This window comes from Spea bombifrons, chromosome 10, assembly GCF_027358695.1.
Source record: "Spea bombifrons isolate aSpeBom1 chromosome 10, aSpeBom1.2.pri, whole genome shotgun sequence".
Lineage (NCBI taxonomy): Eukaryota > Metazoa > Chordata > Amphibia > Anura > Pelobatidae > Spea > Spea bombifrons.
In genome coordinates, this window is record NC_071096.1 from 22,521,959 (window position 1) to 22,594,047 (window position 72,089).

The window sequence follows — 72,089 nt, forward strand, 5'->3', positions numbered from 1 at the left end:
TGCAGTAGCGGAAGTGTAGCATACACGGATATTACGTATATGAAGGGCAGTTTAAAACAGTTTTCCGGAAGTAACCGGCATTTGGTCACTAAAGGTGCTGCTACCTCAGAGGTGTACGCGGTCTCGAAACACGTATTGTGCCATAAATGAAGCAGTCTACATTATAGAAAAATACTTGTTTCGAGAAGGCGTATACCTTTGCGACAACATCGATATATATATATACACACGCGGTTTGGAGAACACGACAGCTGTGGTGTGTGAGGTAATATTGCTATAATAGTAGCATAATAATTAATAAATAGATTTAATTAAAAAACAAATTTCCTATCGTTCTGGTTCCAGTATACATGGCAAATTCATAATGCTTTAGGGGAGTGACTGGACAGTCCCAATTTTTGAGGCTTTGTACTGGCAAGTGTCCTGGCATACGTGTCTCTCACCTCACTTCAGTGTGAGGGTCACTGCTGCTGAAGAGATCAGCAGCAGCCCTCCACAAGGTTTACCAAACCTCTACAAACACCCTCTACTGCCCTTTTAACCCCTGACTGTTTCTTACTCGTACTACATTTTGAGACAATAGCTCTTTTAACATTTTTCAGTGTTGCTGTTTATCTGTAATTTTTTTCTCTTTCTCATTTTGTGCACCCACACATTATATATTGTTTTTTTCAGGACAAACAGGACTTTCTTTAGATACCAAAACCTGCTAAATATATTCTACTATTTGTCCTGAGTTTAGAAATACCCAATGTTTTTATGCTTTTTTGCTTTTTTCTGCACGTTATGGGGCAATCAGTAGCAATAGCGTTTTGCTATTTCAAAACCATTTTTTCCTCAAAGCTGTCCCATGTGCTATTTCGGGTATCTTTGAAGCCGGCCAATGCAATTTACCCCATCAAACCATATATTTTTTGAAAACTAGACACCCCAAGGTATTTCAAATGCTGGTATTTTAACCATTTACATGTACTAGTTCTACCATCAGCCTTTGTCAAACTTTATGGTAGTAAAACATTTTCCTATTTTTTAACACGCGTTGTACTCCAGGTATAAATTTACCGCACCTGGTATACGTAGCTGCCAAACAACACCCCCGTATGTGTTCCGCAACATCTCCTGAGCACAGTGATACCCCACGTGCATGGGTTTGTTAGGTTGTTCGGGGACTAAAAGGGCCTTTTTGAATCTTTGGTATCTTTGAAGCCGGCCAATACAATTTACCCAATCAAACCAAATATTTTTGAAAACTAGACACCTCAAGGTATTTGAAATGTTGGTATTTTAACCCTTTCCATGCACTAATTTTACCATCAGCCTTTGTCAAACTTTATGGTAGTACATTTTTTTTTTATTTTTTTCACACACGTTGTACTTCAGGTATGAATTTACTGCTTCTGGTATATGTCCCTGTCAAACAACACCCCAATATGTTTTCAGTAACATCTCCTGAGTACAGTGATACCCCACAATGGTGAATGGGTTTGTTGGGTAATTTGGGAGGTAAAAGGCCACCTTTGTGAGGTGTGTATTTTTTTGCCATTTAGACATCTGGTCACTCTGTGCCCACGTCCCATATTTGGGACATCTTTGAAGCTGACCAATTCAATTTACCCCATCAAATCATACATTTTTTTAAAACTAGGCACCCTATGGGCATTTATAATGTCAATATTTTAACTCTTTCCATGCGGGAAGATATAGCGTGAATTGTAGGACTTGCTCATAAAAAACGTGTGTGTATATATATATATATATTTATTTATTTTTTGGTGACAGTGGGGAATAATTTTTACATGTTACCATTTTTTTTTTTAAATGTACATTTTTTTTTTTTTTTTTTTTTTTTTTACTAATCACACTGATTAGCGAGCTGGGCTCCATTGACCTTGCATGGTTGAATGCAGTACCTGCATTCAACCTGCAGGAGGAGCCCGAGAGTTCTCATTCAGTTTTCTATTGTTGACTCCAATTACATGATGGCACTTGTGGTTGCTCTTCAGAGCAATCACAAGGCTATCTGGGTAGGGCGGTTGTGTTGCTACATGCCACGAAATCCAGGCATGTCAGCAACACCGTTTATGCTTAGGAAGCGATTCTGATCGCTTCCTAAGCTGTTTTAGCCTGCCATTTTTCTTGTGGGGAAGGCTTTCCTCCCCGGATCCACGGTCAGCCTCACTTGTGCCCGTATATATGTACGGGCTTTGTCGTTAAGGGGTTAAGGTAGTGCTCTGTGTGGCCTTGGTCAGCGGAGCTGGTACAAGGGAGAAGCTGCAGGAAAGGAGGAAGGGGCTTGGAAGTGATTAACACATTGTGACAGAGTGTGAGAAATTGAATGAGGGAGCATGAGTGCAAGTGTAAGAGAATGTGAATAAGATTGCGAAAGTAAGTGGGACAGCTTGAGTGAGTGAAAGTGTGAGAGAACATGAATAACTGAGTGAGAGAACATGAATAACTGAGTGAGAGCCTAAGGAACGATATGAGAGTGAGGGAGCATGAGTGAGTGTTAGCATGAATAAAAGTGAGTCAAAGTATGAGAGAACATGACTCAGAGTAAGAGAGAGTGAGGGCATGTTAGTGAGAGCTCTACCTCTGTTGCTGCAACTCATTTTCCTTCCTCATGAAGGACATTTGCTAATTTTGGTGGAAATTCAGTGTCCTGTACAGTGGGGCTGGATATTTGCCAGTGTCTACCTACACCAGTGCCCTGCTACTACTGCTGCTGCCATATCACCTATCAAACTGGTCCAATTTTCAGAAAAATTGAGTCTCAAAGCATGCTGCTGGGTGTGTGTATAAATTGCTGCGGCACTGATGTTGTCTGTGGTCCTGCAGTGCAAAACTGGGTGTGGATCTCTTCCCTAACCTTGAGATGGTGCTGCTGAATAGTGATGTCCGGTTCATGAACTAATTGTTCTTTTGAACCGATTCTTATCAATGATCCGGATGAATCGGTTCAGTAGACTGAACGATTCATTTGTAACAGTTCAGTCTGTGAATCATGAACTGCAGTTGTAACATGATCCTGGAGTGAGTACTCTGCACAGCACACAGACACAGACTCTAGGATCTGGTTACAGCTCATAGAGGAATTATGAGTCGTTCACAGACTAGTATATGGCACACTGACACTGAATACTTTTATAAATAAATACAGGATTAATCTTCACTGCCCCCAGGATTTAGATTCCTTTTAGTTTGCACCCCTTTACCTATAACTGCACCTTAAGTTATCCTTATTAAATTAGGTTAACTCTCAGTCCTCAGCATTAAATTAACCCTAAAGATCCCATTAACCATAACTGTCCCTAAATTAACCCTAAGGACCCCATTAACCATAACTGCCCCTATATAACCCTAAAGACCCCATCAACCATAACTGCCCCTAAATTAACCCTAAAGATCCCATCAACCATAACTGCCCCTAACTTACTGTTAGATGAGTTGCTGAGCACGGTGGACGCTATGAGGAAAGGGGCAGGGCCAGTCATCAGTGTTACTACAGGGAGGTACTGGGAAACAGAAAGGGACAGGGCCAATCGTCGACTGCAGGGAGGGACTGGGAAGTAGTAACTGCTGTGAGTGACAATGAGTGATCATGAATCGGTTAATTTCAATGATCGTCTCGAAATGAACCGATTCACTTTACTGATCTGAACTTCTCAGCGCAACTGCTGAAGGTGAAAAGTGAGTCCGCTCATATATAGCTGTCTGCTAACAGATTCTGTAAAAAGTAAATTTGTTTAAGAAAACAGCACAATATTATGAATTATTATTTTTATGGTTCTCGTGTTAAGCTTTATTTTTCTTCTCTCTTATTTAGTGTACCCACACAAGTTATATATTGTTATTTTCAGAACCATTTTTTGATCATATCATCTAATATGCTATAAAAAATAATAAAATATGGTGAAAAATGGAAAAAAGCTCCTTTTCTCAGTTTTGCTTAAAAATCCTTTACTCATCTACAAAAGCTAATGAAAAAACCTGCTTAATAGATTGTACTATTGTATATTTTAGAAATAACCAATGGTGTTATATTTGTTTGCAAGTTATAGAGCAATAGGTGCAAGTAGTGTTTTGCTAGTTCAAAACCAGTTTTTCCAAATCTGGTAATCCTGTTACCATGTCCTATTTCAGACATCTTTAAATTCACCCCAAGGTACGGTGAGATTTTTTTTGTTTAAATGTATATTTTTGACACAATTTTTAATATTTGTTTTAATTTTTTTAATTACATTTATTTTACTTTTTTTGTTTTACACAATATATGTATAAATGTTTTTTATGACCCCAGCACAGCAATCAGGGGGTTCCCCTTTAGAGTTCTACTGTGCAGTTCCTCTAAACAATAGGGAGCCCTCTGATCTCTGTGTGCAGCGCTATGACCGCTCTGTCAAATTAAAAATATGGGACCTCTACTGTGTCTCAAATGAGACATGAATCTATCAAACTGATCTTTCTAAATTCTGTGTTTGAAAACTGTAATGCGCATGTGCCAAAAAACATGCCCTACCTATCCATCTGAATACAAATCCCAAGTTTGTTCAGTAAATTAACTTACCCAGGAAAAGAAATGTACTGAAATGCAGTGTATGAATAGACTAGGTTTGTTAAAAAGGAAAAACTTTACTGCAATGTTTGGGACATATTGGAGTTAAAATGCTTATAAATAGTATTAAACTGCCCCTAGTAAAATACTTTGGGATGTCAACTTTCAAAAAATCTATACTTTTGTTTAGCAGTTCTTCTTTTTTCTGGCTGCCATTGGGGCCCAACTTCCAGCATATCACACTTTAAAAAAAATCTTGTTCAGAAACAGTGATTTGTGTCATTCATATTTAACCCTGCAGCTACCAAAACAAATGACAAAAACAGGCATACGAGGTGTTTTTTCAAAATCACCTGAATAATTTTGGATTATTGTTTAGATATTTATGTGTATATTGTGTATTTGATGTATATAAAATTATTATTTCAGAATAAACCCCTACTTCTAACAAAAAAAAAAAAATATATATATATATAATTTGTGAGGGTTCACTAAATGAGTTAGTGGGCAATCACAGTTGAATAAAGACATTGCAAAAACACATTTACTCTGGTCATTTAACGCACACATGGTAAAAAAAAACTGATCCTGGAAGGGGTTTAAAAACTTTCATTACTGATCTAGCTATATATTGTACATGACAAATCAGCTGTTTTGCAGGAGACATTCATTGGGGCTTTATAATGTATAGTGAAATCAGGGAGGTAAATTGATCAACTCTCCTGCAAAGACTACAAATCTAGTAGCTGGTTGTGCTATAACCTTACCTGGAAACCCTCCGGGCTTGACCCAGAGAACTCCAGGAGAAGCACCGGTTCAACACCCAAATCCTTGGGGTCGCAGGGGTCTTGACAAGCCCCACTCCCTGCCCATTTGCCCTTTGAATGGGGTGTTTTCCACGTTGTCAGCGGGACCGGCCACCTATGTCAGTGGGGAATCCTGGCCATGTGCCTCAAGGGAAGGCTCTGGGCAAGCAGAGCCCAGAAGTTTCCAAGGTATGGCTAAACTATGCACAATCATACAATCATTTCCACAGTCACAGCATGCTTTGCACGTAAAGCATTGTTTTGTTGTTTGGCAATTTGTTCAGTAAATAAACCTATTCAGTCTGCATTTTATACAAGTGTATTGCCTCCTTGCAGGGTAGCAATCAAGGATACCTGCCTAATGTAGGAAATAAATAAGCACACCCCTTCCGTATCTTTTGTCATCTTAACTTTGCTTTTACATTGTATTAGAATTTCAACCTTTATTTTCTGTATGCCTATCTTCCCCTAGTCTGTATACCGAAGAATTATGTATAAGTGTTGCCCAGGGAAGGGGAAAAGAAGAAAAAGAAGCCTGAAAGGTGGAAAAATAGGAGAAATACTGTAGCTGCTAAAAATCCAGAGAGTAGTGCCCTGATGCTCAGAAGAAATAGTGTACAATAATGGTGTGTTATTGAACACTGGTTTAAATAATAGACAATGGTGGTTAACCCATTACATTATACTGGTGTAAAAAACATTATTTAACCCCTTTGTGACAATGGCCGATTTTATTTTTTGTGCCCTTCATGACAATTTTTTTTATAAAAGGTTTATTAAGAATATTAAGAATATTATTACCGTATTTGCTTGATTATAAGACAAGGTTTTATATTCAAGGTCATCTTCTAATCAGACCTCAAATAGAGGTCTGACTACAAGACTAAGATCCGGATCCCCCGCAGCACTGCAGGGGGCACAGATCCTCCTCTCTGGCAGCCAGAGGATGTCTGTGCAGATCGCAGACAACCTCTGCTGCTGCCGAGGCTTCTATGACGGATCACCAGCGTCACATGACATCCCGGCCCTCATTCATAGGAGCCCCGATGGAAGTGCCGGCAGCAGCAGAGGTTGTCTACGCAAATCGCGCAGACCTTCACTGGCTGCCACCACTACACACCAAGAAATCTGAAGCACATCTCCCTGGTAAGTCGGGAAATGTAAGAGTGGCATTTGAGGGGATAAGGGCTTTCTGGAGGCAGAGTGGCATATAAGGGGTTAAAATGAATATCAGGGAGGCAGAGTTGCATATAGGGGGTTTAAAAGAGTACCAGGGAGGCAGAGTGGCATATAGGGGTTAAAAGGAATATCAGAGAGGCAGAGTGGCATATAGGGGCTTAAAAGGAATATCAGGGAGACAGGGTGCCATATAGGGGGATTAAAAGGAATATCAGGGAGGCAGAGTGGCATATAAGGGGTTAAAAGGAATATCAGGGAGGCAGAGTGGCATATAGGGGTATAAGGCATATCTGCCATGGTGTCCTGAGAAAAACCCCGTTGAAAAACTGCACTGCACTCACATTGCTGAGCACCTAGTGATTCTTTACTACATCTGAGGGTGTTGGGTGGAACCCTGCTCGTGCAATTAAGGTGCTGTATGACGAAGTGTGTTTTCAGCAACCACTCGGCGCCCCTCGTCGTGGTGGCGGTATTTCATGCTGACTGTTGGAAAATTATGTCATATATTGGCACTTAGCAGTGAAGCAGCACAGCAGAGAAGTAAGATAGAGGCCTCACCTCTTCCACTGCAGGACTTCTTCAAGGTAAGTGTACTACAAAGGGAGGGGAAGGGTAGATAGTAAGAAGGGGGCGAGTAGATAGTGAGAAGGGGAGGAGAGGGGGTAGATAGTGAAAAGGGAGGGAGAGGGTTAGATAGTGAAAAAGGGGGAGAGCGGCTAGATAGTGAGAAAGGGAGGAGAGGGGGTAGATAGTGAAAAAAGGAGGAAGAGGGGGTAGATGGTGAGAAAAGGATTGGTAGCTAGTGAGAAAGGGGGTAATAAGAATATTGAAATAAATAAAGAGTGTGAATAAGTGAGAAAATGAATTAATGTGTGTATGAATTGTCTGAATGAGGTAATTAATGAATATGTGTAAATGATTTGTGTGAATGAGTGCGAGAATAAATGATTTGTGAATTGTGTGAATTAGTGAGTGACTAACGTTTTTTTTGTGTGTATCATAGATGTATAATTGATTTGTGGACAGGGAAAGATGGCACAAGCAGGGTGTTAGAGCCTTGGGGACCAAGATGGCACAGGCAGGGAGTTTATGGGACAAAGATGGCACAGGCTGGGCTGTTTGGGGACAAAGATAGCAAGTCCTATGTGTGTGATTTGGGTGCTGGTCTGGTTCTATGTGGGCAGTGTAGACCCCAGGGCTGGCTTTCGGGTGTGCATCCTGTGATCTATGCCTGTAATTTAGGAGGGGTTATTTTTACCTTTTATGCTGAGTTTTTATGTGAATTCCAATTGATCTATACCTCCAAATCTGGGGATTCTGTTGATCCATATCTGCTATTCTATGTTTCCATACATAAGTTATGTATACCTGCAAATACAGTGTTTGTATGTCTTATTCAGTTGATCAATACCTGCAGTGCTGTTTCCATGTATTGTTTATTTGATCTATACCCTCAGTGCTGAGTTTACATGCAATATCCAGTTGAGCTATACCTGCAATGCTGGGTTTGTGTGTTCTGTTGATCTATGCCTGCAATACTATGTTTCCATACATTATTATTGTATACCTGCAAATACAGTGCTGAGTTCACATGTGAATTTCAATTGATGTATACATGCAAAGCAGGGTTTGTGTGTTAATGTGTTGATCTATACCTGCTATGCTCTGTTTCCAGACGTTATTTATGTATACCTTGTTAGGGATATTAATGAGACAAAATCGGTAAAACCAAGATTTTATCACACACGCAAAATAACGACGCTACCAAATATTGTAGTACCACATCCACAATATTAATTTAAGGAGATACCCTATATTTTATCTCCGATCCTAAATCCTTTCAGATCACCGAAAATTATAATTCAAATTAGATATATATCACAACGATAATCAAAAATATTATTTATTGTGAAGGCAATTTATAAAATTTATATATGAGTCACACAGTGCAGAATACAAAATACAAAGTTCTTAAACATGTCAAATTGCAGTATATCCAAATACGGTATATTATCGATAGTTATCAATACTAATTAATACTTTATGAGTCTACCACACACAATTAATTTCCATCCCACTCAGCAACCAAAAATGATAATCAGGGCGGTAATAAAAAGATCACTAACTCTATGATATTAGTTTAACTAATATGACAATTAAAAATAATTTAATAATGTCTAAGAGTGTTTAGTGAAATTCCTAATAGATGCAAATAATGTCAAACTCCATCTACAGGTAAAAATACCTTTTCATTATTGTCATTATCACGGGTTATAAGCTGCAGTCTCACAAGCCGTCATATACAATAATGCAATATACTACTTCCCAGAAAAAGGGAATTCTATATGAAGAAGACAAAATTCACCTCTATTTAGAATAATAAAACAATTATATTTACCACCACTTGTTGCTGTTGTCCAACTGGTCCTTGTAGAAGTTAATCCAGGTTCAGTGGCAAGAAATTAAGTGGAAAGAAATATAACTTACTAAAAGTTATATAGGTGGGGACTCAAAGTAGTTCTAAGAGTAAGATTATGGTGCCAGGATCTTGAGATTCCAATTCTTTGGGGTAAATTAAATGAGTCCGTCAGGGTCTGTCTGTTTCAGGATGAGTTTTTCAGGTCCGTTTTTAAGGTGAGTCTTTTTAGGTCAGTTCCTTAAATTATTAAAGACATAAGCTTTTAAAGACATAGCTTATTATCATAGCCTCCACCTCTTGATTGGAATTATCCAATCATAACGGTGGGTTTTACCCATTATAATTAGGACTTCTACTCATTTTTACACGTTGTAATTTCTTAATTTACCTGCGAGATACGCTCTGGTCTAAGAAATAACTTAAGACCATTACATATGTGTTAGGAATTTATCCTTGGTCACCTTATTTTTAGATGTTACCTCCTAGATAGTAAATCAGGTCTTTGTAGTCACCCATATCTCCAGACGTTGCCTCCTAGGTAGTAAATTAGGTTTTGGTGGTCTTACGACGTATCCCCCATTCCAATTTACATTCCTAAGGATATGCAGTGTCTACTCCTTAACTTTCTCATGGAAGATAACATTCATAGGATCATATATACTGAGTACTTCTTTGTTCTCAATTATAGAGGGAACAAAGACACACAGAAATAACTGTTATATGATTAAATAAAATAAAATGGCTCTGACTCCATTTTGTACTCATGTAAATACAGAACATATACAATACATGTTTTCTATCATAAAATATCTGACAACCTGCAACTATGGGGTTTGCATGTCTTATTCAGTTGATCTATACACGCAAGTGCTGTTTCATGTGTTGTTTATTTGATCTATACCTGAACTACTGGGAGCAAGATATGACTTAGTGAATTAGGGGACAAAGGGACTTTGGGGATGATTACGGGGAAGAGGACCTCTTAACGACAATCCACGTACATGTGCGGGGTTGCCATGCAACGAGATAACGACAGTGCAGGTACTGCATCCAACCATGCAAGGTCAATGGAGTCCAGCTCACTAATGAGAGTGATTAGTAAAAGTAAAAAAAAAAAAAACATTAAAAAAATTATTGTTCAAAAATGTTTAAAAAAAAATTACAAAAATATGGTAACATCTTAAAATCCCCACTGTCACCAAAAAAAAGTTCTAAAATTATTTATCTTAAAAAAATTCCAGCATGGAAAGAGTTAAAATATTGGCATTACAAATGCCCATAGGGTGTCTCGTATTAAAAAATGGAGTGGATGGGGTAAATTGAATTGGCCGGGTTCAAAGATGTCCCAAATATGGGACATGGCGGCAGTAGGATCAGATGTCTAAATGGCATAAAAATACACACCTCACAAAGGGGGCCTTTTACCTCCCAAATAACCCTACAAACCCATGCATGTGGGGTATCACTGCGCTCAGGAGATGTTACTGAACACATATATTGGGGTGTTGTCGGGCACAGATATATACCAGGAGCGATAAATTTATACCTGAAGTTTTTTTAAATGTACTACCATAAAGTTTCACAAAGGCTGGTGGTAAAATTAGTGCATGGAAAGGATTAAAATGCCAGCATTTCAAATACCTTGGGTTGTCTAGTTTTTAAAAATGTATGATTTGATGGGGTAAATTGCATTGGCCGGCTTCAAAGATACCCGAAATGGCACATGGGGGGAAGAATTACCAGATTTGGAAAAAAAGGTTTTGAAATAGCAAAACGCTACCTGTACTTATTGCCACATAACGTGCAGAAAAAAGCAAAAAAACATAAAAACATTGGGTATTTCTAAACTCAGGACAAATAGTAGAATCTATTTAGCAGGTTTTTTCATTCGTTTTTGCAGATGAGTAAAAGTTTTTTGTTTAAAAAGTGAGAAAAAGTAAATTTTTCTATAGTAAATTAGATGATATGATAAAATTAATGGTATCTAAAGAAAGCCCTGTTTGTCCTGAAAAAAACAATATATAATACGTGTGGGAGCACGAAATGAGAAAGAAGAAAATCACAGCTAAACAGTAACACTGAAAAACGTTAAAAGAGCCATTGTCCCGCAATATACTACGAGGTTTTTGGTACCTCAAAGCCCAGAGCAATTTTGCCATTTTTGGGGTATGTCGGTTTAGCGATTATTCTCTTTTCCTGTGAATAGTGTACCCATGTAAACTATATATTGTTTTTTCAAGGAGAGATAGATCTTTCGTTTGATACCATAGTTGGATGATTAGCTGAAAATTTAGAATGAGAAATTTAGTAAAAACTAGCGAAGATTAGAAAAATAAACAATTTTTTTTTACATTTTCCCTCTGAATCCTCACAAAATTAGGTAAAGTGATGCAAAATCCCCTCCAAGATTATCAATTCAGGTGTCCTGTTCATAAATCATTTATATAGAATTTCCAGACTTTCCCAGCACCAGGGAGCATACTATTAGGTGTACAATTTTGTATAATTTTTATGCATATGGCTTAACGGGTTTGGGGGTTGTGAACGGGGGCAGGAGGGTTATACTGGCTAGATGTTATGCTAGGGCAATGGGAAGTAAGGTTTTTTTTAAGATTTTTTTATTATCTTTTTTTTATATATTTTTATACTGCCTGCACCCCCTCCCTGGTGCTCCTTCTGCTGCTGGGGAGATGGGCTGGCTGCCGTATATCTGTCAGCCGCTGGGGAGGAATGTCAGCTGCACCCACTCCCTGGTGTTCCTTCTGCTGCTGAGGAGAAGGGGCGGCTGCAGCATCTCCCTGGATATCTGTCAGTTGCTGGGGAGGAGGGACGACACACTCAGCTCCCTCAACTGGGATCAGCCGTTGGGGAGCGAGGACAGGTTCCTCCACTCCTTGATTTGTGTGCTGCCGCTGGGGAGATGGGCTGGCTGCGCCATCTCCCGGGCACTCACCCACCCGCGGAGGAGTGATGCCGTCTGCATCCCCTCCCTGGTGCTCCTACTCGGATGCCAGCTCTTCTGCTGGGTTGGTGCCAGTGGAGAACTCAGCCCCATCCACTAACACATACTCTGGAATAGGCTGTTTTTCAAGCTCAAACAGCCCTTTTCCACGCCATTCATATACTTGAATCCGGAGCCGATCCACCTCTCTAATCACTGCGAGGATCACCTCCACCGGAGGTTTGGTCCTGTACAGATACAAAAGCCGTCGGGCCTCCCGTTCTGCTCCAGATGGGTCCATCACCTCTGCATAGCTCACCCCCATTCTGTTTCCTGAAGATTGATCCTGGTTTGGAATGTCCCTCAGACTAGGAAGCAATCCCAGTGTGAGTCCTGGAGAAGTCAGATCCCACTGCTGCCGCCAGTTGTGACGGACCGACCAGGGGCCTCAGGTTGTCCCTCTCCGCCAAGACAATAATTCTGATTTATTTTAGACACAGACGGCTGGATATATCCAGCAAAACACATATTAACATAAAACAAGATACTGAGATACAAACCGGCCCCTTAATCTGCATTCCAGGGACAACAAGGGCAATAAAGGGATTAGCAATACAAAAGGATACAGACGCCACTAAAATAAGGAATACACATTGTCTTGATTAGATTATCTCCCAGACCTTAGTGTGCTGTGTTTAAATAGTTAAGAAATAAGGAAATAATAAAATACATTTTTATTAATAACACACAAAAGGATAACATTAACTGAGGAGTAGGGTGACTCTAGGAACCATCACAGTCCCAAAATGCAGGAACCCCAAATCTGTTTCTGAGCTCCACAGTCCTTAGAGTCTCTTATGATTTACCAGGGCCCATGGTCTGTAGTAAGGAGGCTGGCACTCAGTCCCCTCCAGGAGCCTATGGCACGGAGGCTTCCATGACAGGGGGGTTCAATGGAGAGTGGCATATAGGCGGTTAAAGGGCATTTCAGGGAGGCATAGTGGCATATAGGGGGTATAGAGGAGGAGGAAAAGTGACAGTGACAGAGAAAAGGTAGGAAAACATTCAGTGAGAGTGGATTAGTAAGTGTGTGAGAGTGATGGGTGTTATGCTGTAGTTTATGCTGAATGTTTGTGAATGTTGATTTTTTTTTTTTTTTGCAATTTTGGTGTGTTAATCACACTTTCATTAAAAGTAAGTAACACACCAAAATTAGACAGAAAAATTCAATAACAATATTAATATATATATATATGATTGCTAACAGCAATCACACTCCTATCGTGCCCAGGCAGCCAGTACATGCTAGAACATGGGCATGATAGGAGTATTTTATATATATAAATATATATATATATATATATATATATAATGTTCTTGATTTTTTGTCTAATTTTGGTGTGTTACTTACTTTTAATAAAAGTGCTTTTTTTTTTTTTTTTTTTACAAGGCGGGGGGGTCATTTTCATTTTCGGTCAAGCGAATGCTGAATTTTTCATTTCGGTTCAGAATTTTCATTTCGGTGCATCCCTACTATATACTAGGCCAGACACTGAAGTGGTAGGCCTACACATCAATGTTTGGGTTAGTATATAGTGATAGGGGTTATGCTGCATTATTGTCAATGTCTGGCTCAACATATAGTGATAGGTGTTGTGCTGTACCACCGTCAATGTTTGCCTCAGTATATAATGATAGCAGTTATGCTGTAACACCGTCAATGTCTGTCTCAGTATATAGTGATAGGTGTTATGCTGAACCCCAGTCAATGTGTGTCTCAGTATATACTGATAGGTGTTATGCTGTACCACCGTCAATGTCTGCCTTAGTATATAATGATAACAGTTATGCTGTACCCCTGTCAATGTTTGCCTAGTGATAGACGCTATGCAGTTTTAAAGTGTAAGTGTGTGTGTGTGTGTGTATCACATACAGGATCCACCCCAGGTGCCAAATACTCTAGGTACGCCCCTGCGCACAAAAGTTTTTCCCAATAAAAAATGTTCCCAATTTTTTTTTTTGTAACCGTTATGCGGCCGGAGCCTCCGCTCGTGATTCGTTCATAATTTACTTATGCAGTGAGAATTTCACCTTTAAAATAGACCATGGAAGTGGAGTCAAAAGGGGTGAAAATATATAGCTCCACCCCCTTGCAATGTGATTTTCTTCAGCTCCACAAACTTTGCTTTATATGGACTGTGTGACAGAGCAAAATGGATATTAGGAGAGAGGGTTGTCTGTCAGACAGGTTGACATTACAGCAGAGGCGTATTTAGGGTATGGCACCTATGGCTCGTGCCATAGGCGCCATTTGAAAAGGGGGCGCCAGTTAGCGCCGTGTTTTTTTTTTTTTTTTGATGCAGCTCTCATTCTCCTCCACGAGGCCTCTACCTCCGTCCCGGTGCTGGCATTTCATGCTGAGCGCCATAATATGACATCATATTTCAGCGCACAGCAGTGAAACAGCGGGCACTGCAGCAGTGCAGGAAGACAGAAGCCTCGTGCTCCCGTCGCTGGACCTCAAGGTGAGAGAACTACAAAGGGGAGAGGGGTTAGAAAGTGATAAGGGAGGGAGAGGGGTTAGAAAGTGATAAAGGAAGGAGAGGGGGTAGATATAAGTAAAGAGTGTGAATTAATGTGTGGATGCATTGAGTGAATGAGGGAGAACATGAGTTAATATGTGGATGAGTGTTCTGAATGAAGGAGAGCATGAGTTGTCTGAATGAGGGAGAGCATGAGTTAATATGTGGATGAATTGTCTGAATGAGGGAGAGCATGACTTAATGTGTGGATGAATTGTCTGAATAAGGGAGAGCATGAGTTAATGTGTGGATGAATTGTCTGAATGAGGGAGAGCATGAGTTAATGTGTGGATGAGTTGTCTGAATGAAAGTGTGAATTAGTGAGTGACTGTAAAAGTGTTTGTGTGTATCATAGATGTATAATTGTGGAAGGGCAAAGATGGCACTAGCAGGAGGTTTGAGCCTTGGGGACCAAGATGGCACAGGCAGGGTGTATATGGGACAAAGATGGCACAGGCCGGACTGTTTGGGGACACAGTTGACTTGTGCTGGGCTATTTGGGGACAAAGATGGCAAATCTTATGTGGGTTATCTGGGTGCTGGTCAGATTCTATGTGGGCAGTATGGACGCCAGGGCTGGCTTTGGGGTGTGGAACCTGTGATCTATGCCTGTAATTTAGGGGGTTTTAAATATACCTTTTAATGCCGTGTTTTTGTGAATTTCAATTGATCTGTACCTGCAAAGCTGGGTTTTTGTGTTATTCTGTAGATCCATATCTGCTATGCTATGTTTCCATACATTATTTATGTATACCTGCAAATACAGGGTTAAAATGTCTTATTCAGTTGATTAATACCTGCAATGCGGTTTCCATGTATTTATTTGATCTATACCTGCGATGCTACGTTTCATATATTATTATTGTGTACCTGCAAATACAGGATTTGTATGTCCGATTCTGTTTATTTGATATATACCTTCAGTGCTGAGATCACAAGTGAATTTCAATTGATCTGGGTTTGTGTATTGATCTATACATGCTATCGGCAGCAGGGTCTAATATATATATATATAATAAATGGGTTTTAGATATTTGGACAGGGGCGCAATTTCAGTGCTTGCCATGGGCGCTATTTTCAGTAGATACGCCTCTGCATTCCAGTAAGTAATACTATATTATCACACTATAATGTAGTGTTATTAACCATGAGCGTGCTGTACCAAAAATATAGAATAACAATTTAAATTTAACATTTGCAGAAGCATATTGTGCGCACAAAATTATGGCTCTGGGAAAATTTTTGCACAAGAGAAAATAAGAGGGAACATTGATTGTAACCCACAGGGACAGCGCAATAAATATTTCACAGAGTGATATATCTAGAGTGACAGGTAATTTGTTTTCTGCTGTTATACTTATGGTTGGTGGCATTTGATTTAAATTCAGTTACATTATTATTTCCTTGCAATCCCAGGTGACACTCACGATAGACTCCTCCTCCGTACCTGAGATAAGACAGGACTCCAAACTTTAAAAGCCCCTCCCCTCCTACTAACCCCAGTGTTTTTTCCTGCCCTACATCAGCTAAGCCCCCTTCCTGGGAGATACCTTGCACCTCAAGCCGGGTGGCTGGTGCTGCACTGCTGGCCTTACCTTTGTCGTGGCGGCGGTGTTTGCAGCTGCGGCTTCGCCGTTGGTGGCGGTGTTCTCGGCGGTGTTTGTTGTTCCGGTGCCGTTGCCCCGGCGGTGGTCACGGCTGCGCCGAGACACCAGAGTAGGCACCTCCCTGGCCAGGGAGGTTTGCTGGTCAGTCATTCAGCGGATGGACGCCGCTGTTGCGGCATACCGGCAGCGGCCATAATGGCGTCTGCCGACTTCGGGCGTTCCAAGCCTTGTTCTTGCTCAGGATTTGAATTTCTTGGCGCCAACCCTCCGCTGTTGCGGATTACAGCCTGATTTCAGCCCTTTTTCAGTGTGTGTGTGTGTGTATATATATATATATATATATATATATATATATATATATATATATATATATATATATATTGTAGGTGATTTGGTGCTATGTGTGTTCCTGCTGTTTTGGCTGGGTGCTGTTGCATCTTTAGTTATGTCAGCGCCTGATAACTCTGAGCCGCCCTCTGTTGAGGACAAGCCTGTTACGAAGAAAGCTGTTACGAAGTCCAAGCATGCCCAATGCTCCAGGTGTCACAAGGCTTTGCAGGATTCAAGGAAGAAGCTCTGCTCCGCTTGCCCTACCCTTCTGGGGTAGGGAGTTTTTGACCTGGCTTAAAGAGGAGATGCAGACTACCTTCTCTGCCTTCCATCAGACTGTTCCTGTTCCTGCCTATCACCACCTTCCAGCAGTGCAAGGCCCCGCTCTCCTGGGGCGTCAGCCTTTGTTATCAGACTCTGAATTTGACTATCCAGAGGTAGAGGAAGGTTCCTCGGAGGAAGGAGAGATCCAGGAGGAGAGTGACCCTTTCTTTGGTGCCAGCTTCTCCAAGCAGTCTGCCTCATTTCCTGTTCATCCTACGCTATCTGACATTATCAAGCAGGAATGGCACCACCCGGAAAGGAGAGTTAACCTGTCCAGACGGGTTAAGCGCATGTTTCCCTTTAATGAGGACTTTGCTCAGTTTTGTGCTACCCCGCTGGTAGACACTCCTGTTACGAGGGTCCACAGGAAGACTACTTTGCCGCTTGAGGATGGCTCTCATTTCTCTGACCAGATGGAAAAGAAAGCCGAAGCTGCAGTTAAGAAATCATTTGAGGCTTCTGCTGCTGTCCTTAAACCAGGAATTGCTTCTCCCTCAGTTTCCAGAGCAGTCAAGATTTGGCTCTCCTAGATCGAAGAGGATACTGCTGCCAAGACTTCCAGGGAGACTATCCTCAAGAATATTGCTGCCGTGAAATTGGCCGTGGATTTTCTCTGTGATGCCTCTATTGAAAACATTAGAATGACAGCCAGAGCTTCAGCGCTTTCAGTTGCAGCTAGAAGGGCCTTGTGGCTTAAGGCCTGGGCGGCGGATAATGCCTCTAAGAACAGGCTTCTTAATATTCCTTTTAAGGGTAACACTCTATTCGGGGAAGAGCTGGAGTCCCTTTTGGAGAAGACCACAGGGGGCAAGCATTGGATGCCTCAGCGAAATCCTGCTTCGAAAAGACAGCAGTCCTTTCGGCCATTCTTCCCGGGCCAATCTAGAGGCCATAGTTCTAGATACAACCCATCGTCCAGAGAACAGAGCTTCCGAGGCAAATTCCTTCGAGGAAGGGGGAGATTTGACAGACTCGCCTTCCCCAAAGCGTTTCAAGCCTCCAAGAACTCTGCATGACGCCTCCTCCATTCCGGTGGGAGGAAGGCTCCGACTTTTTAGGGACAGTTGGTTCTCACTCACCCGAGACCCTTGGGTGAGAGCCATTGTATCGCACGGCTATCGGCTTCAATTTAAGACCAGACCTTCAGACTGTTTTTTGATCTCCCACCTTCCTCCAGACCGGGGAAGGCGGTCGGTCCTGTTATCTACCATTCAGCAGTTGACAGACCTCAGAGTCCTGGTTCCTGTCCCTTGGCCAGACCTGGACCAAGGGGTTTATTCTACGTTTTTTCTGGTCCCCAAGAGGACGGGTGGTTTTTGCCTAATTATAGAACAGTCACCTCCAGTTTGTCCGGTTCAAGATGGAAACCGTGAGATCCACTCGACACCTTATGCCTCAACGACTTCATGGCTTCATTAGATCTGAAGGATGCATATTTCCACGTTCCCATCATTCCATCTCATCAACGTTTCCTGAGAGTGGCGACTCCTCGACTCCACAAAACTTTTGGCAGTCATGGCGGCCCATTTCCGAGTTCAGGGAATTTCAGTTATTCCTTATCTGGCTTATCCATTCCCAGTCGGCGCCGATTCTTCGGGCTCCCTTTTCCAAGGTGGTCGACACATTACAAGATCTCGGCTGGATTCTGAACTGGGACAAATTCTGCACTGTTCCCTCTCAACAACTGGTGTTTTTGGGTCTTCGCCTGGATTCCTGCTCCGGGAAAGCTTTCCTTCTTCCTGCCAAGATCAAGGGGATTTGTTTCCTAGTACGCAGGGTTCGCTCTGCGCACAGAAGCTCCTTGTTATGCATGTCCCTGCTGGGCAAGATGGTCTCCGCAAGGTATGCGGTGCCCTGGGCTCTGGCCCACATGAGAGTTCTTCAAAGATTTGTCCTCAACCAACTAAAAGACAACCCATTGGCTCTGGACAGGCTTGTCCGTCTTCCACCGCATGTCAGAGCATCCCTCACCTGGTGGCTCCAACAGAACATCTTAGCTGCGGGGAGAAGATGGTCTCTTGTCTCCAAGGTACTTCTCACCACAGACGTCAGCATCAGGGGATGGGGAGCTACGTATCAGAACCTGTTCGTGCAGGGACTCTGGTCTCCAGCTAAGAAACTTCTTCCCTCGAACTGTCTGGATTTACTTGCAGTAGAAAGAGCTCTGCATCACTGGGAACATCTGCTCGCCGGCCAGGACATTTTGCTTCGCTCTGACAATCAGGAAGTGGTAGCCTATGTCAACAGACAGGGGGGTAAAATAAGTCCTCGTCTTCTCCGTATATCGCTCAGGATTTCCTTTTGGGCAAAGTCCTGTCTCATGACTCTGTCCACCTCAGAGGGACTTTGAATTCTCAAGCGGATTTCCTGGGCAGAACTCCTGTGCTGAGCGGCGAGAGGGCTCTGCATCCGGTAGCCTTCAACCTCATCATCCAACAGTGGGGCTTACCCGAGATCGACCTGATGACATCCAGAGACAATGCTCGGACTCCTGTCTTCTTTTCCCTTAAGCCTCAGGATCATCCCTTGGCGATAGATGCCTTTGCCCACGTTTTTCCTCCGTTTGCTCTGATCTCCAGGGTCCTACATAAAATCAAGAAGGACCGTGTCTCAGTGATCTTGATAGCACCAGACTGGCCGAAGCGTGTCTGGTATTCGGACTTGATCGCTCTAGGTCTCTCCCTCGGTCTCTCTCTCCCCCTCTGAAGCTCCTGGCTTGGAGAGACCTTCTTCATCAGGATTCATTTAGGCACCCAAACCCTGCCGTGTTCCACCTGACGGCCTGGAGATTGAACGTGAACTGTTGAGAGCGCAAGGTTTTTCTTTTCCTGTGGCTGAGACTCTTCTGCAGAGTAGAAAGAAGGTTACCTCTCTGCACTACATTAAGACCTGGAAGAGATTTCACAATTGGTGTTGTTCCAGGGGAATTTTGCTGTCTTCCTGTTCCTCGGCCACTATTCTGGACTTCTTCCAGGAGGGATTCGACAGTGGACTTCAGCCTTCTACTATCAGGGTGCATATTTCTGGGGTTCGAGCTTATATCTCTGCCTGTGGTCAGACGTTTTGCCAAGGCGATCGTCCGGATGCGTCCTCGTTCTGTCACCAGGATGGTTCCTTGGGACCTGAATCTCGTCCTTCGTAGACTCAGGTTACCTCCTTTTGAGCCTCTTCATTCAGTTTCTCTGTATTTATTATTATTACTTCATCTCGACGGATTTGTGAACTTAAGGCTTTGTCTATGAAGGAACCATTTCTCTGTTTTTTCCCTGATGAGGTGGTTCTCTCTGTATCGCCGGAGTTCGCGCCCAAGGTTCAGTTGGCTTTCCACAAGAACCAGGAGATCGTGCTGCCTATCTTTTTCCAGCTCCTGGCTCAGCTGAAGAAGAAGCTCTTCACACTCTCAATCTGAAGAGATGCCTCACCATCTATTTGGAACGGACTCTGCCCCTGCATAAGTCCTCTTGTTTGTTTGTGGCCTCTTCGGGGCCCAACAGGGGTGTCATCATCTCCAAGTCTTCCATTGCTAAGTGGATTGTTGCGGCCATCGACTTGGTGGCCAACCTGCTCCTGTGGGGATCCGTGCCCACTCTACTAGGGCAGTCTCCACTTCCTGGGCCGAAAGATGTTGTATTTCGCCTGACCAGATCTGCAAGGTGGCTACTTGGCGAACTCTCCACACTTTTGTCCAACATTACCGTCTCGACCAGATGGCTCAGGAGGACTCTCTTTTCGGTTGGAAGGTCCTTGAGGCTGTTTTGTCTCCTTAAGTTTACCCACCCTTCTTCTCTGGTACATCTATCCTGAGTGTCACCTGGGATGGCAGGGAAACAGGAAGTTCTACTTACCGAGAGCTTCTTTTCCCTGCCAATCCCTGGTGACACGTTTTTGTTCCCTCCCTTCCTTTCAATAAAATTTTGTATTCACTGAGGTTAGTAGGAGGGGAGGGGCTTTTAAAGTTTTGAGTCCTGCCCTATCTCAGGTACGGAGGAGGAGTCTATCCTGAGTGTCATCAGGGATTGGCAGGGAAAAGAAGCTCTCGGTAAGTAGAACTTCCTGTTTCCTTTCCTTGCTGTCCTACAGGCTAAACAATACCCACATTTGAAGAAACCACTAGTGCTGGTTAGAAAAATATGTTTATTAACTGATTTTTTCTCCTTAAAGTAAACGTGAAATGCGTGTTTTGTGCTGACATCGGAAGATAGAGCTAGGATGACGGAAGTGAAACAAAGGACTGATACAGCTTCTCTTCATGGTAGCCCTGCTATGAATTGTGAAGCCTGCACTCTGCGCATCTGGAACAGAAGATTTGTCTTTAAGCATTCAAGATTGCTGTTTTACCTACCCTCCTTCTCTGCTTCCCTCATCATTCACGGAAGTCTTTTTGTGTCAAGAGTACCAAAGTGTTTGGGTGAGGAGACCATTACAAACATATTGGCATACTTATTGTAAGGGTCTGTTCTGCTTGATTTATTTGACATACGGCACCATGTTTTTTTTCTTCTTTTTTAGGAGCCTCTTGGATATTCTGTGCGGAAAGGTATTCCTGTCTATATGATTTCATTTGTTTCACACATATACCGTATTGGCCCAATTATAGGCCTCGCCCCCCCCCCTAATTTAGGTCTTTAAAGTGGGGGTGCGGCCTATAATCAGAGCAGGGATGCTCAATTGGTATCACCCGAGACATGCAGTTCCGAGCGCTTTCCATATTAAATAATAATAAAAAAAAAAAAGTATTAAAGTAGCACCGGCCAGCGACATCGGCACCCAGCGGCCGTGTGCGATGGCCGCCTAGTGATGGGAGCAGCGCGAGGGGTGAAAGCTCCGCCCCCTGGCACAGAGCTTTCACCCCTCGGGCTGCTCCCATCACTATGCGGCCATCAGATTGCTGGAAATCTAATCTAAACGGCCGATGCGTCCTGATGCCGCCAGCCAGCGCTACTTTAATACTTTTTTTTTATTTTTTTTGTTTACTTAATATGGCAAGCCGATCTGGCATATAAAATTTTTTTTAAAAAAAGTATTAAAGTAGCTCCGGCCGGCGACATCAGCACGCACAGGCCGTTTAGATTACATTTCCAGCAATCTGATGGCCGCATAGTGAGCAGCGTGAGGGGTGAAAGCTCAGCTCCCCTCGCACTCAAACTGCTGGAGCACCGGATGTCGCGTCAGTGACATCGTGTTAGCATAGATAACGGCAGTCTGCAGCTACCAGAGGACGGAGGTCAAGATGAAAAAGCCCCAAAGTGGAAGAAGTAGACGGTCAGTAAACTAATTTATTTTTTAAACAAACTATATTTTTTTATGTAAAAGCCTTATGCCCCCCTATATACCACTCTGCCTCCCTGATATGCCTTATACCCTCCTATATGCCACTCTGCCCCATGATATGCATTTTAACCCCCTATATGCCAGAGTGGCATATGGGGCTATAAGGCATTTCTGGAGGCAGAGTGGCATATAGGGCTACAAGGCATTTCTGGAGGCAGAGTGCCCCATGATATGCCTTTTAAGCCCCTTTATGCCACTCTGTCTCCAGAAATGCCTTTTAACCCCCTATATGCCACCCTCCCTCTTTAAATTCCTTTGAACCCCCTATATGCCACTCTGCCTCTAGAAATGCCTTATACCCCCCTATATGCCACTCTGTCCTATGATATGCCTTTTAACCCTATATGGCAGAGTGGCATATAGGGGGTATAAGGCATTTCTGGACGCAGAGGGGCATATAGGGGGTTAAAAGGCATATCAGGGGGCAGAGTGGCAAGCCTGGGGCAGATGTGCATAACTAGGGGGGCAGTTTGGCAAATAAGGAAATAAAAACAAAAACTAAAAATGTCTCAATCATAGCTTTAATTAAATATGAAAAAATAGTTTACATGAATTAATAAAGAAATAAAAGTTTCTTACAAGAATATCATTAACCCCTTAACGACCTTTGCCGGTTCAGGACCGTCACGGAAAAAACGGTCACTTAACGACCTTTGACGGTCCTGAACCGTCAAAAAATGAAATACGCTTAGAAAGTAATCAACGATCACTTTCTTCGCTTAAACGGCGTTGCTGTAATGCCTCAATGTCGAGGCATTCAGTAACGCCGAGATCGGCATCGGGGCCATGTCTGGCCCCTCCCTGGGGTGCCGGACACCCGTTTTAAAAGTGTTTAGGAGGCGATCAACGATCACCTCCTAAACTTAAATGGTGTCGCTGGAATGCCTCGATCAGGAGGCATCCAGCGACACCAAACACTTACCTCTGGATGGACTGTGACCGCTCCGGAGAGCGGTCACAGCCACCGCTGCCGGTGATCTTCGCCATCAGCAAGATGGCGGCCGCCCTGTAAAAAAAACAATCAAGTTTTAAAAGTTCGCTAGAAGGTCTCCAGACCAGAGAATACAGGTACTGCATTCAACCATGCAAGTTAATGGAGCCCAGCTTTCTAATCACAATGTGATTAGTAAAATATTCAAAAAAAAAATAAAAAAAAAAAATTAAAAAAAATGTGCTAACATTTAAAAATAATTATGCAGCGATGTCACTAGAGGAACCATCCAGTACCAGCAAAATGTGTAAAAAAAAAAAAAAAAATTTAAAAAGTATTAAAAAAATAAAATAAAAAAATAAAGTTTATTATTTTGAGCAAGTGCTAAAATTTCTCAAAAATCTCAACAAAGTTAAAATAAAAGCACTTCAAATACCCAAGGGGTGTCTAATATAAAAAAAAAAGGCTGATGGGGTAAATTGGAGTGGCCGAGCTCAAAGATAGGGCATAGGTACAGACTGACTAAAATGGAGAAAAAAAGCGCACTTCCCAAATGTGGCATTTTAAATCTCAAACACGACAAACCCATGCATGTGGGGTATCACTGCACTCAGAAGATGTTCCTGAACACACATTGGGGTGTTGTTTGACAGTGACATATACCAGCACCTGTATATCTATAACTAAAGTACAATTTGTGTGAAAAAAAAAAAAAATTACTATCACAAAGTTTGAAAAAGTGTGGTTGTATAATGGGTGCATGGAAAGGGTTAAAATAACAGCATTTGAAATACCCTGGGGTGTCTAGTTTTCAAAAATATATGGTTTGACAGGGTTAAATTGAGTTAACCGGCTTCAAAAATATTCCAAAGAGGAGATGGAGGCAGAATGACCAGATTTGTTAAAAAAGGTTTGGAAATCTTAAAACGCTGCTTGTACTTATTGCCCTATAACATACTCAGGACAAGTAGTAGAATCTATTTAGCTAGTTTTTTTACTTGCTTTTTTAGGTGAGTAAAAGATTTTTCAAATAAAAGTCATAAAATGTGTTTTTTTTAAAATTTTTCACCATGTTTTTTTTTATTTTTTTATAGTAAATAAGATGATATGATAAAAATAATGGTATCTGAAGAAAGCCCATCTTGTCCTGAAAAAAAACAATATATAACTTATGTGGGTACACTAAATAGGGTAAGGAGAAAATTACAGCTGAACACAAGCACCACAAAAGTATTAAAACAGCCTCGGTCCCACAGGGTACAAAAAGAAAAAATGAGCTCGGTCCTTAATGTGATCACAGTTTTTTTCCGCTGAATAAAATGGAACTTTTTAATCTAAAAATGTTTGCAGTAGCAAATGTTTTGATTCCATTATGTGTAATGTATTTTATTTATTAGGGCCTTTTAACAATTTTGCTTTCTGGCATTTTAATACAAATAATGTTATAAAAAGAATGTTTTATAGTTATTTGTACGGCAAATAGTGTGACTCGGGTATGTATAAGGGGTGCGTGTGGGTATAAGAACTCGACCGCGAGATAAACTATACGGGGCTGGTCTCCAAATGTTTCCAGGGCTGCTTTTCAGTCCCAGTCCGGCCAAGGGGGGGTGCATTTTTGTGACGTGCCTGGTACATCAATTTTTTTGTCAAAAGGGTTAATAAAGTGCTCACTCCAACACACCAGTAAAACAAAAATACATTTTGGTGAGTTTCTCTGCAGCTGCATATAATCTGTGCAAACAATCCTAAACAAGATGGAAAATACTGTATGGTTGAAAAAGGAAACGGATACTAATGTTACTGCCCTCTTTACCAGGTATTGGTGACCAACTGGCTGGATGATTAGTGTTCAAATGCTCCTGGCGAAATACCCTGGGTTGTCTTTTTTCCCCCAAAAATATAAACTTTTTTGTGGAGGTATTTTAAGCTGATATGCTGCTAAACAGTCCCAGGAGACATAGGCCTCAAAAAATAAAATTAGAAAATTTCAAGTTTGAAAAAGGAAACAGGCATTTTGTGCCCCGTAACTTTCAGAGTCCAAAGTGTGTCATTTTGGCCAATTGAACTGGTTTTGGGACCATTTTCATAGTAAAGTATTAGAATAATTTTTTTATTTAAAAATGGTATCAATAGAAAGCTCTATCCCTCCTTCAAAAAAAACAAACATAAAATGTGTGTGAGTGCACAAAGAAATTAAAAAGGAGAATCATGGTAAAAATGCTACAAAAAAGGTCTCACGTTTTTGGGCACAAAACATCCTTAGCAAAAAAGGAGTCAAATTATATATATTTTTTTCCCTGCCCAATGTATTTTGCAGAGATCTCAGATGAATGAATATTAGTATGCTTTGTATTTATTATGATGTATATGTTGTGACTGTATATTTGTAAGAAATAATTTAACAAAAACATCAGTCGTGTTCATCGTTTGTAACTATAGCTTCAACCTAAAGACTGCTACTTTATGCTGTAAATCAAATACAGTCCGCTTTTGTCACAGACATTTGTGGCTTTCTATGTAGTAACATAGTAACATAGTTCATAAGGTTGAAAAAAGACCAAAGTCCATCAAGTTCAACCTATATACATATTGTGTCCCTACTGTGTTGATCCAGAGGAAGGCAAAACACCCTTATGAAGCAGATGCCAATTGCCCCATACCAGGGGGAAAATTCCTTCCCGACTCCAAATATGGCAATCAATCAGAATAAATCCCTGGATCAACATTCTGTCCCTATTAATCTAATATCCATAACTTGTTATATTATTGCTTTCAAGAAACCCGTCCAGGCTCCTTTTAAACTCTTTTATTGAGTTTACCATTACCACTTCCTCTGGCAGAGAGTTCCATAGTCTCACCGCTCTTACTGTAAAGAACCCCCGTCTGTGCTGGTGTAGAAACCTTCTTTCCTCCAGCCGTAGAGGATGTCCTATTATTGTAGATACAGTCCTGGGTATAAATAGGTCCTGGGAGTGATCTCTGTACTACCCCCTTATATATTTATACATAGTTATTAAGTCCCCCATAAGCCGTCTTTTTTCCAAACTAAATAACCCTAATTCTGATAATCTTTCTGGGTACTGTAGTCCTTCCATTCCCCTTATTACTCTGGTTGCCCGTCTTTGAACCCTCTCCAGCTCCACTATATCTTTCTTGTACACTGGTGCCCAGTACTGTACACAGTATTCCATGTATGGTCTGACTAGTGACTTGTACAATGGTAGAATTATTTCCTTGTCGTGGGCATCTATGCCCCTTTTGATGCACCCCATGATTTTATTTGCCTTAGCAGCAGCTGCCTGACACTGGTCGCTACAGGTAAATGTACTGTTAACCAAGACTCCTAAGTCCTTTTCCATGTCAGTCGTCCCCAGTGTTTTCCCATTTAATACATATTCCCAGCCTGGATTTTTCTTCCCCATGTGCATAACCTTACATTTATCTGTGTTGAACCTCATCTGCCACATCCCAGCCCAAGCCTCCAACCTATGCAGATCCATTTGTAATCGTGCACTGTCCTCTGTTGCGTTAACCACGTTACAGAGCTTAGTATCGTCTGCAAAGATTGATACTTTACTATACAATCCCTCTACAAGGTCATTAATAAATATATAAAAAAGAATAGGACCCAAAACTGTACCCCACTAGTAACAGTCACCCACTCAGAGTATGTACCATTAATAACCACCCTCTGTTTCCTATCACTGAGCCAGTTACTTACCCACATACACACATTCTCCCCCAGCCCAAGCATTCTCATTTTATGTACCAGCCTTTTATGTGGCACCGTATCAAAAGCTTTGGAAAAATCAAGATATATGACATCCAGCGATTCACCCCGATCCAGTCTTGAGCTCACCTCCTCATAAAAGCTGATCAGGTTAGTTTGACAGGACCGACCCCTTGTAAACCCATGCTGATATGGAGTCATACATTTATTTTCATTGAGATTCTCCAAAATAGCATCTCTTAGGAAACCCTCAAACAGTTTACATACAACAGAAGTTAAACTAACAGGCCTATAATTCCCCAGGTCACTTTTTGTCCCCTTTTTGAATATTGGCACAACATTTGCTATGCGCCAGTCCTGGGGAACAGACCCTGTCACTATAGAGTCCTTGAATATTAGAAATAGGGGTCTGTCTATTACATTACTTAACTCTGTCTATTTTGATTTTTTTTAGGCGGCACTGCACTTCTTCCTGGGTTAGACAGGCGACATGTACTGGGGCATTTATCTCATCCTGCTGTATATTACCTGGCATTTCATTTTCCTCTGTGAATACAGCAGAGAAGAATATATTTAATAGATAAGCTCTTTCCTGATCCCCGTCTATAACTTCTCCCTCATTACTTTTTAAGGGACAAACGCTTTCATTTTTAACCTTTTTACTATTTATATAGTTAAAGAACATTTTGGGGTTTGTTTTACTCTCTTTGGCAATGAGTCTTTCTGTCTCCACTTTTGCTGCTTTTATCTGATTTTTACATATTTTATTTTTTTCCCGATAGCTTCTTAGTGCTTCCTCACTGCCTTCCTGTTTTAGTAGATTAAATGCCTTTTTTTGCCATTTATTGCCACCTTTACATTTTTATTTATCCACACAGTTTTCTCTTGTTCCTGAGTCTTTTATTCCCATGTATTATAGGTGCGATACAATCCAGCAACACATTTTTACACTACAGATCAGGTCTGCGGTGGAGTCGTAATGTAAGCATAATAAAACATGCCATCCTTATTCATCAGTTTATGGAGTATTGTAAAAGGTCCTGCACCTGCCTTTTCTAGGAAAGGAAGTCTGACATCAGGGTCTTCATCTGTTAACTGTACCAGTTTGCCACCTGGCCTTAAAACACGCAGAGCCTCCTTCACCATGTTTGTAGCTTCTAACATCCCTGAGCGCATCAGAGAATCTGAGGTGCCTTTATCTAGCACAAGTGACACACTGGCTGAAGGTATCCAATACAGGTCAGTGACATCACCTTGTATATATTGCAGACAGGAATCTGGATGTCGTGAGATTACAGAGTGTCCATGGGTGATTCTGTTCCTCATGGTGAGGATTGCAGGTTCACAGCGATCTATGCAGGATACCAAAACAGAGATAGGGGAATCACGGAACAGACATAACCCCAGATCTGAAATACCACAACCAACATCCAATATATGTAAAGGATGCCCTGCATAGCTTTCTTGTGCTAAATTACTGAGAAGAGACAGAAGAAAGTCCTGCAGGAAATTGTAACTGAAAAACCAGTCAAAATGTGATGAGTTATCGGGGGAAGATTGGGAATAAAAAGCGTCCCAGGTTGCTCTGTCACCCATACAATTTCTGAGAGTCTCTGTAACAAAATTGAGGGAGAGAAAAAATAACAGTTAGTGTTGTCACATATATCCCCTGTTAGCAGAGCTGCATATGTACATTTGCACACCTACAATTTATTTTAGGCTCTTCTACAGCTACATCTGTAACTGCTTTAGAATCAATCCTGTTTGCTGTATTGCACAAATCACACCAAATTGATTTACCATTAACCCTTAAGAGTTCCTGTCATAATCCAGCAGAGGTGGTTTGTTTCTTTGTGTAAGCATTCAATTGGGTTAGCAGCCCTCGGCAGCCCTCCCCGGAGGAAAAATGGCCGCCGCCGCACCGATCATCAAAGATCGCGGCGGCGCCCGGCTAAAACTGCTTAGGAAGCGATCGGAATCTCTTCCTAAGCATAAACTGTGTTACTGACATGCCTCAGTATCGAGGCATGTCAGCAACACCACCCCCCTACCCCGATCGCCTTGTGATTGCTCCGAGGAGCAACCACAAGTGCCATCCTGTGAATGACGTTGCCGTCATTCACAGGATGGCATTAACAAGAGATTTGAGTTCACAGAGGGTCTATCCAGACCCTCTTGAGAACTCTCGAGCTCCTCCTGCAGGTTGAATGCAGGTACTGCATCCAACCATGCAAGGTCAATGGAGCCCAGCTCACTAATGAGCGACTAGTGTAAAAAAAAAAAAAAAAATTAAAAAAAAATTAAAAAAATATTTAAAAAAATGGTCAAAAATGTTTAAAAAAAATGTTAAAAATATGGTAACATGTAAAAATCACCACTGTCAGCAAAAAAAAAAAAAGTTTTTAATAAGCAAGTCCTAAAATTTTTTATCTTTACAAAAATTCCATCATGGAAAGAGTTAAAATATTGGCATTACAAATGCCCATAGGGTGTCTAGTATTAAAAAATATATGATTTGATGGGGTAAATTGAATTGGCCGGGTTCAAAGATGTCCCAAATATGGGACATGGGGCAGATGTGTAAATGGCAAAAAAATACACACCTCACAAAGGCGGCCTTTTACCTCCCAAATAACCCTACAAACCCATGCATGGGGGGTATCGTTGCGCTCAGGAGATGTTACTGAACACATATTGGGGTGTTGTGTGACACGGACATATACCAGGAGCGATAAATTTATAACTGAAGTACAACATGTGTGAAAAAAATACAAAAAGAATTACTACCATAAAGTTTCACAAAGGGTAGTGGTAAAATTAGTGCATGGAAAGGGTTAAAATACCAGCATTTCAAATACCTTGGGGTGTCTAGTTTTTAAAAATATATGATTTGATGGGGTAAATTTCATTGGCCGGCTTCAAAGATACCCGAAATGGCACATGGGGGGAATAATGACCAGATTTGGAAAAAAAGGTTTTGAAATGGCAAAACGCTACCTGTACTTATTGCCCCATAATGTGTAGAAAAAAGCAAAAAAACATAAAAACATTGGGTATTTCTAAACTCAGGACAAATAGTAGAATCTATTTAGCAGGTTTTTTCATTAGTTTTTGCAGATGAGTAAAAGTTTTCTGTTTAAAAAGTGAGAAAAAGTAATTTTTTAACAAAAAATCCCCATATTTTATCATTTTTTTTATAGTAAATTAGATGATATGATAAAATGAATGGTATCTAAAGAAAGCCCTGTTTATCCTGAAAAAAACAATATATAATATGTGTGGGAGCGCGAAATGAGAGAGAAGAAACAGTAACACTGAAACAGTGTTAACAGAGAGCTAAACAGTAACACTGAAAAACGTTAAAAGAGCCATTGTCCCACAATATACTACGAGTAAAAACCCCTATTGTCCTTAAGGGGTTAAGACCCATTGTTTTTAAGAACTGTTTGCCTGTTTAGTTTTTTTGTAATTGTGGCACTGTGTAACATTTGTCTTTTTGTTATTGAAATATTCATAATCCAAGTCTGTCTTTGGACTCTAGTATTGATATCCACAAACCCTAAGAGAATATCACGTTACCAAATATATTTATTGTTTGCCTGGGGTGGGTTGAGATATATTTAACCCCTTAAGGACAATGGGCGGTCCCCAAACCCATTGAAAACAATACATTTTGAGCCCGTACGGGCTTTGTCATTAAGGGGATAGAGATAGATATTTTAATTCGGATATCTCACAAGTCCGGTATCAAAATCGTGAGTGGTGGCAGACTACCTGGGGGGATACAGGCAGGATTTGGGGGTTAACTTGGTATAACTTATGCCTTGTTAAGGGGTGAAGTTGGTAAATCCAGAGGCCTGGTGCTATTAACCCCTTCATGCCCACTCCCTCCACACCTTGATAAAGACCTCATCGTGAGGTCGAAACGTTGTTGTCCTTCTCCTTCAATAAACCTGCCTGAGTGGAACCCTTGAGTGCCTGGAGCCTTTTTCTATTTTTTTTCACTCCCTCCATACCGTCATGGCTTGGCAAGTAGTCCTGACCGTGACAGTACCCACTAGATATAAGATATGTGCTTGGCAAAAAAGAATCTAAGTGCCAACCATCCATGTTGCACTTTTGGATCCCTGTATGCCTGTGAAGATCCAGTCTTTACAATAGGGTTTGAGGCGACTGACTGCTCACACAATTTGCAATACCTTCCTCCTGACCTCATAGCATAATATGCACTGGTGAGACTTGTTTTATACGTGGTAGCATTTGCATTCAAACATGAGGGATCAAGGTACCAATAACCAGTAAATGCTAAGAAAAAACTGTCCACTGCCCCTTTCTTCAGCCCCCACATCTCCACCATCACGTAACCACTATAGCCCCACTATCTGTCCCCCGATCCCTCAATTTTCCAGTTTTCTTCACCCCCCATATGCCTCTGCGGGTGCCTCAGTCCCCCCGCCCTCTTCAGCAAACCTGACTTCCCCTTCACCCCCTTATGTCGCCTCATCCCAACTATGTCATTCAGCCTCCCTTAGCACCCCATGTGCCCTCTTTTGCCCAGTATCTGCCATTTGACCCCTTATATGTACCCACAACCCCCGAAATGCTCTCACATCCCTTTCCTTAGCCACCTCAGACCCCCAACTGCCATTAGACATCTTATTTGCAGAACTGTCCACCCCAAGCCATCTCAGTCCCATCTGATGCATCACCCACCCAACTGTTTTGAAGAATCCTGTAAAATCAAAGGACTAGGAGGGTAGATATAAGCCAGGCTGTAGTTCCACAAAACCAACAGAGCATCCACTATCACTGGCGCATCTCGTGGCCTTAAAGAACCAAATCAGGGAAGCTTTGAATTCGCTTTTGTAGCCATGAGATCTATTTCAGGTGCACCAAATTTGTAGGTGATTTCTGCAAAAAGTCTGTTGCTGAGCTCAACCTGTCTGCCAGGATATTGTGATAGAAACATAGAAAGTGACGGCAGATAAGAGCCAGAAGGCCCATCCAGTCTGCCCAACCTCTGAGTACTCTCCTTTAGTACTTGCCCTTATCCTATATCTAGCTTGGCATTATGCCTATCCCATGCTTGCTTAAATGACTTTACTGTATTAACATCTACCACTTCCACTGGGAAGCTATTCCATGCGTCCACTACCCTTTCCGTAAAGTAATATTTTCTGATGTTACCATTAAACCTTTGCCCCTCTAGTTTATGCTTGTGTCCTCTTGTTGCGGTTTTATTTCTTCTTTTAAATAAACTTTCTTCCTTTACTTTGTTGATTCCCTTTAAGTATTTAAATGTTTCTATCATATCCCCCCTGTCCCGTCTTTTTTCCAGGCTATATAGGTTAAGATCCTTTAACCTGTCCTGGTAAGGTTTATTTTGTAATGACCTGCAATGTGAACTGCTGATAAAGCTGATAAAGCCAGTAGATTTAGTTTCTGGCCATGGACCCAAAATTTGTTATCACTTAGTTATCACTTTAGCCTCATGGCAAGGTGCTCCATCATGCTAGAAAAGGCATTGTCTGTCTCAGGATGCTTTACTGTTGGCATGACACAGGACTGATGGTAGTGCTTGTCTTCTCCAGATTTTTTATGGATGCCCCAAACAATCGGAAAGGGGATTCATCAGAGAAAATGACTTTACTCCTGTCCTCAGCAGTCCAGTCTGTCCCTGATGTTTTTTCCTGGTGAGAAGTGGCTGCCCTTCACGACACCAGACCATCCTCCAAAAGTCTTCGCCTCACTGTGCATGCAGATGCACTCACACCTGCCTGCTGCCATTCCTCACCAAGCTCTGCACCGCATGCAGTGGAAGTTTTTGTGGGATTAAGTTAATTTTCATGGCAAAGAGGGACTATGCATTTGATTGCAATTCATCTGATCACTCTTCATAACATTCTGGAGTATATGCAAATTGCAATCATCTAAACTGAGGTAGCAGACTTTGTGAAAATTAATATTTGTGTCATTCTCAAAACTTTTGGCCACTACTGTAGTGAGTAGTCTCAAGTCACAGATCCTCCCACAGTACTGTGCACAAGGTGTACACTGTCCCAAGACGCTTCTCCACTCTTCAACTTCAGGGATTGTCTCAAAGATGTTCACAAAGACCCAGTGTTGTTGTCCGTTGTTCATCTTCACCAGGGCTGGATTGGGAATAAAAACAAGCCCTGGAAATAATTGTAAACCAGTCCTATAGTAATGCGTCATTATACCAAATATATAAACTTGATATATCACTCAAACGAGCAGTAAATCCATAAACGTGGTATGTCACACCAATGAGCAGTGAATCCATAAACTTGGTATAAAAGGTAAATGCATAAACTCTGTATATCAAGCCAATGATGAGCAGTAAATACATACACTTTTGCATATCATGCCAATGAGCCATCTGTGCCTCTAAACAACCTTCCAGTGTCATCTGAGCCCCCTTTTTTCCCCTCGCTGACATCTGTGCTCCAGCCTTAGTGCCATCTGTGCCCCCATTTTCACTGCCATCCGTGCCTTGGGTTTTCTGCATTTTAGGGTCTGCACTGTGCGATGTGTGCAGGAGTTCCCAGCAGTTAAGAACCATGGCTCTATACTAATTGCGTTTCCTTATGTCCCTGTCACACTTAAGAATGTGAAAAGACGTATAGTTCAAATCTCGTCTTTTAACTTATAAAGTCTCTAAATATATGTTAAATGCCTTTTATGTAATTAACATGTGTGATTTATAACATACAAGCCGTATTTAGCATTATACCAACCTCCCATTTCGCCGGTGCCTGCCTCAGTCCCAAATTTTTGGGTGGTGCAGTAGCGCAGAGAAGAAAGCAGTAGACGGCGGAAAAAGGCCATCAGGGTCAGATGAGTTGGCTCAGGTGTTACTTATACTGTGAAGGAAGGCAGAATACCATTAAATGGTAGGTAACAATGTTAATCCTTTGAGTGCTGGAGTACATTTAGTTTTACTAAAGTTATATTTAGGCGACAATCATATAAACAGTTTGCTCTTTGCTATAAGCTATAAATACATAGCTCAGGGAAAACCTTGCATCCTACAACATGATAAAACATTTTACCCCATACACTCCAAAACACTAAAAGTAATAAAAACTAAATATATTTTTCTTAATTGCCCTCAGGACTTCAGTAAATGTATATTGCATTTAATTAGAATTGAAATTAAAACCCAAGATATGGTTAAAAAAATATACACAAGTCTAGCTCTATGTTGTGGACTACAACTACCGTATTTTCTCATGTATAAGACCCACCTTTTTTAGAAAAATTTGAGGGGCTAAAAATTGGATGCGTCTTATACAGTGGTGGTAGATTATTATTTTTTTTTTTTTTTTACTAAAACGGGGACCGGAAAGGGGACCTGCTGCTTACCTGTTTTGCTCAGCAGCGTCTCTTTATTCGCCGTGGCGACATAGGAACCCAGTGGAGTCACGTGAATGCACATAGCATCACATGACTCCGCTCCATTCCTGCTCGAGTAAGGCAAAGAGGAAACCGTCTGTGTTAAAGTTGCCTCCCATAAGTAGAATACCTGTCTGGAGTGTATCTATTTTTGTAATCAATGAATCAAATAAGCGTAGTGAAACCCGATTTGGAGCGTACACGTTGACTAGGGTATAAAAAATAATTAATTTTCACTATCACTATGAGAAAACAGCCTTAATATCAGACTCCTCATTATATATATATATATATATATATATATATATATATATATATATATATAGGCTCTATTTTCAATTTATTTAAGAGGACTATTGCTACCCCTCTTTTTTTCTTGGAGCCCATCATATTAACTGAATACACATGAGAATATTTTCTGAATTTCCACAAGGCTGTGTGTATCTTAATCCGGTGTATTTCCTGTATAAAAGCAATATCAATACTATTATCTTGAAGCATTTTATATAGATGACCTCTTTTCTGCAGAGAATTTAGTCCCTGGGCGTTCAGTGTAAGTAATTTAAGGGACATTTCTATTATGAAAACAATATATTGCCCTATATTAAACAAGATTGGCTTATCTCTCCCATAGACATCCTCCATACTCACAATACAATCACATCCAATTATCCACACCATTAGGGTTTCAACAGAGATTAACTAATGTAGATAGCCCTAATAATTCCTGTAGCCACCATAAGGAACCTAGAGGGAGGGAGAGGTAAGATTATCCATAAATTGCCATATATATCCATTTGTTATATTGAGCCCCATATTTAACAATTCATGAAAAAAAATTTAAAAAAGGAAGGGGGAAAAGTGTGATTTGAAATAAATATATTTACCCTAATGTGTAGAATTAATGTAAGTGTAAGCAAAGTTGAAAAGTAATAATAATTGAAAGAAATAGAGTAAAAGAGAAAGTGTGATTTAAGATAAATTATATTTACCCTAGAGTAAAATATATAAAGTGTTGCAAATATATTAATGTAAGTGTATAGTGTCTCCAGCCGCCCAGGCCTCCGCATCCCAAACCGTTCCTTCACATCCCCTCAGGTCTCTAACACCGGATAAAATAAGGAGGGAAACCGCCTCTCATTATCTTCTCGAGGGGGTCGAAATATTGTGGCACGCACCAGGCGCTCCACTTACCGCACTCTGGATCGATTTAATGCTCCCCGGCGTTCCCCTGGCCGCAGGGCTCGCGGGAGCAGCCGCAGCTGCCAATACCGCCTACCCCCTGTAGGGCTATAGGAGGAGACGGGCCGAATCCGGAACACTCAGGAATCTGGAAGCGTGAGCCAACGGGGGGCGGCAGCGGGAAGCAGCAGCAGAAGTCAGCCCACACCGGTCAGCGAGGGAACCAGGAACAAAGGTCAGGCATTTCTGTATCTCCCCCTCCCCTACCGTAGGAACGGGGCGGTAATGCACGGGAATTTTGCAAGTGGCAAAATCTCTCGCAGTGGCAGTTGTGAGCAGTCAGTTCGTCCTGTGGTGGACGCTGAATGCCTCGCTATAGAGGCATTTCAGCATCACCATTGAAGCTTAGGAGGCATTACAGCAACACCCTTTAAGTTAAGAAAGCAATTGTAAATCACTTTCTAAGGTTGTTTAAGTCCATGACAGTGCACATCCCTGGTCGTTAAGGGATTAGAGCGGGGCGTCTAACGTGTGGCTTGCCGGACTTCGAGGTGCCAGCAGACCACATTCAAAGCAGCCGGCGTGCTGCTGTAAGACCATCTCCGCCGGTGGAGGCAGTCTTACAGCCGCACTACGGCTGCTTTGAACTTCGCGGCCGGGCGGCCATTTCGAACACGTGACGTTAGAGGGGGCAGGCTCACGGAAGGTGTTCCTCGCGGCAAGGAGAGGGTCATCACATCAGAGGAGAGCAGGAAAAAAAAAAAGAACAAAAATGTAAGTATTACCAAAATTTTTTTAGATATTCAAGGAGGGCTGGGTTATGGCATTACAAAATAAATATAAAACAGGGGTGTGTGTGGCTGGGGGGTAATACACATGGCAGTGGGGGCATCAATAGACAAGAGGGTGGTTGGGCATCACATTAACCAATACAAAAGGGGTGGGGGCATCAAATAAATCAATACACAAGGGTGTGGGGGCATAAATGCACAAAGGGGGGCAATACACAAGGTTGTGGGGGGGCACATTAATCAATAGTAAAGGGGGCCTGGCTGGTGCACAAGGGGGCAAAAATACTAAAGGGGCAGTTAATGACGAAGCAGTGTAAAATAATTTTTTATGCTTCAGTGCGGCAGAGCCTGTTCTGTGTGTTTTGGGTGTTGGTGTGGCAGAGCCTGTCCTGGTGCATGTGTGTTTGGGTGTCCGTGTGGCAGAGCCTGTCCTGCTGTGTATGTGTTTGGATGTCCATGTGGCAGAGCCTGTCCTGGTGTGTGTGTGTTTTGGTATCAGTGCGATCGGGCAGTTTGAAATGTAACAGCTTTATGGCTTTCATGCATCATCGGGCGATGCCGGCTTCTGCTGTCAGTGGGGAGTCCAGCCTGATCTCCCGTGCAGCGGCAGGGATGTGTACCATTACGTCCATAGGGGTTTCTTTAGATGGGTATTTTGGACGTACCGGTAAGTCTATAGAGGACTGAAGGGGTTAAAATTCCAAGGCAGAATAAAGCATGGGGACACTTTGTTGTTGTTTTGTCAGCAACAGAGAGATTTAAGAGTAAATTATTTCCGATGACTTAAAAGTTAAGCAGACAATGCAATAACGTGACATACAACCCAGCACCTTTCTCAAACAAGAGGCATTACTAGAAGGAAGTGATTATGTTATGGATTTTTTTTATCAGGCCTCACCTAGGCAATTGCGTACAGTTCTGGAGACCCATTGCCAGAAATACACGGACACATTAGAGAGAGGTCAGAGCAGGGAGGGACTGGGAACGAAAAGCAGCCCCGTGAACATTTGGACACCAGCCCCATATGTTTTATCTTGTAGCTCTTATACACACACACACACACCTCTTACATACCCGACTCACACTATGTGCCATCCAAATAACTACAAATCATTCTATCACATTATTTGTACTTAAATCCCAGAAACCCCCTCAAGGGGGAAGGACTGTGAAACCAAAGGGAATTGCCCCCTGTAGAGGATAATAATATCGACTTGTGATTGCTCCGAAGAGCAACCACAAGCTCCATCAAGTGAATGGCGTTCTTCCCTCTTAAGAACTCTTGAGCTCCTACTGCAGGTTAAATCCAGGTTATTGCATTCAACCATGCAAGGTCAATGGAGCCCAGCTCACTAATCACAGTGTGATTAGTGTAAAACATAAAAAAACATTTAAAAACATAACAAAAATATGGTGACATGTAAAAATAATTCTCCACTGTCACCAAAAAGAGTGCAAATATATACATTTTTTAATGAGCAAGTCCTACAATTAGCGCTATATCTTCAGAACAATTTTCCCGCATGGAAAAAGTTTAAATATTGGCATTATAAATGCCCATAGGGTGCCTAGTTTTAAAAAATGTATGATTTGATGGGGTAAATTGAATTGGCCAGCTTCAAAATATGGGACGCGGGCACAGACTGACCAGATATCTAAATGGCTAAAAAATACACACCTCACAAAAGGTGCCATTTTACCTCCCAAATAACCCAACAAACCCATGCATGGGGGTATCACTGTACTCGGGAGATGTTGTTGAACACATATTGGGGTGTTTGGCAGCTACATATACCAGGTGCGGTAAATTCATATCTGTACAATTGTACAAGTACAATGTTTGACAAAGGCTGGTGGTAGAATTAGTGTATGGAAAGGGTTAAAATACCAGCTTTTGAAATACTGTATTTGCTCGATTATAACACGACCCTGATTATAAGACGACCCCCCAAAATCAAAATATTAATTTAGGAAAAAAACAAAAAGCCTGAATATAAGACTACCCTATAGTAAAAAAAAAAGTTTTACTAGTAAATATTAATTCATGTAAACTAATTTTCATATTTATTAAAAGCTATGATTGAGAAAAATATATTTTTTATTTCCTTTTATTTTCCAACCTGCCCCCCCCAGTTATGCACATCTGCCCCCAGGCTTGCCACTCTGCCCCCAGAAATGCCTTATACCCCCCTAATTGCCACTCTGCCCCATGATGTGCCTTTTAACCCTCTATATGCCACTCTGCCTCCAGAAATGTCTTATACCCTCCTATATGGCACTGTGCCCCATGATATGCCACTCTGGCATATAGGGGGTTAAAAGGCATATCATGGGGCAGAGGGGCATATAGGGGGTTAAAAGGCATATCAGAAATGTCTTATACCCTCCTATATGCCACTGTGCCCCATGATATGCCTTATACCCCTATATGCCACTCTGGCAAACGCTCTGAAAAATCCCCCTCATTATATAATCCGTTTAGTCTGACTCACCGTCTCACAGCACCAGCTCCTACTTACTCCCCCTCCCTGTAATCACTGTGACAACTGGCCCCGCCCCTTCCTTCTCCAGGCCAGAACCACATGGCTGTGACACTCATCTAACTGTAAGTATATGTGTATATATATATATATATATATAATGTGTGTATATGTATGTAATATATATATATATATATATATATATATATATATATATTTGGGCTACTGAAAGTTAGGGGAGGTGGGGGTTAATTTAGGGGCAGTTATGGTTAGTGGGGTGTTTAGGGTTAATTTAGGGGCAGTTATGGTTAATTGGGTGTTTAGGGTTAATTTAGGGGCAGTTATGTTAATAGGGTGTTTAGGGTTAATTTAGGAGCAGCTGTGGTTAATGGGGTGTTTGGGGTTAATTTGAGGCAGTTGTGGTTAATGGTGTGTTTAGGGTTAATTTAGGGGATGCTGTGGTTAAGGGGGTGTTAAGGGTTAATTTAGGGGCAGTTATGGTTAATGGGGAGTTTAGGGTTAATTTAGGGGAATCTAAATCCTGGGGGCAGTGAAGTGACATATCTGGGGGTATAAGGCATATACAGCATATAAGGCATATGTGGGGAGGGCAGTGTGGCATGTCTGGGGAGGACGGAGTGGTGTATCAGGGTGTATAAGGCATATCTGGGGGTAGAGAAGTGGCATGTCTGGGAGGCAGGGTGGCATGTCTGGGGAGGATGGAGTGGGGTATCAGGGGATATAAGGCGTATCAGGCACAGTGGCAGATGTGGGAGGCAGCGTGGAGTGGTAGATGTGGGAGGCAGCGTGGAGTGGCAGATGTGGGAGGCAGCGTGGCATATGTGGGAGGCATTGTGGAGTGGCAGATGTGGGAGGCAGCATGGCGTGGCATATGTGGGGAGGGCAGGGTGGCATGTCTGGGGAGGATGGAGTGGTGTTTCAGGGGGTATAAGGCGTATCAGGCACAGTGGCATGTGGGGGGTAGAGTGGAGTGGCAGATGTGGGAGGCAGCGTGGCGTGGCAGATGTGGGAGGCAGCGTGGCGTGGCAGATGTGGGAGGCAGCGTGGCGTGGCAGATGTGGGAGGCAGCGTGGAGTGGCAGATGTGGGAGGCAGCGTGGAGTGGTATATGTGGGAGGCAGCGTGGAGTGCTGTGGTAGGCAGCGTGGCATATGTGGGGGGGCAGCATGGCATGTCTGGGAGGCAGCGTAGCAAGCCTGGGCTCAAATGTGCATATATTGGGGGGCTGGTTGGGAAATAAAGACAAGAAATGTATTATCAAAGTTTTTTTATTCTGCTGTTTGTATTTAACATCATTTGTTTAGTAAATTATTTTAAATAAATGAAAAATTTACATTCATTTTTTTTATCCGATTAATCGATTAATCGAAAAAATAATCGGCCAACTAATCGATTATTAAAATAATCGTTAGTTGCAGCCCTAATATATACACACTGCAATCACACTCCTATCAAGCCAAGGCAGCCAGTACATGCTGGAACCTGGGGATGTTAGAAGTGTGATTATAGCCTCCCTATGCCATGCTACCACCCCACCCTCCTTGCACATCCATGCTATCACACACACACACACATTCACAAACATTTAAATACTCATTCATTCCATTAATCACACATACACACACGCTCAAACCCCCCACACACACACCTGAACTGCAGATCTCCCACTCGCAGACTTCTGCAGGGGCCCGGCTGTGCGAGCAACTTCTCTGGCCCCGCCCCCAGAGGAAGGAGGTAGAGTTATGTGAGGACTGTGCTAGCTTCCTGTTCCCCTGCTGCTAATAGCAGAGACGCTGCTCGCGATCAAAGCACGGTAAGCAGCACGGCCGAAGCAGAAAGAGGTCTGATTAGAAGACGACCTCGATTATAAGACGAGGGGTATTTTTCAGAGCATTTGCTCTGGAAAAAACCTCGTCTTATAATCGAGCAAATGTGGTACCTTGGGGTGTCTAGTTATATATGGTTTGATGGGGTAAATTGCATTGGCCAGCTTACCCGAAACAGCACATGGGGCAGAATGACCAGATTTGGGGGGGGGGGAAGGTTTTGAAATAGCAAAACGCTACTGGTACTTATTGCCCCATAACGTGCAGGAAAAAAAGCAAAAACATTTGGTATTTCTAAACTCAGGGCAAATAGTATATTAACCCCTTCAATCCCAGGGGTTTTTGGTACCTCAAAGCCCGGAGCAATTTTGCCATTTTGGTTCAGCAATTATTCTCTTTTCCTGTGAATAGTGTACCCATGTAAACTATATATTGTTTTTTCAAGGAGCGATAGAGCTTTCTTTTGATACCATAGTTGGATGATTAGCTGGAAATTTAGAATGAGAAACTTAGTAAAAACTAGCGAAAAGTTGAAAAAAACAGTAATTTTACTTACCGTAAATTCTCTTTTCCCAAGTATAGTGGCAGTACCGGCGGGCTTTGCTCTTTCCCGGGACAAGCACTAAAAGAAAAGGGTTAAACTCCGCCCCCCCTTACCCTATAACCACACTCACCGGCGCCCGTAAGCCAGTTAATAACAAGAGGATTATTCAGTAGCAAAAAACTTACTTTATTAACACAATTTGGGAGGGAAACACGTACTGCCACTATACTTGGGAAAAGAGAATTTACGGTAAGTAAAATTACTGTTTTTCCCGGCGTATAGTGGCAGTACCGGCGGGATATACCAAGATCCCCCAAAACAAACAAGGGAGGGAGTTAGCGATTAACGGTGTGAAGAACCTGCCTCCCAAACTCCGCTTCTGAGGCAGAGGAAATGTCCAGTCTGTAATGTCTAATGAAAGTATTCCAGGAGGACCAAGTAGCCGCCTTGCAAATCTCTTCTGGAGAGACTGATGATCTGGAAGCCCAGGAAACTGCCATGGATCTCGTGGAATGCGCCTTAATTTGGGACGGAAGAACCATATCACAGGATTCATAGGCCAGACGGATGGCGTCCGTGAGCCATCTGGCCAACGTAGATTTTGACACTGCGTGGCCTGCAGAACTGCCATGGAACTGAAGAAAGAGATGATCAGATGAACGAAAGGCAGAAGTGCGCTGCAAATAAACAGAGCCCTCTTAACATCCAGCGTGTGCCAGTCCTTTTCTAGTGATGATGTAGGATTAGGATAAAACGTTGGAAGGACTATCGGTTGATTAATATTAGCTTGCGACAACACCTTTGGAAGGAAGGATGGCCTGGGATACAGAACTACCTTGTCCTGATGAAAAATGAGAAAGTCTTCCGAGGCTGAGAGAGCCTGGAGTTCCCCAATACGCCGTGCTGATGTGATCGCAACCAAAAATGCAGTTTTTAAGGAGAGGAACTTAATGGAGACTTCTTGAAGAGGTTCAAATGGCGCAGAACACATAGCTTTGAGAACTAAGGCGAGATCCCATGGTGGAAAAAAGGATCTAACCGGGGGCCTTTTAATCATGATGGCCTTCACAAATCTCCGAATGAAACGATTTGATGCTAAATCGACAAGTAGAAAATGGCTGAGAGCAGAAATCTGACCTTTAAGCGTTGCCACCTTGAGGCCTGCTTCAAATCCTTGATTTAAAAAATGCAGGATGACCGGCATGGAGGGAGGTGAAGCTTGAACGTCATGAGACTGACACCATTCTAGAAATTTCCTCCAAGTTCTTAGGTAGATAGTAGCCGTGGAAGGTCTGACTGAACCCAAAAGGAGATTGGCCATGATGGAGTCTATACCCTGATCTTTCAGGATCAGCCTTGCAGAAGCCAAGCCGTCAATTTGAACATTTGAAGAGTGTGGAGTGGAATCCCCTTGTTCTCCAAGATGTCTGGAGATACCGGAAGCTCCCAATGATTTATCGAAAGTTGGCAAAGGTCTGAAAACCAACTGCGGTTTGGCCAGAAAGGAAGAATTGCCAGTACCCTCGCTTTGTCCGTCTTGATCTTCAGTATCACTCGAGGAATCATAGAGATCGGTGGAAAAACGTATGCCAGATTGAACCTCCATTTGATCTCCAGACCATCCAGAAACGGAGGGTAGTCCGTCTTGTACAGAGAGGCAAAAAGGGATACTTTCCGATTTAATCTTGTCGCCATAAGATCGACTTCTGGTAAGCCTACTTTCGCAACCAACTCCTGAAAGATAGACGGGTGAAGTGACCATTCTGCCTGGGAGCATCTGTTTCTGCTGAGGTCGTCTGCGAGTATATTGTTCCGCCCTCTGATATGGACAGCCGAAATTGCTTCCAGATTCTCTTGCGCCCATTGCATAATTTTGGAACAGAGGTTTTGAAGGCTGGATATTCTCGTGCCTCCTTGTCTGTTGATGTATGCTACTGTCGTGGCGTTGTCTGACTGAATTTTCACCGGTTTGCCCGATATCCATGGTTTGAAGAATGTCAGCGCCTTGAAGACTGCATTCAACTCCCTGAAATTGGAGGATTGACGTGCCTCCTGTGTCGACCACTGTCCTTGGGCTGTGCGAAACTTGAGATGTGCTCCCCAACCAGTTTTGGACGCGTCCGTGGTGACTACAAGCCACTCCTTTGGCTGGAACGATAGACCGCTTGTTAAGTTTACTTTGACCTTCCACCACTCCAGGTGTTGAAGTACATCCTGAGGCAGAAGAATGTTTGTGTCTAGGTGTTCGTCTCTTCCTGACCATTGGGATAGAATGTACCATTGTAGAGGTCTCATTTGCGCTTGCGCCCAGGCCACCGCAGGAATGGTCGATGTCAGTAGTCCCAGGATGCTCATAGCCTTTCGGATGGTGCAGAGAGGGTATGTTTGTAGCTGAGTAATGCTTCGCTGAATACGTTTGGCTTTGTCCTCTGGAAGGTACAGGCGTAGAGACAGTGAGTCCACCAGAAAACCTAGAAATCGGATCTCCGTAGTTGGAATTAAGTTTGATTTGGCTAAGTTGAGAATCCAACCGTGGTTTCTGATGAGAGTAATCGTGTCCTGAAGATCCGTTAAAAGCTTTGCCGACGAAGACGCTTTTATTAGCCAGTCGTCCAGATAGGGCACCACCGCTATTCCTTTCAATCTCAACTCCGCTGCTAAAGGAGTAAGGATCTTGGTGAAGACCCTCGGGGCGGTAGAGAGGCCAAAAGGTAGTGCTCTGAATTGGAAATGTTTTAAGCCTTTGTTTGTGTCTATCGCAAATCTGAGAAATCTTCTTGATCTGTCTGCTATCGGCACGTGCAGATAGGCGTCCTGGAGGTCCAGAGACGCCATAAAATCTCCTTTGTGAATCATGTGAGTCACTGACGAGATGGTTTCCATCCGGAAATGTTGGTATGGAATATGTTGATTGACAGATTTCAGATCCAAAACTGGACGAAAGGAGCCGTCTGGTTTTGGAACCAGGAACAAGCGAGAGTAAACTCCCCGACATAGCTGTTTTTTTTTGGAACATGTTCTATCACCCCCTTTTTTAGGAGTTTTGATGCTGCCTTGTCCAGTGTCATATTCTTTGTTCTTGACGGGTATGAGGAGATCAGGAAATAATCGTTTGGGATCTTGGAGAACGTGATGGTGTAGCCTTCCGAGATTATCTGACGTATCCATGGGTTGTTGGTAGTGTGGAACCATGTTTCCCGATACCTCTGAAGGCGACCTCCTACTTTGTCAGAATCTCCTCGTCCTTTCTTGTCTTGTAGTTTTGAATTGAAATCTGGATTCTTTATTCGGCTTCCGAAAGGAAGATTTATCCGAAGGTCTTGAATATCGTTGCCTATTATAGGGGTATCTCCGATTCCACTTAGGCTTGATGTCTTGAGGAAGAGCTTTCTTAGTGTCAGACATTTGTTTCAACAGTTCTTCTAGTGGAGAACCAAAAAGCTTCTTTCTTTCAAATGGCAGCTCACATAACGAAGACTTTGATGCGGAGTCAGCATTCCAAGATCTAAGCCAGATAGCTCTTCTGGCAACTGTTGACAGCCCCATGTTACGGGCAGCGAGTTTGACCACTTCATCCACCGTGTCAATCAGGAATTCATTTGATAGTTTCAAATTCTTTAAAAGCTGAGAGAGATCTTTATCTGCCTCCTCCAGAACTTGATCTTCCAATTTCTGGATCCATAGGCCTTGAGCTCTAGCTACAGCTGCTCCGGCTGATGCTGCTTTGCATTGAAACCCTGACGCTTGGAACATCCGTCTATTAGCAGTCTCTGCTCTTTTGTCCATGGTATCTTTTAAACCGGACACCTCTCCAATCGGCAACGTGGTTTTTTTAGATAACTGCGCAATCTGGACATCCACTTTAGGCAGTTCCTCCCACATGGCATCATCTTGTAGTTTAAAAAGCTGTTTAAAATGTTTTGAAATAAATGCTCTTTTAGTAGGATTTTTCCACTCACGCTGCATAAACTCCAGTATTTGCGGCAAAATGGGAAGACCTTTCCTCTTTGCTTCTGGATTAAGCAATATCTGGTTCACTTCCTTAACGAATTTTCCCAGCTCTTGAGGTGGGAATCCGGATTCAAAATCTGAATCTTCAGAAGTGGTTGAATCCATAGAAGAGCGAGAACATTCTCCAGATGAATAATCTGATATAGATGAATTCCTCTCTCTTTTACGCTTATTACTTGGCTTGTCCTGAACCGTCGGTTTGGCAGCCTCTTTAAATGCCGAAAAAGTCTGGGATAAATTGTCTTGGAACCAGGACAGAAAGGACTGCATGTCCTTCTGTTTCTCTTTAGCCAGGATATCCGCTAAACACTGCTGGCACGTCTTTCTCCTGTAGCCGTCTGGAAGAGGAGTATTACATTCTAGACAGGCTAAGTGTTTGGATTTACATGAAGCCTTTTTGGGAGGAGCAGGAGGCATTTTCTCCTTGTCAGGTGATGAAGGGGTTAACATTTTGGTGTATCCGTAGATAAGGATCACCAAAAACCGTGTGGGGGGTCAGACAACACGGAAACCTGTCCTGACACACACTCTTGTGGTCAGACAGGTTTGCACAGTTTAAATAGGCATCAAAAAATTCAAATTTGGCGCCAAAATCGGATGATCCGAGCCGCGCATGCGTTGTAGCACGGACGGATCATCAGTGGAACGCATAACCACCCGGGCTTGCGTTCCACCGTACTGCGCATGCTCCTCCCCGGACGTCCTTAAATAACCGCTACAGATTCAATCTGTAAACGCGGTGAAGATGCGGCAGCCGAGCTTCCACCCGGGAAGCGAACGGACTGCCTGGGACCCCCTATCAGCCACAACCCGTGTGCTGAATGTCTTCTTCGGATCCGGAGACTACCCGTGCTCGTCCCTGCGCGGGACAAAAAAGAACTGGCTCACGGGCGCCGGTGAGTGTGGTTATAGGGTAAGGGGGGGGGCGGAGTTTAACCCTTTTCTTTTAGTGCTTGTCCCGGGAGAGAGCAAAGCCCGCCGGTACTGCCACTATACGCCGGGAAAAATTTTTTTTCCCTCTGAATCCTCACAAAATTAGGTAAAGTGATGGAAAATCCCCACCAAGTTTATCAATTCAGGTGTCCTGATTTCAGAAATACCCAATCTATATAGATTTTCCATACTTTCCCAGCACCAGGGAGCATAATATAAGGTGTACATTTTTTGTATAATTTTATGCCTATGGCTTAACGGGTTTGGGGGTTGTGAACGGGGGCAGGAGGGTTATACTGGCTAGATGTTATGCTAGGCCAATGGGATGTAAGGTTTTTTTTTTAAAAAATGTTATGATTATTCTTTTTTTTTTATATATATATTTTTTAAATTTATTTTATTTTTGTATATATATATATATATTTTTTATTTTTTTTTTTACACAAAAATGGTTAGAGGCCCTCTTAGGGACCTCCTGAACATGCCAGTGATGTCACAATGACATCACAGCTCACTATTATTTTAATGATTTTTTATTATTATATTTAATATATGCAGGTCCTCACAGACGTTTTTTGGACGTCCCGGTATGTCCATAGGGGATTTAAGGGGTTAAGCAAGTTTTTTTCATGAGTTTTTGCACGAGCGTTTTTATTAAAAAAAAAAAAGTCACCATATTTTTAGGGCTGCAACAACTAATCGATAAAATCGATAATCTATAATGAAAATCGTTGCCAACGAATTTCATTATCGATTAGTTGTATAGATTTTTATCGATTCTAAAATGATGTTTTTTTCAGAGCAAAGTGCAGATTGGCCCCACCCATTTCCTATACCGTCGACACGGCTCAAGAACTCACTGGTGAGTATAAAATTTATATTTGGGCTACTGCAAGTTAGGAGCAGTTATAGTTGGGTGTTTAGGGTTAATTTAGGGGCAGTTATAGTTAGTGAGGTGTTTAGGGTTAATTTAAAGGCAGTTATAGTTGGATGTTAAGGGTTAATTTAGGGGCAGTTAGTGAGGGGGGTTTAGGGTTAATTTAGGGGCAGTTATAGTTAGTGGGGTGCTTAGGGTTAATTTCTGGTTGATGGGGTCTTCAGGGTTAATTTAGGGGCAGTTCTGGTTGGTGGGTGTTTAGGGTTAATTTTGGGGCGGTTATAGTTAATGGGGTGTTTAGGGTTAATTTTGGGGCGGTTATAGTTAATGGGGTGCTTAGGGTTAATTGTGGTTGATGGGGTCTTCAGGGTTAATTTAGGGGCAGTTCTGGTTGGTGGGGTGCTTAGGGTTAATTTAGGGGCAGTTGTTATTAAATAAAGTTAACTTAAGGTGCAGTTAGAGCTAAAGGGGGGCAAACTGAGGGGAATCTAAATCCTGGGGGTAGCGAAGATTAACCCTGTATTTATTTATAAAAGTATTGTGTCTGTGAACGAGTCTGCAAATCTATGAGTGCACTATAGCATAGTGGGGTAAACGGCATACCTTGGGAGGACGGAGTGACATATCTGGGGGTATAAGGCATATAGGCTATATAAGGCATATGTATTGAAGTCTGTGGACCTTTCTGCTGTGGCTATGCACCTGTACCGGTTACCTGCTTATCAAGTGGACTCCCTGCCTTTTGTGTCCTTATCAAGTGGACTCCCTGCCTTTCGTGCCCTTATCTAGAAGAAGAGAGACGTGACAGGGGGGATATGATAGAAACATTTAAACACTTAAAGGGAATCAACAAGATAAAGGAAGAGAGTTTATAAAAGGAGAAATGGGGCAAAGGTTTAATGGTAACATCAGAAAATACCACCTTACGGAAAGGGTAGTGGACGCATGGAATAGCCTTGCAGCAGAAGTGGTAGATGTTAATACAGTAAAGGCGTTTAAGCAAGCATGGGATAGGCATAACGCCAAGCTCACAATGGGAAAAGGGCAGGTACTAAAGGAAAGTACTCAGAGGTTGTGCAGACTGGATAGGCCTACTGGTTCTTATCTGCCCTCGCTTTCTGTGTTATCAAGTAGGCTCCCTGCCTTTCGCGCCCTTCCAAGTGGGCTCCCTGCCAAAAGACTTCTTACCAGTATTTATTTATCCTGCCATACGTCCGGTTTCTTGCCAACAGACTGTATGACCCTTATTTGCTTATCCTCATACATACAATACATTGCATTACCCAGATTTCTGCTTGTGGTGTCTTTGTTTGTATAATCATGCATCGTGGGTTACAGACCGAACCCCAAGTATCCCCTGCACATGGGCTCCTACCCGACCTGATTACCCGAGTCCTGACACAATGACAAAGAAGAAAATCACCGCAACACTGAAAAATGTTAAGAGCGTTTGTTCCAAAATGTAATACAATTAAGAAACAGTCTTGCCATTAAGGGGTTAAATTGGGTTTCACTGAGGATCCGCTCTCCAAGTCCCTGTGACTTCACCTTTGTTATAAGATTGGTTTATGGAAATAGAGTAAACAATACCTTTACTCTTACCAATTTCCAGGCCTCGAATGTTTTCTCCTCTAAAGGGACAACAAATTCAGGAGGACGTGTTGTCTCTTGATAAGTAAAATTAGATAGTTCAATTTATTTCTCAAGTAAGTAGAGTGCCAGGAAACAGATGACCAAACACCAAGACAGGCTCTGCTATATCTGGACAGGCTAAGCTACAATATAGGAAAGGGGGGGGGAGTTGTCCACAATGCTTTGTTGTTGACCACTCTCCTGAGAACCCAGGGCTCACCCTGCAGGTTGAATTTAGGTACTGCGTTCAACTATGCAAATCAACTGAGCCCAGCTTCCTAATCACAATAAAAAAAACAATTCTCACATGGAAAGAGTTAAAATACTGGCATGTTAAATGCCCAGTGTGCCTAGTTTAAAAAAAAATGTATGATTTGATGGGTAAATTGAATTTGCTGGGTTCCCAGATAAACATTATAATACATTTATTTCTACTGCAAACTTTGAAGGGGTGGTGGTAAAATGCGTGCATGGAAAGTTAAGATACCAGGATTTTAAATACCCTGATGTGTCTATGTGACGGCCCAGGGTTACTCTGGGCCTTCTTGGTCGTGGTTACTAGTTGGGATTGCTGGATTTTCTCTAATATACGTGGTATTTGTTGTTCATGCTTTGTTCTCCCTCACATCCTACCCGGTCTGTTTCACAGGCCCTTTCTTAGAAATAACCCACAGGGAGGAAACCTCCCACAAAAAGAGTGTTCTTTCTCTGAACATTAGTCTCGTCTAATGCTTCAGGGACTTGCTCTATCACCCATTGTAGTTATAGGAAGCAACCGAGAACAGACGGGTGTACCCAGCCGGGATACAGGCGGCCCGTCACATCTGGTGGCAGCAGTGGGATGCCCTCAGTACCAGGAGCAGCGTTACAACCCCCTGAAAAAGCGGATGCTGACGGACTTACTGGAGGTCCGTGGCCAGACAACCGGTAACAACCCCAAAGCCACCTTGATCGTCGGAGACCACTGAAACTTCAGAGTTCCAGCGGGAGCTGCTGTGGCGTATAGGCCTACTGGGGTCTGAACCACCACAAGCACTCTTTGCCCCGGTAATCAGCAAGGCCACTCAGCTTCAAATCGCCGGGCTGGGTGACCCTACTGGCGAGCCGACTTTCGGGACAAGCCTTGGAAGCCTCCAAAACCATCCCTGATGAGGACAGTGCCGATTACTATCAGGTAAAAGAGCGCTTATTAGCCAGATACGGCATCACCCCGGAGGGTCATAGGCAAAAGTTAATGGTTCGGGAGGGAACCTTCAAGCCGCCCAAGGGACGGCAAAACCGGCGGTACGCACCGCCAGAGACCGCACTCTGCAAGTCAAAGAGTTCTTGTCCTCAAACCGGCTAAGTCTGATAAATTACAAGCCTGGCAGGGTCCCTATCAGGTAGTGAAACAACTGTGTGGCACTACCTACCTGGTAACCAAATGCTCCGATGGAGGATTCAACGAGCCTTCCATGTAAACATGCTTAAGGCTTACCAGGAACAGCCCGAGGAGGGGGCACTACTTGTGGCCCTCCAGCAGAGGATTAAGCTACCAAAGTAACCCCGACAGGGTGAAGGGCAGACGGGCCCAGAGGCTATTCGGCTCACGGACCAGTAAGGGGTGACCCAGAAGGAACAGGTTCGACGGGTGCTGTCCAAGCGCCATCAAATGTTATGCAGTGCACCAGGTGGAGAGCCCAGGGCAGCCGCCCATGCGGCAAGCAGCTTACCGGCTCCCCGAGGCCGTAAGGGAAGGTATGCCGTCTGAGATACGGAAGACGCGCGATCTAGGAGTTATCGAGCACTCCAACAGTCACTGGGCTTCCCCGGTAGGGCTAGTGCTGAAGCAGGACAGCACAACCTGCTTCTGCATGGACTACCGTAGGCTAAATGACAGGACCACGACTGACCCGTACCCCATGCCCCGAGTAGACAAACTATTAGATCGAGTTGCTCTGGGAAATTTCTTTACTACCCTCAACCTCTGTAAGAGCTACTGGCAGATCCCGCTGCACCGGAAACCCTTCATCATCCCCTTTGACTTATACCAGTTTAAGGTTATGATGAAGACGTGCTGGCGACTTTCCAACGGATGATTGATCGATGGCCTCCAGGATTTTGTTTGTGCATACATGGAAGACAACACAATATAAGGCAACCTCTGATGAAGGAAACCGAAAATTCAGAATTCACTTTGCCGAGACCGAATACACAAAATGACCCCTCCCTCAAAAAAAAAAAAAAAAAAAAAAACACAAAAAAAACCCCAAAACTTCTTAAGTAACACACCAAAATGGGACAAAATAAATGCAGATTATATATCTATATATAACAGCAATCACACTGCTATCATGCCCAGGCAACCAGTACATGCTAGAACTTGGGCATGATAGGAGTGCGATTTATTAAATAACAATATTACTTATGATTGTTAGCAGCAATCACACTCCTATCATGCAAAGTCAGCCAGTACATGCTGGAATCCAGGTATGCCTGGGCAGGATATGCAGTCACGTGAACCTGCTGGGTTCCAGCTTTTCCTGGCAAGACGCTGCTCACATCCTGTGCGACCAATGCGCAGGTAAGCAGCCCAGCCCCTGCGGACGATTATTTTCGCAGATAACGCCCTATTCAGCCACCGATATATCGGTGCGTCCCAAAAACAAAACAACTCTCATCTTATTACCGATTCAACTAATTGATAATGAAATTTGTTGGCAACGATTTTGATTTGTTGCAGCCCTAGTTGTGATTGTTGTATTTTCTCAAATATACGTGGTATTTGTTCATGATTTTTTTTCTTCCTCAAGGTCAACCCTGTCTGTTTCACAGGCCCTGCCCACAAACTTTAACCTCTCATAGTCCGGACAGCACCGTTATCATACGCATGCCAGCTCTCAGTCCATCCCGGGGAAACTTTGAACGGTTGCCACTCAGGGTCCCCTTCACCGATCGTGATGCTTTTTGGACAGTATATCCACCAGTACCCCAGCAAGAGTAGCACATGGGGGGCTACAATACATATCAGGGAGGCAGCGTGGCATATAGGGGGGTAAAAGGCATTTCTGGGGGGCAAAGCGCAAATAAAAAGGAAATAAAAAACAAACTCATTTTTCTCAATCAGTTTTATTATATAAAAGTTTACATGTGAATTCATATTTACTAGTCAAACTTTTCCCCTATAGTGTTGTCTTATATTCAGGCTCTTTCTCCTAAATAAATTTTCAAATTTGGGGGGGGTCATAATCTATGTATCTCATGTAGTGTCAGTAAATGGGAAAGAAGAAAATTACAACTAAACATGAGCACCACAAAAACATTGCAAAAGCCATTGTCGCAAAGGGGTTATGTTAGGTTTGCCGATGGTGTTATGCCTCTTATATCCTTTAATAAAGCCATGGCCATTATTAGGCAACAGAGATGGTGTTTAGGTTTTTATATTTAAAGTTCTAAAAAGTTATGGACACGTAACACATTTTTCTTGTCCTGAAAGAAAGCATTTCTGCAGTGTTCAGCTGTAAACAGCCTCTGCCACAGATACACGAGAACGTTTTTAATACTGCCTGGTACAAACCATATAAATGTTTTATCAACCAGCTAGACATTAATGAGAAGCTAGAAGAACAGACTTGATTTGATTTAACTACATCTCAGTATAGCATTTCAGAAGGGAACGTCGCTCAAATCACCACATGGCTAGCAACGGCAGCCTTCAAGTTAGATAAAATTTATTGGACAGATTGGGTAAGCTACCCTTGCAAATTAGTTTGTAATATATAAATGAGGGACGTTCAAAAAGTTGCCAGATTTTTTTAGCTATTTCAAAACAAATTAAAATCACTTTTCTATCTAATACAATAAAATAAGAAAACTATAAAGTGAGCTAAGTGATGTCATTGTGACATCACTGGCATTAACATGTCCCTAAGAGGACCTGCCTAAAATGACCTCTAACCATACTGCACTGCTAGAACATACATACATACACACATACACATACATACATACATACATACACATACATACACATACATCCCATTGCCCTAACACAACATCTAAAGAGTATAACCCTCCTGCCCCCATTCACAACCTCCAAACATGTTAAGCCATAAGCATAAAAATTCTACCAATAATGTATGTTCCTTATAAATGCTGGGGAAAGTATTGCAAATCTATATAAATTAGGTATTTCTGAAATCAGGACACGAGAATTGATAAACTTGGTTGGGATTTTCCATCACTTTACCTAATTTTGTGAAGATTCAGAGGGACAATTTATCAAAACTTAAGTGTTTTTCTACATTTCACATTCTAAATTTTCAGCCAAACATCTAACTATGGTACCAAAAGAAAGTTCTCTCTCTACCTGAATATATATATAGTTTACATGGGTACACTACTCACAGGAAAAGAGAATCGCTGAACATATCACAAAAACGGCTCTAGGACTGAAGGGGTTAGTCACCATACCAAGCACACATGCGAAGAGTAGTTTGTGCTCCTGGAGCTTCTGCCCACAAGAAAAAAAAAAAAAAAAAAAAAAAAAAAAAAAAAACATACGAGAACACTGTTCCAGTTTGGTGCAACGTATAAGTTTTGCAGCCATCTTACGGCTAAACTGCAAGGGTAGCTGGCTTGCCAGACAGGACTAGTCACATGACAAATTACTACTGCTCCCACGTTCACCGTTTCCAACAAAAATATAGAAGCTGGGCAACTGTTTGAATGTCCCTCATGTATATATACACACACCGTATTTTAGGTCTAACGCTTAAGGGTGGGTACACTTTAACATACCTGATAATTGCAATACACAATTGAAGTAAACTAAAACATGAGCAAATGCATGCCAAAAGTTTCAGGTTTAAGAACTGCATCAACTGGTGAACTGAATCCAAAGCGGCAGACACCAAGCACAGATGTTTTCCACAAAACCTGAAATAGAAGCCAGATTAAATTAACAGACGTGTACACAGCACAGCCTCTCCCCTATAGCATAAATCATACAAACAGTCAGCGTGTCCCAGCGATTGAGGATAGAACTAGCTCATGGCGTTGAGCTAGCACCGAAGACATAACACCGAGAATTATGATCTTCCTCCGTACATTACACACAGGGGTACGAGAAAACACCCTTAGTGCCAAGAAATGGAGGGATAATGGTTTATACGACGCATAATACTAAGGAAAACTAGCTCTTTAAATTGACGTACCCGAATAACAGATAAGCGTCAAATAAAGCCGACAAGTCCATTACATTTTAACATATCACACGTCTGGGAAATCTGAGATGTAAAGCGCAAACTTAAAGAAACCACAAACGCGTGCGCCACACAAACAACGAGTTAATTCAGGAGACCAACTTACCCAAACAACGAATCTTCACAAAGAGACCAAACCTTTCCGGTCCGGGTCTTTTATATCCACCTTGACCTGACAAACAAGACTGAGTTGGCAAGAGCGTCTTTCGCTACTCAACCAATGAGAAGAAAAATAAAGCGCATTCATCGCAGGCGGCGGAAAGAGAGATCTGGAGCAAAAGCGGAAGTTGAGATTTAAAGCAGCATGGCTCCGGGAGGAAAGATTAATCGACCGAAGACGGTATGCAGCGGTGTTACCCGTGGAAGATCATGTGCTTTAGATTCTTGGAGGCATTTTTTGATCGTGGTTACTTAATACTGTGTCCACTGTATTGGAACTGTATAAAAGTACAGTCTTATATGAATTAATAACGTGTACTCTTTAAGTGAGCAAAAACATTTGTTCACGAATTTAAATGCATATATCCGCTGAATCTCATTAGCGCGCATAGGACACAGGTTTATTGTTAAACCCCATGGTTTCTTTTTAAATCATCTCTGTATCGAGAATCGGTTTCCGGTTTGTTTTAAGAACGAATGTAAGCAAACAGCCAAAAGAAGGCTGTTATAATCTGCATTTATATCTTGTAAAAGTAACGTGTCTCTGCCTAATTAACTTGCTCTTAGTCTACATGCCACTTTTTTTTCTTTCAAATCTTGTAATCGTATCAGGCAAGTTTATGATCCTATAAAAGCCTTGAAAAGCCATATATTAACTCATCTGTGTTAATTTTATTATATGGAATTTACACATTATGTTGTGCGTATCAGTAAGCTTTAAGCTCTCCCTTAAAGAAATGCCTTGTCAAATTAACTTTCCTTTTTTGTGCAATTGAATGGTATCATGGACCACACTACTAATTAACCTGTAATGTTATACAGATAAATTGAATATAAAAAAATGCTATAAAACTGAAATAGCATGTTACGCATCCTGTTCACTTGGATTTTTTGCATCGTTTCAGAATAGATGTGTTGGTGTTAAAATGATTCTTACTATTCACTGTAGTAACAACAAATTAATCTGTTGTAATCTGTTTCACTTGCCATTATGCTGGTATGGTCTCATTCTTCTTGAATGAAACAGTCCTCTAACTGTAAATGTTTTTTTAGGACCTACAGAAGAATTTGTTTAAGCGGCGGCGTGTTTTAAAGCGTGAGAAAAGCAAGAAGCATAAAGTGATTGGAGCTGTGGTGGACAAAGAACTAATAACATTAAATCACCTCCGGAAGAGATCGTATGTTTTATGTATCAAATAAATAACAAAGTGTATAGTATAATATAACAAAGAATATACAGGAAAATTAAACCATTTGTTTGTTCCCCCACTTTAACACCTAGATCCAGCACAAGAGCCAACATCACTCTCTCTGGGAAGAAGAAGAGAAAACTTCTCAAACAGATACAGCATCTTCAGAGAGAAAGTGAAAAGATGGATGGTGAGAAGTATAAAAACAAATGTTTTTTTTTCAGACCACTTTCCTTTCCAACAAACTATCGTTGTTTTCATATTTTCTGTAACCGTTGCCTGTTCTGCACATCACAATGCTACTGTTTTTGTCTAAACCTAAAATGTTTCCTTTTATCTAACATGATTATTTACATTACCCATTTTGTCTTTATAGTGGAATTAGTTGCAAGACCTAACAAGCGGAGCAATGTAATGGAACGACAGAGTGGCAGCAGCAAACAAGAAAATAAACCTGGAAAAAAAGCACAGGACATTGAGATGGAAGATGTAATTAATCCTCTTTTGCAGGGATCTAACTGATTTATTCCCCCATACACCAGTATCTTGGGCATTACCATTGCGTGTTATTTTTTATCACACACACACACACACACACACACACACACACACACACACACACACACACACAATAATTAATGTTGGCAGGATATTTATTTGTGAACTATATGTCAACTGGAAAAAAACTAGATATCTGAAAACATAAACTAACTTATCAATGAATTAAATAAGTTTAAATAAATTACATTTACTGAATGGATATGGTACAGCATGACTCCTATTAATATACATTGAGCCAGACATTGATGCGGTAGCCTTCTGCCCCTGAAACGGCCTGCCTGTACCACCTCTGCCCCTAAACACTCATTCATTCACTCACTCTCCCGCAGCCGAGTATTGCTGGGGCCACGCAGATAAACGGCAACTTGCTGGGGTGCCCACACACAATATGCGAGTTCCACAGCGGAAAGCTGCAGGCCCGCGTTCAGTGGATGTTGGGCTACCGGGCACCCCCCTGATGAATTGCACGCTGGGGGGGACCACCCCCCTCTAGGTACACTACTGCTTCTGTTCTATTTTTATGTGCAAAAGCCCCTAGAGATGTTGTTGTTTATATACAAATGTTCTGAATTCCATACTGTTTGTTCCTATTAAAAAGATACTGCAGCACGTTTTTGTTAATCCAACACTTTTCTGCGCTCATGTGTTGCCTTGCAAAAGTAGAGTGGAGCAGAGGACTCCAGACTATTTGCATGATACAGGGCATGTTAATCTGTGTTTCAAGAACTGGTATTAGCTGAGCTAAAGCATACTTGCTTAACCCCTTGATGACAATTGACGGTCCGGGCATGTTATGCATAAACATCCAGTTAGTGACTTGACCGTTATGGGTTTAAATGGGTGCAGAAAGTGATTGGCATTCAGCAGCACCGAACACCCACCCCAGCATGCGATGTGACTGCTCCGGAGAGTTTCCAAGACCCTCCTGAGAACTCTGGCTACCGGTACTGCATTAACCAAGCAAGTCAATGGAGCCCAGCTTTCTAATCACAATGTGATTAGTAAAATAAATGTAAAAAATAATAATTAAAAAAAATGGTAATGTCACCATCAGGGGAACCTTCCAGTTCCAAAAAAGTGTATATATAAAATTAGCACTATATCTTCAAACTATTCTTGCATGGAAAGAGTTAAAATATTGGCATGTTAAATGCCAATAGGGGTGTCTACGTTTAAAAAATGTGATTTGATGGGGTAAATTGAATTGGCTGGGTTCAGCAATGTCCCCATTAACACTGGGACAAGGATTACTACATGTGCCTCTTGTCCTGCTCTAACCCAGTCCTCATTTATCCTGCCCTTTCTATGTGATTGACCTGGTACCTGACCTCGGCTTTGTTCTTTGGACTTAGTTTACTTCTCCTGTTCTGACCCAGCTCGTCTCTAGTTGTTACTCCTCCGCTGCCTGCCCTGACTTGGATTTTCCTCTCAGGCTTTGTTTTTGACTCCTTCCTTCCATCTGGGGCCACCCTTCTCTAGGCTCCCAACCTTACGACAGGAACATACTGAAAGGTGTACATCATTCGTAGAAACGGGTTTGGGGGTTATATTGGGTAGATGTTATGTTTGGGCAGTGGCGTCGCTACAGAAGGGCAAGGGGGGGGGCAATTGCCCCCCTAGATTAATCCTTGCCCCCCCTGTTGCCCCCCTGCCGAATTTGGAACCCGTCTTTCTTTTTTTATTTCTTTTTTTAACACGGAGGAGAGAGAGGGTGCGGCCCGAGTAAGATCGGCAGCCAAGGCAACCGATCTTAAGCGGGCCGCACCTCGAGCCCTGCTACTTGCATGTGGGAGGGTCTTCTGTACTGCATAGAGGAAGCGGAACCTAGCAGAGTTCACGTGACATCACATGACTCTGCTCCAGTCCCGCTTCCTCTGTGCTTTACCAGAGAACGCAGAGGGAGGCCGCGCCCTCTGTTGAAGTCTGTGAGCGGCGTCGAGGAGCTGCAGTGCAGGTAAGGGGTGGGGAGGGAGTTTGAATGAGAATGTGTGATTGAGGGAATGAATCTGTGAATTAATGAGTATATGAATGAATGAGTGTGTGTGTGATAGCATGGATGTGTAAGTGCTGGAACCTAGGCATGATGGGACTGTGATTGCTGTTAGCAATCACACTCCTATCATGCCAAGTCAGCCAGTACATGCTGAAACCTAGCTAGCTGCCCCCTTGTCTATGGATGCTGCCAGCAGTATGGGGTCTGCACAATACTTACAGCCATCCTGTACCAGCATGTACTGGCTGACTTGGAATGATAGGAGTGTGATTGCTAACAGCAATCACAGTCCCATCATGCCTAGGTTTCAGCATTTACTGGTTGGATGTGTAAGTGCTGGAACCTAGGCATGATGGGACTTTGATTGCTGTTAGCAATCAAACTCCTATCATGCCAAGTCAGCCAGTACATGCTGAAACCTAGCTAGCTGCCCCCCTTGTCTGTGGATGCTGCCAGCAGTATGGGGTCTGCACATCACTTACAGCCATCCTGTACCAGCATGTACTGGCTGACTTGGCATGATAGGCGTGTGATTGCTAACAGCAATCACAGTCCCATCATGCCTAGGTTTCAGCATTTACTAGTTGGATGTGTAAGTGCTGGAACCTAGGCATGATGGGACTTTGATTGCTCTTAGCAATCAAACTCCAAGTCAGCCAGTACATGCTGAAACCTAGCTAGCTGCCCCCCTTGTCTATTGATGCTGCCAGCAGTTTGGGGTCTGCCCATCACTTACAGCCAACCTGTACCAGCATGTACTGGCTGACTTGGCATGATAGGAGTGTGATTGCTAACAGCAATCACAGTCCCATCTTACCTAGGTTCCAGCATTTACTGGTTGGATGTGTAAGTGCTGGAACCTAGGCATGATGGGACTTTGATTGCTGTTAGCAATCACACTCCTATCATGCCAAGTCAGCCAGTACATGCTAAAACCTAGCTAGCTGCCCCCCTTGTGTATTGATGCTGCCAGCAGTATGGGGTCTACACATCACTTACAGCCACCCTGTACCAGCATGTACTGGCTGACCTGGCATGATAGGAGTGTGATTGCTAACAGCAAGCACAGTCCCATCATGCCTAGGTAGCAGCATTTACTGGTTGCCTGGGTATGATAAGAGTGTGATTGCTGTGTGGGCAGTGTGGACGGCAGGGCTGGCTTTGGGGTGTGCAACCTGTGATCTATGCCTGTAATTTAGGGGGATTTAAATATACCTTTTAATGACGTGTTTTTATGTGAATTCCAATTGATCTTTACCTGCAAAGCTGGGTTTTTGCATTATTCTGTAGATCCATATCTATATATTTCCATACATTATTTATGTGTACCTGCAAATACAGTGTTTGTATGTCTTATTCAGTTGATTAATACCTGCAATGCTGTTTCTATGTATTTATTTGATCTATACCTGCAATGCTACGTTTCATATACTATTGTATACCTGCAAATACAGGATTTGTATGTCTGATTCTGTTTATTTGATATATACCTTCAGTGCTGAGATCACAAGTGAATTTCAGTTGATCTATCCATGCAAAGCTTGGTTTGTGTGTTAATGTGTTGATCTATACCTGCTATCGGTAACTGGGGCTAATATTAATATATATGGGCAGCAGGGGCAAAAACACTAAGGGGGGTATAAACGACAATGCAGTGTGAAAAATCCATCCTGATGCAGACGTCTGTGACGTGGATTGTGTCCTGCTGTTTGTGTGTTTTTGGTTATCAGTGGAGCAGAGCCTGTCCTCGGGTGTGTGTGTGTATAGGTTTTGGTGTGGCAGAGCCTGTCCTGGTGTGTGTTTGGGTGTTGGTGTGGCAGAGCCTGTCCTAGTGTGTGTGTTCAGTTGTCAGTGTGGCAGAGCCTGTCCTAGGGTGTGTGTTTGGGTGTCAGTGTGTCAGAGCCTGTCGTGTGTGTGTGTGTGTGTGTGTTTGGATGTGGGTGTGGAAGAGCCTGTCCTGATAAGTGTGTTCAGTTGTCAGTGTGGCTGAGCCTGTCCTGGTGTGTGTGGGTGTCTGTGTGGCAGAGCCTGTCCTGGTGTGTGTTTGGGTGTTGGTGTGGCAGAGCCTGTCCTGGTGTGTGTGTTCAGTTGTCAGTGTGGCAGAGCCTGTCCTAGGGTGTGTGTTTGGGTGTCAGTGTGTCAGAGCCTGTCCGTGTGTGTGTTTGGATGTGGGTGTGGAAGAGCCTGTCCTGATGTGTGTGTTCAGTTGTCAGTGTGGCAGAGCCTGTCCAGGTGTGTGTGGGTGTCTGTGTGGCAGAGCCTGTCCTGGTGTGTGTGTGTGTGTTTGGATGTGGCAAAGCCTGTCCTGATGTGTGTGGGTGTCTGTGTGGCAGAGCCAGTCCTGGTGTGTGTGTGTTTGGATGTGGGTGTGGCAGAGCCTGTCCTGATGTGTGTGGGTGTCTGTGTGGCAGAGCCTGTCCTGGTGTGTGTGTGTATGTTTGGTTGTCGGTGTCGCAGAGCCTGTCCTAGTGTGTGTGTCTGAGTGTTGGTGTGACAGAGCCTGTGTTGGTGTGTATGTTTGGGTGTCTGTGTGGCAGAGCCTGTCCTGGTGTGTGTGTATGTTTGGTTGTCGGTGTCACAGAGCCTGTCCTGGTGTGTGTGTCTGAGTGTTGGTGTGACAGAGCCTTTGTTGGTGTGTGTGTCTGGGTGTTGGTGTGATAGAGCCTGTGTTGGTGTGTGTGTTTGGTCCTCTGTTCCTGGCACTTAACTTACAGTAGGAATTGTTTAATTTATATTTATCCAGAGATAAAATGCCCTCCTGAAGTTGTAGTGACTTCAGGGGACAAAACGTTCAAGGCCCTGAAATCATTTAGTGGAAAAGTTATTTATTGTGTTATAATATTTATTTCAACGATTAGTCGCACTCAATTGTGGCTTCAGGCTTCCCATGTTGAATGATCAAGTATTATTTTAGCCCAATAACAAAAGTATAATTCCATAGCACATTACTTTTGGAAATTATGAATGCCCCCCAAGTTTGACTGTGATATCTTGTGTGCCCCCCCCTATATATTGTTTCTAGAGTCGCCACTGTGTTTGGGCAATGGGATGTAAGGGTTTTTCTCTTTTTTTTTTATTATTATTATTATTATTATTATTATCTTTTTTATATATACTTATTTAATTTTTTTGTATTTGTATTTTTAACAAAAATTTTACAAATGGTTTTTAGTGATTTTTTTTTTTTTTTAAATCACCAACCATTTTTTTTCCGGTTCCTTTTTCAGCATGGGGGGAAGGTGACTTGCATAGACTTGCATAGAGATGCCAGTTTCTGTGCCTCATTGTAGTGATCGGATATCCCTGCATGATGATGGCTTCTGCTGCCAGGGGGGGGAGTCTCCCGTGCAGGGGCAGGGGTGTGTCCCTGCTGCTGAAAGAAGGGCAGGACGTAACGGTACGTCCATAGGGGATTCTTGGGATGCGTTTTTTGGATGTACCGTTACATCTATAGGGGACTGAAGGGTTTAAAAATGATTAGTGGCATTAAATTTTGGCTTCAGGCATCCTGTGTATGATGACTTTTTTTAGTGTACTGATGTACTCCCAATCCCATAAGATTCTTTCCTATATTATCTGCCTAGCACTGATGTTATCTTTATCCAGCACCAGGCTCTCAATCTGCCCAAAAGATTCTAAGAAGTATTTTCTTATCTCATGGACAAAATGTGAGAAATAATGTATATATCATACAATCACTTCATAAATATATACCAAATACATTGCATATATATTTTGAAGAAAATATGTCACCTTACTCTTTTCAGTAATACCACCTCCGACCATGTTGTATACCTTACCCTCTAGCAGTATATTCCAGCTCTAACATCTTTCTAATGTACTCAATCTTACTAAGCTACCCAGCGTGAGTATGAAACTTCTGAATTTTCCAATATACTAGGATTTTGCTGCATTCAACATATGATTGGTCAGAGATTTGTGAGAAATCGAGTTCATTATATTGCCCCAGAAGGTCACTTACCTCAGCCAGCTGCACTAGATATACAGGAAATCTCCTGTGGCATCCTGGCACCTCCAGCATGTCCCAGATATCTCAGGGGCAAATCTATCTATCAATGAGTTGGTAGTTTATATGCCATCACCTGCATTTTACTGTAAATTTAGCATTCTTGTGTTAATAAACTAATCGTTTTCCATTGGCCTTGAGTTTAAGTCTAAGTCACTAATCACTGCGTACAGGCAAATGATGCCGAGCGCCAGGAAATGACATCAACCCCGTGCTCTGCATTAATAGCGGCACATAGTTATGAGGGAAAGCTAAACCAAAAGGATGGAAGATGAAAAAGGTAAGATATGGGGAGAAAGGGGTGTAAAGGCAGTGTATGTGTATATATTTATGTGTGTGTTTGTAAGCTGTGTGTATGGGCAGGTGTGTATAAGAGCAGTGTAGGTAAATGTATTTTTGTAAGCTGGTATGTGTATATGTGTGTATTTAGGGTATTGTATGTGTTTGGACAGGTGTTTCTAAAAGCAGTGTGTGTGGGCAGTCGTGTGTAAGGGCAGTGTATGTGTATATGTGTGTTTATGGGCAGGAGTGTGTAAGAGCAGCATTAATAAAATAACCTTTGTGAAAAAAATAGTGGGAGGGGTCACAATTTTCTATTCTTGTGTCGGGCGCAAAAGGAGCCAGCTAGAGCTCTGCTCACAACAACCAGGTAGTGCGAGAGCCTGTCGCTCTGTCTCTGCAATTATTTGTATAGAGAAAACCTTTCGATAGTTTTCCTCTCTTTCTCAGGTCTGAAGCAATACCTAAGGAAGAGGGGAAAACTTTTGAAAGCTTGTCTTTTTATGTATTATGTTAATCAAATAAAAGGGTATACCGTATTGGCTCGGATATAGGCCGCACCCTAAATGTTAGGTGCTTTTTTAAAGAAAAAGTTTTGTAATAGGTATGCTGCCACTCTGTCCCCCCCACCCCCGAGATATGCTGCCACTCTGTGTCCCCCACCCTCGAGATATGCTGCCACTCTGTCCCCGCCCCCCTCGAGATATGCTGCCACTCTGTCCCCGTCCCCCTCGAGATATGCTGCCACTCTGTCCTCCCCCCTCGAGATATGCTGCCACTCTGAAAGCCCCCCCCCCGACTTAACAGAGCAGACTCCCGGGTGTCTTGCGGGGCCGGCGGGGGACATCTACACAATACACGTATACAACTTCCACTGCTGGCACTTTCGCTGAGTGCCGGTACTGGAAGTTGTATACGCGTATTGCGTAGATGTCCCCCACCGGCCCCCCAAGACACCCGAGAGTCCGCTCTGGTAAGTCGGGGGGGCAGAGGTAAAACGCATCGTGCGGGCGTTCACCTGGCTGCGGTGATGCGAGCGTAAACAACCTCCACTGCCGGCACGTCTGCACGATGTGCTTTAACAATCTTCCCTCCCTCGTGGGAATTCCCAGCAAGGGAGATTGTTAAAGCCCAACGAGCAGACATGCCAGCAGCGCAGGTTGTTTACGCTCGCATCGCCGCAGTCGGTGAACGTCTGCGCGATGCGCTTAGACAATCTCCCGTGCTGGCAGGGGAGGCTGTCTGAGCGTATCAGAGAGTAGGATGCAGGTCCCCTGCACCGCTGTGGGGGATCTGTATCCTAACCCTGCTGCCTGCCCGGCGCCCGGAACTGCATGTCCTGGGCGTCGGGCGCTAGACCCCGAATATAGGCCGCACCCCCTCTTTAAAGACTTAAAGTGGGGGGGGGGGGAATGCGGCCTATATTCGGGCAAATACGGTAATTGCATACTCAGGTATTTTGGCATCTTATATATACACTCAATGGTCACTTTATTAGGTACACCTTGCTAATACCGGGTTGGACTGGACCCCCTTTTGCCCTCAGAACTGCCTTCACTCTTCATGGCACAAGGTGCTGGAAACTCCTGAGAGATTTTGGTCCATATGGACATGATGGCATCACGCAGTTGCTGCAGATTTGTCCGCTGTACATCAATGATGTAAATCTTCTGTTTTACCACATCCCAAAGGTGTTCTATTGGATTGTGATCTGGTGACTGTGGAGGCCATTAGAGTACAGTGAACTCATTGTCATGTTCAAGAATCCAGTTTGAGATGATGTGAGCTTTGTGACATGGTGCATTATCCTGCTAGAAGTAGCCATCAGAAGATGGGTACACTGTGGTCATACAGGGATGCAGATTGCCAGCAACAATACTCAGGTTGGCTGCCGCATTTAAACAATGCTTGTTCTCACCTGCTGTCATATTCAATGTTTCTCTGATCCAATCTCAGAAATTCAGAGATAAGAACGAGAGAAAGTTTGTTTGCTTATAAAGTGCAGATTTGTATCCAAATTACCAAAATGTTTGTTTTACCTTTCTTAACAAGATGTAAGCAATTATTAACTTGATCTTATCATGAGGGATTGGAGATGACACATTGTGTGTCGGCGGTCCCCGGGGCAGAGATGGATCAGCATCCTGCCGAGCAGATATTTTCCACTGTGTATTTAAAACAGAGGACACCGGCTGAGATGTTCTACATATTATATAGAATTAAGAACCACTTTAATCTTCCAGGATACAGCTGGTCCTCTTTAAAATGGATCATTCACCTTTTTAGTATTTTTGTCCTTAAAGAAGATCTTCTACCTATTTTGTATTACTAATATCAAGTAATATATATATATATATATATATATATATATATATATATATATATAGTAATATATATTTTTTAAAAACTGTTTTTGCCCCATAATTGTCACGCTACCGGCAGGGAGATCCTCCGGGTCCCCCGGCCGTCAACGGCAACCGCCGCGAGGTAGGGGGAGACCCCCCGCTTCGGTCCGGCAGCCACCGCGAGGAAGAGGGAGGCCCCCTGCTTCTGAGCGGCAGCAGCAGCCGCCGCGAGGTAGGGGAAGACCCCCCGCTTCTGCACGGCAACCTCAGCCGCTTCTAGGGAGAGGACTCCCTGCCTTACCTCAGCAGCTACAGCCACCGCGCAGAAGGTGGAGACCCCCCCGCTTCTGCACAGCAGACGCAGCCGCCGCGGAGTAGGGGAGACCCCCCGCTTCTGCACAACAGACGCAGCCGCCGCTGAGAAGGGGGAGACCCCCCGCTCCTGCACAGCGTAGGCAGCCGCTGCAGCTTGAAGGAGGACTTACCTCATCCACGCCGCGTTCCCAGCAGCTTCAGCCGGAGCGCAGGTCCGGCTCTGGTGTCCCGACACGTTCTTTTTCACGCCACCTAGTGGCGCCAACGGATACTACATCGACTTATATTGGGAGATTACGTGAACGCCACACACAAGATGGCCGTGCAGGAAGTGACGTATCGGCAGTTTGAATATTTGGCGGGAAATTCCTAATTAGTGCCTAAACTCCTAGGACTATTTAAGAGACGCTCTAACACTCAGACTTTGCCTTCTGATGGTCGTGCCTATCTCGGTAGTGCCTTCCCAGTACGCGTTCTTGTTGGTTCCTGTTGTTCCTGTTATTGACCTCGGCTTGTTCCACGACTACTCTGATCTCTGGTATCCTGACCTCGGCTTACTCCTCGACTATCCTGATATCTGGTATCCTGACCTCGGCTTGCTCCTCGACTATCCTGCTCTCCGGTATCCTGACCTCGGCTCTCTGGACCATCCTTTGCCAGTCCTACCTGACTACGGTGTCTCCTCTGTACGCTGTGTCGTGACAATAATATAATGTTTTCAGGCAGCTGCATATCAGCCATTTGCATGAGTTCTTGCTCTGTTATCTGAACCCCGACTCCTCATTCTGCCTGTGGGGAACAATACAATCACCCAGTCAGACGCTCTGACTATTGAAAGTCCATGGAGAAATGGATTTCATTAGCATTGCCATAAAGCATCAGCTCAGTGTGGTGAGTCACCCAAAATATCACATGACTGACAGCGATGGCGCCTCCAGGTCTGCAGATAAAGGGAGTTTATTGGAATAAAATCAGATAAAACCAAGTTTTTGTCACCGACATTATTGCATGCAGCGCTGGGGGTTATATTACTGTATACAGCGCTGGGGGCTATATTACTTATGTCTATGTCTCTGATTAAATATTTTGAATCATTTCTGTCTTTGTTCTCCAAATGATTCAGCCTTGAAGATTGCCTTTGTTTTTCTATATCATGTTACTAAAGGGGGTAACTATATTTAGTCAGTTAGAGGATTGCGTGTATATCACAGTCTTATTGTTTTCCAAAGTTCTTGGTGGTGGCAGCGTGTTTTTCACTGGGAGTTTTGGGGTAACTGGTTGGGGGTGGTTGCTAGGTGCCATGCTGGGGAAAGTGACAAATGCGCCGGAAGTCTGGTTGGCCTTCATACTCCCACAATAGCTATGTCAGTGACACTGTTGTTAATGAATTCTAATCAAATTGTATGCTCCCTGCAGATCCAGTTTAGTGAAGATTCCAGCGCCTTGAAGTTGGTCATAGTGCTCCATGATTAACCCCTTCGTTCCCCTATAGACGTACCGGGACGTCCAAAAAACGCCCACAAAGAAACCCCTATGGACGTCCCGGTACGTCCAGCCCTTCGTGCAGCGTCAGGGACACATCCCTGCCGCTGCACGGGAGACCAGGCTGTCGTTTGACAGCCTGGACTCCCCACTGACAGCAGAAGCCGGCTTTGCCGGCTTTCTGCTGTCCGATCGCCTGTAACAGCTTCCGGCATGAAAGCCGGTAAGCTGTTACCGGTAAACTGTTACCGGTAAACTGCCCGATCGCGCGATCGCGCAGTTTCAAACGCGCGATCGGGCATTCCCTTCCGGGTTGCGTCACTGCTGACGTAACCCGGAAGGTCATCGGAGGGCAGGATATCCCCTGCGGAACAGAGACGCTACGATCTCTATGCAGGTCTGTGAGGACCTGCATAGAGATCACAGTGTGATCGGTGCAGGGGGATCGCGGGGAGGGGAGTGAGAGACCATCTCTCTCACTCCCCCTCCCGTCCTGAAACGGAAAAGCTGAAAAAAAAAAAAGTTAATTCATTTAAAAAATAATATTAAATAAATCATTAAAATAATAATATAAATAATACTAAAAAAAATTATAATGTGAGCTGTGATGTCACTGTGACATCATTGGCATGTTCAGGAGGTCCCTAGGAGGACCTCTTAGCATTACTGTGTAAAAAAAAATATAAAAAATACAAAAAAATTTAAAAAAATTAAAATTGAAAAAATTTAAAAAAAATATATAAAAAAAGATAATAAAAAAATTCTTAAAAAAACCTTACATCCCATTGCCCTTGCATAACATTTAGCCAGTATAACCCTCCTGCCCCCGTTCACAACCCCCAAACCGGTTAAGCCATAGGCATAAAAATTATACAAAATTGTACACCTAATAGTATGCTCTCTGGTGCTGGGAAAGTCTGGAAAATCTATATAAATTAGGTATTTCTGAAATCAGGACACCTGAATTGATAAACTTGGAGGGGATTTTCCATCACTTTACCTAATTTTGTGAGGATTCAGAGGGAAAATGTAAAAAAAAATTAGTTTATTTTTCTAATCTTCGCTAGTTTTTACTAAATTTCTCATTCTAAATTTTCAGCTAATCATCCAACTATGGTATCAAACGAAAGCTCTATCTCTCCTTGAAAAAACAATATATAGTTAATATGGGTACACTATTCACAGGAACAGAGAATAATCGCTAAACCGACATACCCCAAAAATGGCAAAATTGCTCTGGGCTTTGAGGTACCAAAAACCCCTGGGATTGAAGGGGTTAAAGACATTGGATATTTGTTCTTTGTAGTAATTTTGTGTGACAGAGTCTTGTACTCGAATTTGGTAGATCCGCCGTAGTGATCTTTCTTGCCGCTGAAAGCTTAATTGCTCAAGCGATTAACCCTTCATATTCCCCCAAGCACTAGCCGAGAGTTAGCGTAGGGGTAAAACAGAACTCTCTTTATTGAGGACAACACACATATATATATACAGCAAACATGATAGGATTAAAGGTATAATCCTATCAACTACAAATAAACCAATCACGTTCCCGGGATCAAAAAATACCCTTATTATAACCCCACCCTAAAACATAACTTTTATTAATATGTTTATTAAAAGGTATAACCAAAAAAAGATTTTTAAAAACACCAGTGTCACCAGTCCTACCCTAAAAGGTATACGTCACAGTAACATAAGCTGTGTAACACTAATATTAGGTTGTACATACTGTTGATGGCTGCAGTCCTAACAACAGAAATAATTCAATTATGACCAGTGACAGAGGCTAATTAAAAACTCAGACAAGTAGCCCTCCTGACATGTTTCGCTCCTCAGAGCTTCATCAGAGGTCTGGGCTAATGGCTTCCAAAATGGAGACTGTTTGGCCTTATATCTCCTTTGTTAGTGACATCACGGATTCGGGGAGGGAACAATCGTATCCAATGGTTACCGACGTATTAGATGTGTTGCCAGATCCAGCCAATTGCTTTAAAGGTGACTAAGCATGACATCATCCACATAGTCCAATAGAATTCCATATACATGATGGGCAGTGGTTCTCTCCAATTCCCAAAGGTGAGCAGTCAAAGAAATTGACTGACAGTTATGTGGGAACTGTAGCTTTTGCAAATATCTACCTACTGTAAAAACATTTCGGAATCCCGTGGATGGCAGAAATTATGAAGTCAGACAATTCATAAATTGTAAAAGTAAGGGAATTGTATATGCTGCTAAATGTAGCTGTGATAAATTGTACATAGGGAAAACCATCCAGGAGTTCCGTAGATGTATATCCCAACATCTGGGCACGATTAGGAGGAAAGAAGAAACATCTTTGGCCCGTCATGTTAATTTTTTCCATGGTGGAGATCTAGAGTCTCTGAGGTTTTGGGGTATCTCTCAACTTAAACTTGGTCCACGAAAAGGGAATCTGGATCGATTACTATTAAAAGAGGAAGCCAAGTGGATCTATAGACTCAAAAGTTTGAGTCCTCTAGGTTTAAATGAAGGTTTCTCCTTCTCAGCCTATTTGTAGATTCTAAATAATAGGACTCTGATTTGTAATATTGATTATCTGATAATGATTTACTTACTTTATATGGAGGTATGACCATATTATGGAGACTTACATTGTGATAGGGATATTTGGGAAGGGAATTATTTAATTGTGAAGCGTATAACTATGTACGGTAAATATGCCAAAATGATGTAAATTTGTACTGGTGTTTTTTGGATGTGGTGCCTTAATGGTTTTTGGTGTCCTTGGTGGGATTTGAACCCTAGACCCCAGTGCTGCAGGACTGGTGACACTGGTGTTTTTAAAAAATCTTTTTTTGGTTATACCTTTTAATAAACATATTAATAAAAGTTATGTTTTAGGGTGGGGTTATAATAAGGGTATTTTTTGATCCCGGGAACGGGATTGGTTTATTTGTAGTTGTAATTTACCCTTGTCCCCGCTGGGGCATTATTTTGGAATTATATTCCTATCAACCACCAGAATGGTCACTATTTCAGGGTAATCCTGAGAGAGCGGCATCAATCCTTGGGTACCTATGGAGAGCTCAGGGTCCGAAGATGTTATGATCCAAAAAGTGACGTGATCCGACGTTGGGACCCTGAGCAACGGTGTCGGAAAATGATGCAGGAAGAGTCCACGCGGTAGCCGGGCCAGAGTTCCAGGGTTCCCGAACGAGCTTCTTCTCTGTAACCACCAGGCCCAGACTGGCCATCAGGCACGGGCCGGGCAGCCCAGGGCCAGACTGACGTAGGGGCTGATGGAGCTGCAGCTTCAAGCCCCTACCTTAAAATAGTCCTGACTGGGCCTATGCGGCCTCTACAGCCGTCATTAACGCAGGGCAAAAGGGGCACCTGCCCCTTAAGCCTGCAGCAACTATGACCGGGCTCGCTACTACCTGGCAGACGCGCGCAAGCAGTGTCTCTTCTACCGCCAGAGGGATGCAGGAATCCAATGGAGTCACGGTCCGTACGTCATGTACGTCACATGACCCTGCTGCGCGTCTGCTTCCCCTGTGCAGGAGAACGGGTTGTTTGCGGAAGCCTGCGAGCGGCGCGTCCATCATCAGTTCAGGTAAGGGGGTGAGGGAGGCTGTATGAATGAGTATGTGAGATTGAGTGAGTGAATTAATGAGTATCTGTGAAGGAGTGAGTGAATGAATGTTTGTGAATGAGTATCTGAATGAGGAAATTAATGAGTATCAATGTATGAATGAATACATGAGTGAATGATTATCTGTGAATTAGTGAATAAATATTTGTGAACGAGTGAATGAATATGTGTGATAGCATGGATGTGTAAGGGGGGGCAAAGATGCCACAGGCAGGCTGTTTTGGTGGCAAAGATGCCACAGTGTGTTTTTGGGTGTTGGGGTGGCAGGGCCTGTCCTGGTGTGTGTGTTTGGGTGTCGGTGTGGCAGAGCCTGTCCTGGTGTGTGTGTTTGGGTGTCAGTGGCAGAGCCTTTCTTGGTGTGTATGTGTGGGTGTCAGTGTAGCAGAGCCTGTCCTGGTGTGTGTGTATGTGTGTGTGTTTGTGTGACAGAGCCTGTCCTGGTGTGTGTATGGGTGTTGGTGTGACAGAGCATGTCCTGGTGTGTGTGTCTGGGTGTCATTGTGGCAGAGCCTGTCCTGGTGTGTGTGTCTGGGTTTCAGTGTGGCAGAGCATGTCCTGGTGTGTGTGTTCAGGTGTCAGTGTGGCAGAGCCTGTCCTGGTGTGTGTTTGTGTGTCAATGTGGCAGAGCCTGTCCTGGCGTGTGTGTTTGCGTGTCGGTGTGGCAGAGCCTGTCCTAGGGTGTGTGTATGGGTGTTGGTGTGACAGAGCCTGTCCTGGTGTGTGTGTATGGGTGTTGGTGTGACAGAGCCTGTCCTAGTGTGTGTGTTCAGGTGTCAGTGTGGCAGAGCCTGTTCTGGGGTGTGTATGTTTGGGTGTTGGTGAGGCAGAGCCTGTCCTGGGGTTTGTACGAACACAGAAAAGAATCCCAGCACCAGAAAAGCAACGTTTTGGCCAAACAGGGCCTTTGTCAAGCTCAAAAGGCCCTGTTTGGCCGAAACGTTGCTTTTTTTGTTTTGCTTTCTCTGAATAAAGTAACCTAAGGATTGGAAGCTGATTCTTTCCTGTGTTCGTATACATCAAGAGGGCTTATGCTGTCCCTTTTTTCCTGCTAGCACCCAGCTTCCTGGGAGTTGAGTGCTGAACCATTTTTTCTTTTTTAACTGTCCTGGTGTGTGTGTCTAGTGTTGGTTACATAGTTATATAGGCTGAAAAAAGACATGCGTCCATCAAGTTCAGCCTTTCCTATATATGTTAATTTGTTGCTGTTGATCCAAAAGAAGGCAAAAAACCCGGTTTCGCTCTTTCCAATTTTGCACTAACCAGGGAAAAAAAATTCCTTCTTGACCCCAAAATGGCAGTCAGATTTCTCCTTGGATCAATAAGCTGTTTCCCCATAATTAAAGATTATATCCCTGAATATTATGTTTTTCAAGGTATCCATCCAGCTGCAGTTTAAACGTCTGTACAGAATCCGATAAAACTACCTCTGCAGGCAGAGAATCCCACATCCTTATTGTCCTTACTGTAAAAAACCCTTTCCTCTGCTTTAGACTAAATCTCCTTTCTTCCAGTCTGAACGCATGACCACGTGTCCTATGCATAGTCCTGTTTATGAACAGATTTCCACACAATGGTTTGTATTGGCCCCGAATATATTTATATAATGTTATCATATCCCCTCTGAGGCGACATTTTTCTAAACTAAACAGATTTAAATTAGTTAACCTTTCTTCATAACTATAGTGCTCCATTCCTTTTATTAATTTTGTAGCCCGCCTCTGCACCCTTTCTAGTGCTATGATATCTTTCTTTAGAATAGGTGCCCAGAATTGCACAGCATATTCAAGGTGCGGCCTTACCATTGATTTATACAGAGGCAAAATTATATTTTTATCCCGCAACTTGATGCCCCTTTTTATACACGACAATACCTTACTGGCCTTTGCAACCGCAGACTGACATTGCACATTGTTGCCTAGTTTGTTGTCTATAACAGTTCCCAAATCCTTCTCATTTGTCGTTACCCCTAATTCACTACCGTTTAGGGTGTAGGTTGCTTGTCCATTCGCTACCCCGAAGTGCATAACTTTACATTTATCTACATTGAATTTCATCTGCCATTTGTGTGCCCAGTCCCCCAGTCTATCTAGATCCCTCTGCAGCACAGTAATATCCTGCTCGCCCTGTATAACTTTACTTAATTTAGTGTCATCTGCAAACACAGAAACATGACTTTCAACGCCTACTGCCAGGTCATTTATAAATATGTTGAATAAAATTGGTCCCAGAACAGAACCCTGAGGGACACCATTTACCACTTTTGACCAGCTTGAGAATTTACCATTTATAACAACTCTCTGTTCTCTATCTCTAAGCCAATGTTCTACCCAAGAACAAGAATTTGCATCTAGACCAATTTCCTTCAGTTTGAATACTAACCTATCGCGTGGAACCGTGTCAAACGCCTTGGCAAAATCCAA

At 42.9% G+C, this 72,089-nt stretch overlaps 2 protein-coding genes and 1 non-coding gene across 3 annotated transcripts; 1 reads left to right on the plus strand and 2 right to left on the minus strand.

Annotated features, from left to right (window-relative positions):
- Nucleotides 1-25,241: 25,241 nt before the first annotated feature.
- Nucleotides 25,242-33,713, minus strand: CSKMT (citrate synthase lysine methyltransferase). Its single transcript, XM_053448809.1, has 3 exons — nt 33,491-33,713; nt 27,643-28,345; nt 25,242-25,522 (listed from the first exon to the last, which is right to left on the minus strand). Exons 1-2 carry the CDS (start codon nt 33,579-33,581, stop codon nt 27,690-27,692), a joined length of 747 nt encoding a protein of 248 aa, XP_053304784.1. The 5' UTR covers nt 33,582-33,713; the 3' UTR covers nt 25,242-25,522; nt 27,643-27,689.
- A 19,729-nt stretch (nt 33,714-53,442) lies between these two features.
- On the minus strand, nt 53,443-53,581 carry LOC128468077 (small nucleolar RNA SNORA57). The gene has a single exon (XR_008345795.1). It is a non-coding gene; the product is annotated as a small nucleolar RNA SNORA57 (small nucleolar RNA).
- A 353-nt stretch (nt 53,582-53,934) lies between these two features.
- C10H11orf98 (chromosome 10 C11orf98 homolog) lies at nt 53,935-55,623 on the plus strand. Its single transcript, XM_053448810.1, has 4 exons — nt 53,935-54,027; nt 54,900-55,024; nt 55,129-55,226; nt 55,413-55,623. Exons 1-4 carry the CDS (start codon nt 53,992-53,994, stop codon nt 55,556-55,558), a joined length of 405 nt encoding a protein of 134 aa, XP_053304785.1. The 5' UTR covers nt 53,935-53,991; the 3' UTR covers nt 55,559-55,623.
- The last annotated feature ends 16,466 nt before the right edge of the window (nt 55,624-72,089 follow it).

What these genes read in the sequence shown, in the direction of transcription:
- CSKMT (XM_053448809.1), bottom strand. Translation starts at nt 33,581, where the DNA reads ATGGCCTTTTTCCGCCGTCTACTGCTTTCTTCTCTGCGCTACTGCACC. An exon ending in AGGCACCGGCGAAATGGGAG is followed by an intron (nt 28,346 to 33,490) that starts GTTGGTATAATG and finishes ATTTTGTTACAG; the next exon opens with AGACTCTCAGAAATTGTATG.
- C10H11orf98 (XM_053448810.1), top strand. Translation starts at nt 53,992, where the DNA reads ATGGCTCCGGGAGGAAAGATTAATCGACCGAAGACG. An exon ending in AGATTAATCGACCGAAGACG is followed by an intron (nt 54,028 to 54,899) that starts GTATGCAGCGGT and finishes ATGTTTTTTTAG; the next exon opens with GACCTACAGAAGAATTTGTT. An exon ending in AGAAAGTGAAAAGATGGATG is followed by an intron (nt 55,227 to 55,412) that starts GTGAGAAGTATA and finishes TTGTCTTTATAG; the next exon opens with TGGAATTAGTTGCAAGACCT.